This window comes from Haliotis cracherodii, unplaced genomic scaffold, assembly GCF_022045235.1.
Source record: "Haliotis cracherodii isolate W230 unplaced genomic scaffold, xgHalCrac1.p SCAF_10, whole genome shotgun sequence".
NCBI classification, from domain to species: domain Eukaryota; kingdom Metazoa; phylum Mollusca; class Gastropoda; order Lepetellida; family Haliotidae; genus Haliotis; species Haliotis cracherodii.
The window spans coordinates 21011099-21083187 of record NW_027266265.1 but is presented as its reverse complement, the minus strand read 5'-3'; the positions used below and the strand labels follow the sequence as shown (position 1 = coordinate 21083187).

Here is a 72089-nt window from a genome sequence, read left to right as displayed (position 1 = left end):
TCAAAACAGTTCATTCTAACTTAGGTTTAACCAACTTAACTGGCCTCTCCTTCAGTGACAAGACGTCAATTTTCTCTCAAAACTAAACAATCAATTTAAAGGATCAGTCATAATCATATTTGGAACTTGATGAAATATTTTATTATGTGTTCTGTTCATCTACATTAAAACATAAATATAATTATAGATCTATTGTCTTATTTTCTTAGGTACAAATTCACAAAGTATTTTGGGTACAATTTAATTTGTTTTGGGTACAAAATTACACATATATATAAATAGGAGCCTAGAATCTATATATATTTACACTACCTCGTTGTGTACCAAAATGTTATCGGTTCAGAGGACGGGAGGTTCTCAGAAAGTTTTCAACAACATCTTTAATATTTAAATTGTTCTTTTTGTAATGTTAGACCAATAACAATATTATGTTATTATTATGGCATATCAATACGTTGGATCGCTCTCCGTTGCGCTCGTTTATAGAAAATATTTTAAAATTAAAATCATCGAGCGTGAAATCCATTACGGTTTCGGATTTAGACTTACACATTTTATGGCGACAATCACGAAGAAATATGAAACATATAAGAGTGAAGACTGCTCTCCAGATCAATAAATAGTAAATAGTTGACGAAAAATAGTAAATAATGTATTTTCTTTTGAATTTGAATCTATTTCGGAATTTCTTTATGATAGCTTACTAACTTTTGCATATTTTGCTTCCATGTGTCACATGCGGTACGTGCTTCCGGTTTCAGAAATGATAGCTAAAATTGCAAGTATTTTGATTTTTTCTCGTAAAATGCATTATTTTGCTATTGAATGGTTTACCTAGAATGTATATCAGTTCAGATTTTGCGTACCATCCAATATTTGTCATTTTTCGCAGTGTTTGTTGACTTTGTTCGACTCAACAAATCGCGAGTTAGGCCAAGCCCAAGCGTATCACTGACGTTTGTCGGCTTGGCAATGTGTTGGAAAGTTTATCAAACGAAATCATTAGCAAACTCTTTAAAAATGAAATTCTTTTTACAAAGATTTATACATGCGTGTCAATAATTCTAGAAAATTAAGTTAGATGTAACAAAATGATTGTAATAGTCTAACGGGATAACTATGCATGTGGAGTTGTTTGTTTACCGCCGTTGCCATGATCGTACAAGTTCCATCCAATCGATGATGTTACGATTCAGATTGTTTTTGTTTACAATTAATTACACCAAAAGTTGCTAATTTTTAGAAATAAAGGAACATGAGTGTTTTCCTTTCGTCAGCAAACAAAAAATTATGATCGAATAGGAAAAATGATGAAATTATAAAGAAAATATCGGACTGCATGCCGCTCAACGTGAAGTGCCAAAAGTCAACAATGGCCGTTCCTGGTAGATATGTGCCGAGAAGTTTGGCCGAAACTTTTTTAACTCGCGATATGTTCTTTTTGAGGTAAATAAATGACTGAACGTTTTGATAATGAGCAAGCTGAGCATTTATGCATGTCATACGTAATTTAAATGTTACGCAAAGCCTTCTTGGTAAATAGATATGGAGAGTTTTATTTTGGGGTGTTGTTATGCTATTCGCCTGTCGAATGGGTTCGACATCAGATGCACGGGGATGGACACCTCTGTCGAATGGGTTCGACGTTAGCGTGCAGAGCTTTAAGCACAAAAATACGCGAACACTTCTGACAGAGATTTTCTTAAGGAAATACAGTAAAAATGCTTTACTTTGAGCACCTTGTTTTCTCTAAATACGATGTACCGTGACATAATAAAGTGGTATTTAGGTAGATATAATAGTAATCTAAACATATGAATCCATTTGATGATACATCTGTGAGGTTTAAGTTGATTTTGACAGCCCGGGCCAAGTCGGACCGAACACTTCTGACATAGATTTTCTTAAGAAAATACAGTAAAAATACTTCACTTTGAGCCCCTTGTTTTCTTTAAATACGATGTACCGTGACATTATAAAGTGGTATATAGGTAGAAATAACACTAATCTATGGATGTAAACACATTTGAAGATACATATGTGTGTTTAAAGTTGATATTGACAGCCCGGGCCAAGTCGGACACAACACAAGCAAAACACTTCTGATAGAGAGAATGTAGCGGGAAAAGGGCTTCACTTTTGAGCAACGTGTTTGCTACTGCAATATGAGACACTAACGTGTTATATAGGTAGATATGATATTATAATTAGTCTATAGATGTAAAGTATGTGTTGTATTTTTAGAAGCGCTTTGACAGTTATTAACAGGTGTCGTGTCAGTCCCATGACATTCGCGAATATCCAGTTGCAGAATACGTCCTGTGTTGGTTTAACATCAATTAGTAAAGGTTAATTAGGGATGCCAAAAACGTTAATTAATGAAAAAAGATTAGTCAAAACACTGACATTTCGAATCCCTGCCCAGGACATCACACCCCTGCACGCTAAGGTCGGTAAGAAACCTTCTCATCAAAGTAAAGACACAGTCAAGACACTGACTTTTCGGTATGAACTCTCGGTATGTAGCTATAATTATCAGTTTATTACATTGCTGAAGATACATTTTTATTCAAACTCAATTAAATGAGCGAAACTATCCGTTTCTGGACTTTTGAGATCTGCCTAAATGTGCACGTTTCGTTTTATTATTCTGCAATCCCTTTTTAGTATTACCCGCTGGCCCGGCCCGGCCCGACTTTTCATGGCCCGACTTTTAGGCAATCCCCTCCTAAACACAGTGTAGGGTGTTATCAAGTAAGATAGCCCGCCTCCGTTGTCTACTGGTAGAGCGTCTGCCCGGCCGGAGCGTCATACCAAAAGACGTTAAAAGATGGTACCTCTTGTTAACCCTGTCTGGCACTCGGCATTAAGGGGCTAAAACAAGGACTGGTCGGCTCGGAGTCAGTATACTGTGTCTGAGTGGGGTATTCATGTTAAACTGCGACATGGTATCTCGGTGAGCTAGCACTAGAAATCGGCATCAGTCCGGACTAGTACAATCAGCCACACAAACACACACACGTACATGCACGTCGCTATGTAAGTGCAATAATCTTGGACGCGACGTTAAAACCCATTTCACCTCACCTATCAAGTAAGATACTTGTATTGTAATAACAATAAGAATCCTTTTGTTACCGTAGTGAGTCCTGGGTAGTGCCCTGTTCTAACAATCGACAGGTCATGTAATGGATTGTTTATATGGTTTGACTGAATTCGCTTACTTTTCAAAGAGTCTTCTGTTCATCAAGTAACTTGCCTAGAGCATATACCCAGGAGTATAGGTTCTCTGGATTATCTTGATCTTCTGGAGTATAACATACCTGTATCCCTATGGTGTTAGGTTTGCTGGAATGCAGCTTTCACATGACATCGCACTTGTTGGCATTCCGTGGCGGGCAGGGACCAGGTTTGCTGAACCAATATATACTGAACCAAATTAAAAACTTCACAATCCTAAAATTTTAACATTTTGACCAGTTATCATTGCGGGCCCTTATTGTGTATTTAAACAGTAATGGCCACGTATTGCCTTCAGATAACTCCCGTTTTTTTCAAGAGAAATCGATCAAAATCATGTGCACAGCACTATAGTGGCAAAAGTTGTTTTTCACGTGCAACTGGTCACGTGGCCATAATACCGCACGTGTTTTCAGCCATACTTGTTAGCAGTCACTAACAATAAAAGAAAAACACAAAAAAACAAAAGTCTTTACGGCCATTTGTCACACCACGCATTTCAAATGTGCAACGTGAACGTGCCCTCGGCATGTTGCAGACGGGAACGTCCGTAGCTGAAGTCGCAAGGACGATGGGTTGTAGTCGACGGACTGTTTATTATTTACAGACGCGTCTACAGCAAACGGGTACCACCGCTGATCGCCCTCGGCCAGCTCGACCACGTGTGACGTCACATGCAGAGGATCGTCAGATTGTCTTACGTCCCCTCCGTAACCGATTTTTGACGGATACATCAACCAGAAATGAACCGTTTAGGGGTAGACTGAGTGCGCAAACTGTTCGACACCGTCTGAGAACTGCTCACCTTCAAGCATGACGGCCATACTGCTGGCCGATTCTCACCCAATTTCACACAGGCGTCAACGTCAATTGTGGGCACAGCGACACTTACGATGGACTCAGAGGAACTGGAATCAAGTCGTCTTCAGTGATGAATCCCGATTTAATCTTCGATTTGCTGATGGCAGGGCGAGGGTGTGGAGGCGCCGTCATGAACGTTACGCCCAGTGTTGTGTGCAGAAAGTTGACAGATTTCGAGGCGGAAGTATCATGGTGTGGGGTGCTGTGGCAATGCACGTTCCAGGCTTCTTGTCATCCGTGGCAACCTCAACGCTGCTGCTTACCGCGACGAGGTACTGGCACCAGAACTTCTGCCTTTTATGGCAGCACATGGACCCGGTTTGATCTTCCAACACGACAATGCCCAGACCCCACACAGCAATTTTGACAAGGAATTTCCTTCAGAATGCGGGAGTCAACGTCATGGACTGGCCGTCAAGGTCTCCCGACCTCAATCCCATCGAACACGTCTGGGATGCTCTTGGCAGAAGTCTGCGCACTCTCCAGAACCTATAACAGAATTTGCAAGATCTTGGCACCATTTTGCAGCTGGGTAACGCTAATAGCTTTTCCCCCGTGTGGAACCGGACCAGAATATGTCCACAGAACCCCATTGCTGGTCGTAAAAGGCGACCGAATTGGCCAACCTGTTTGCCGTGGGTTGCGCCCCTGTGTCGGCGTGAAGAGCAATCTCCTCGTGGTGAGTGCTGGGTAACGCTAATAGCTCTTCCCCCGTGTGGAACCGGGGCAGAATATTTCCACAGCCTCCCATTGCTGGTCGTATGAGGCGACTAAAATGGGCAACCTGTTTGCCGTGGGTTGCGTCCCTGTGTCGGCGGAGGACGGGAGTCTGGTGGTTGAGGGCACTGGTTCCAGGAATAGCGTTCCTTTTCCCAATACACTACTTCGACCCTTACTTCGCCTAGACGGGTGGTAAGATGGGCCCGGTCTTATCAATCGGCTGGTCATACCAAGTCCTGAGCACCTTACTTTTTGCTCACTGCTCTCACTATTTGGCTTGGAAATTTATAACTATAATGGAACTGTTTGAGTTTATGACAGAAATATTATATATGAATATACAAGACTATTGATTTTATTGCACTTCTTGTTATATTCAAAATTTGCCAATTCAAAATTTGCCTAAATGCCAGTGGCTCATGGGCCAATCCGGTGGATTTATTAATCTTTGATTATTACTTCTGCTTGAGTATACCCTCCTGGTATCCTTGGTGCCGTCTGTTGGAGATCCACAGACGTGTGGCATCGTCCACGTTGACACTCCATGGTGGGTGGGGAACTAGGAGGGCGAATCATATTTACTACTACCATGGCTCCCCCACTCAAAAAACGCTCACACGAGTCTGATGATTCGTTATCTTCTGGGGAAAAAGATTCTCCACAACCTTTCATCAATCCTGATGCTTGGTCTCGTTTTCTTGTCATGACTGCCCCGAATGGGGATCCTCTAAAATTAAATCCATTTGCTGTCTCAAAGGGTATTGAAGGTTTAGTTGGTGAAGTCAAGGAAATAAAAAAATTGCGATCTGGTTCTCTACTTATCCAATGCAAAAGACAAAAACAGTCCCAAAATCTTCTTCAACCAAATCTTTAGCTACTGTTCCTGTGGAGGTAACCCCTCACAGGACACTGAATTGTAGTAAAGGCATCGTTCGTGATATCGGACGATGCCTTTCTGATATGACTGAAATGGAAATCGTGACAGAGTTACACTTGCAAGGAGTTACTGCTGTCAAACGTTTTACGGCAAAAAAAAATAATGAAGTTATAAAAACAACCACCTATCTGTTTACTTTCTGTCTCCCACTGCGTCCAGAATCCCTCAAAGCTGGCTACTGCAAATTAAGGGTAGATACTTTCATCCCTAATCCTTTGAGGTGTTACACGTGTCAAAAGTATGGACATGGCTCAAGGTCATGCCATGACTAATTTTAATGAATAACATCTATTAGTCCAGGATCTTAATCCATCAGCATTCTGCTTACAGGAGACATATTTAAAGCAGACAGACAATTTTAACTTACGTCACTTCAGTGCATATCATTCGTTTTCTCCCCCAGGCGATCGATAGGGCCACTGGAGGATCTTCAATCATTGTGCGACAAAATATTATCCACAATCCTCTTGTACTTAAAACCTGCAGGCCGTTGCAGTGCGGCTTACTTTGCACGTTGCATTTACATTGTGTTCTCTTTATATTCCGCCGTCGTCAGCTCTACTGCAGTCTGATCTGATTTGAATGGCCACAATCCACTCTGGGGTGGTACAACTACAAATACTAAAGGTTAAGTACTTGAAGATTTTATATCTAATAATGATCTGTGTATCTTTAATGATGACTCCCACACTTATCTACATCCTGCAACTGGCACTTACTCTTCTTCGGATGTGTCTCTAACTGATTCTACTTTACTGAACGATTTCGAACGATCAGTCCACAATGATCTTTGTGGAAGTGACCACTTCCCAACTATTCTATCAACTGCTAATCCGACAGATGTTCCACCTTCTACAAGATGGAATTTTACAAAGGCAAACTGGTCTTTGTTTCAAACATTATGCACTGAAAAACTACAACCCGAATTATTTCTAAATGATAATGATCCTATTCAGGTTTTTGCTGATGAATTGAATATAATTGCTGAGGAATGTATCCCAAAGTCCTCTACCGTTCCACATATCCGTAAACCATGGTTTACCATGAACTGCAAACAAGCTAGAAAGGCTAGAAAAAAGGCAGAAAAATATTTTCGTCGCCATCCAACAGTCCATAACTTGAATCAATTTATAATTTCAAATGCCAAGGCTCGTCGCACATTTAAACAAAATAAACGACAGTGATGGCAAACATATGTTTCTAAAATTAATTCACGAACACCTATTTCAAAGGTTTGGAATATGGTTCAGAAAATTAAAGGAAAAGGTTCCAAATCCAGTGTTCGCCATCTCAAGGAGGGTGACACTCTTATAACAGATAAATCTGATACTGCTAATAAATTAGGCGAAACATTAGCTCAACATTCCTCATCATCTAATTATGTACCTAACTTTCAGACATATAGTGAGTGAGTTAATATTTAAAGTCACATTGGCAGTATTTCAGCCATATCGTGACTTGAACAAGTTTGGCATTGATACTATATATTAAAAGCTGTCATCGAAGGACAGTACAACAACCAGCAATATATCACAGATTATAATTTTAAAACTAGTTTTAGAGCAATAAAATAATCAGATACAATTCAAACAATACAATATAAAAACGGGCTGTAGATCGCCAGCAACCAAAGTTAGGCCACCATACTAGGGACCATGGGGACTTACGGTACTTCTGCTACCTACATGGTACCCCAGCAGGATTTACACCATCCCTCTGGGCACTGGCGATTATCAGACAGATTAGCCAAAGAGTTAAAATCAACAAAAATACTACGATTAAAATCACAGAGAAAGGAAATGATACCTTGAATGATACTGGACTTACGTTTCAGACATATAAGGAACAACAAGAAAAAAAGAAACTTAATTTTCACTCAGATAACGGTGAGGATTATAATGAAGTATTTTCCATTCATGAGCTCCATACTGCCCTTGGGCAAGCTCACGATACTGCTTCGGGGCCTGATAATATTCTTTATCAGCACCTTAAACATCTACCTGAATCGTGTTTAGAAACAATGCTAAATATCTTTGACAATATTTGGACTTCTGGAAATTTTCCATCATAATGGCGAAAAGCTACTGTCATTGGACTTGGACTAAGAATACAATCATCCATTTCGGCTGGTAAAATAAATCTCGAAAATATAGCCCCAACCCAACTTTTGACTTCCCCTCCATGGCAGATCCAGAAGTGGATCTAACCTTAACTAAATTTTGAAAATCTGAAACAAATCAACTAATTTTTCAACAAGAGTATAATCAGTTAAGAAACAAAAATGATACTTATGAATCTATATTTACCGACGGATCAAAGGATGGTGACGCAGTTTCCAGCGCCACCATCATCGGATCCAGGACAATATCATCTAGAATACCAGATAACTGTTCCATTTTTACAGCCGAATCAAACGCCATATTAACAACACTCAAATAGATTCGTAAACAATCAAAGCATAAACAATTTATCAGATTTTCCGACTCTCTTTCCTGGCCTAAGGGAATTACAAATCAATCTACAAAACATCCACTTTTAATCGAAATACTTGAATTAAATAATGAACTTGCTACTGGCCAATACGACATCGTTTTTTCCTGGTTACCAAGCCAGGCATCAAAGGTAACACAATGGCCGATGCTGCTGCTAAAGCAGCACTCAACAAATCTGTGACACCACTTCTTGTTCCATACACTGATTACAGACCTGTGATTTGATCATATATACGAGATCTGATGCAAAAGAAGTGGGACACCCAAGTAGGTATCAATAAATTACATGGCATTAAACCAAATATCGGTTACACCTACTTGGGTTGTCAGTCCAGATTTGAAGAGGTCATTATGCGACGATGTCGTATTGGCCATTCGCGTTACACCAATGAATATTTATTGAAAGGTGAGGATCATCCGTTCTGCATCCCTTGTGATGAAAGAATCACGGTCAAGCATGTCCTGCTTGACTGTGTTGATTTTTCCATCACAAGGGATAACTATTTCAAGGTTAAATCTATAAAGGATCTTTTTAACACTATTAGTTCCCATCTAATTATTGTTTTTTTAAAAGAATGTGAATTGTCACATAAATTTGGATTAATATGTTGTATATATAATATAGTGTTTTTTATAGTGGAATAAATGTGGTAACCGAGATTGTTAGTAGCTGTATCCTCGAAGGGGGTTGAAGTAGTGTAAAATTGATGTCCCCCTGAGAGGGTATGTAAGACCACGTCTTTCAAAGTATATATTTATTTCGGCCACGTTTTTAATAGCAGTATATATGTTCGTTTAACTTTGGCTAAATTTGTCATAATCGCCAACAGCTGAAGGGATGATGTAAATCCGGATGGGGTCCATGCAGGTAGCAAAAGTACTGTAAGTCCCCATGGACCCTAGAATGGTGATCTACCTTCAGCTGCTGGCGATCTGTAGCCCATTTTTATATTGTATCGTTATTTAAAGTGATATCTTTTTAAAGTTGCATGCTAGTTTTAAGTATTTATCTGTGATGTTCTAGTTATTTTACTGTCCATCGATGAGAGATTTTAATTTAGTTAAAATATATGTATTTGAAAATGTATAATTTCTCGTCACGATATGGCTGAAATATTGCCGATGTGACGTAAAGCATTAACTCAAGCACTCACTCACTATTTTAACTCAAAGATCATACAGAGGAATATTCCACAATCTCAGATAATAGCTTGAAACACTTTTCCACCATTTTTACATGACAAATAACCATTTAACTATTTGTTTTGCACTTTTCAACATATTAACTCATATCAGAGCAGTGATTTGATTTCATTGTATTACTTGTATCATTTCTTCTCGATAACAGCTGTTTAGAAAAGTTAGTGTGTTCAATTTCATTATTTTAACTCAAAGATCAAACAGATGAATTTTCCACGATCTCAGATAATTGCTTGAAACTTTTTGCAACCATTTTTACCAGAAAATTAACCATTTAACTGTTTGTTTTGCACTTTTCAACATATTTACTCATATCAGGGAAGTAATTTGGTTTCATTGTATTAATTGTATCATTTCTGGCCATACTGGAAATGGCGGCCATTCCAAAATGGAGGCCATTGTGCTTGGCCCTATAGACAAAATCACCATGGTTAAAGCTCTTATTGTACCAGGTTTCATGCTTGTAAGTGACAATCCGGCCCTTTTTTACACTTAGACGCTCCACTATCATGATCAGCAAGTTCTTTTGTTTGGATGGGGGCGATTAATTTTCAGTCATTTTGTAAATCTACACGAGGGTTGGGACATTTTGGAAATATGAGCACGACAGTGTGTATAATTGGCAATGAGATATTCTAATCGGTCAGTGAGATTAATCCCCTACCTCTGCCGAGTGACGATAAACTGATAACCTGATATCACCACTCTCGACAGTGGTGATATCAGATATCGTCGCTGTGCACAGTTCAAGGTACATATAGCTTAAGGTCAGGATCGTCGAAGCGACACTGCATCGTTATGGTCATAAGACACATTCGCGTGCGTTAAGAAAACCTTTGCCACTTGATAATCGACGAGACAATAATGTAACCTTTATTTTTTATTCTTTTTTTCTTTTGATGAAATGTAAAACACAAGACAATAATAAATCTCGATTATCTGCTGAAACAGATTCCATTGGGCGTGAAACGCAAAATAGCGGTGAACATTATACTAATAGATCACTGATAATAATCAGTGATGACACCAGGTGTCACTTTGCATTAACATGTATATGTGTGTTGCGTAACGCCACACAGCAGCACTTCCTTCTGTGGCCTGTGTGCAATTTAAGACTTGCCAGACAATCCAGTGATTTGAAAGAAAAACAAGGAAATGACACTGTTTACACGCACATGACAATGTGTAGCTTGTTGGAGTGGTCAGTACACGAATGTTTTTGCGATTAAAGGTTTCAAGGCAAAATCATGCAAAAAAAGTTTGAATCGTACCATAAATTGGGCTGCTCGTCTCATGGTGTCGTGAGAACTAATATTTTCACCCGTGACGTTCATTATATATCCTCCCTCTCTCGTTTCTGGGGGATAATATTATGTTCTTAATAAATGTTAATAAACATGTAACAAATACCCCTTTCAACTGTTTTGCTTTGGTTTGGTCGGAACAGTGTGCAGTTTACATTAATTATCTATCTGTTGCATGTGAGAATTCACAATATGTCAGTGGAAAAACACAGGAATGTTATATGATAGTTCTTGGACATAACACTTCACTTCAAGTTACGACGGAGATATTAAATGTTGAGCCTTTCCAATGACATTTCAAACTCAAAGACCATTGATTGCTTCGAACTTATCGTATCTGCTTGTTCCCCCAAGTATCTGATGAGATATAACATCCTTGCTCGTCAATGAGACCATTTCAAATAGTTTATCATTATATTCTTCCAGTTACTTCTTTGATGATAGACACATGTTTAATTAACCATGATGAATGACAGTTGACAGCGATCTTCTTATCTTCCTCCCAAAATAAAGCTCTTCGTTCAATATCTCAGTAGTTCAACAGCTCAGTTTAGCAGAAATTGTACACTGAGGATATGATAAGAGATGGAGTTGAGATCCAATGGGCTGCACACCAGTTGGTACAATACAGATACATAGAGGCTATCGCGCGAGTGTGTTTTGTGATGGTTAATATCCTGTATTAGAAGTAAACAGTGCATTAAGCTAAACCCGGCGAGCATTTATAAATACAGGTTTTTACGTTAATCAGGTTATTTTACTTACATAAACACATAAGCGTGATAACCTCTTTAACGTTTAATGCCATTCTTAAATTCTTTCGTCGAAAAACCCGTTCTCATCTCTCACAAACGGTACCCATACATTTCAATTTTTCCTGAAGTCCGCATTTATGTATTACGTCAGAAGGTGAGTGAGTAGCCAGTTTGACAGTGACACCAATCAATATAGTTTTTAGACTTTGGCGTAACTCTACACATATTGCTTTCTAAATGCTTTTCCATAGGCACGAGCGGCGCCATATCTGTTTGTAAACACTGAAAGTGGTGTCTACCTGACCTTTCATTTTTGCATATTTATCGCGCGATGTGATGCTTTGTTTAACATCTGTGTTGTTCATTGTCGCGTGATAAGATGCTTCATTCAGTAGAAAAAGTGTTCCATCTTGTCGAGCGAATTCATGCGTCGAATGACATAAAGAATGGTTGTTCCTTGTCTAAAGCATCATTGCTCACATTCAAAGTGAGGAGGGATTCTGGCAGGGAGGAAGGCGGGAGGGGAGTCGGGTTCTTTGTTTTGTTTTGTTTTGGTGGGTGTGTGGCGATGGCATGTGAAAATGATAGCTCACTGAGACGAGATTATCATACACAGTAGACGACTCTGCCACTTTGTTGCTAGGTTGACGTCATATCGGCGAAGGATCTTGCAACAACATGCCACAAATCATGTCATCGGGTATGGTGATGTGTTTGTCAACTTTGAGGTGTAAGGTTTCGTTCCACAAGGCGATCGTGTATTGTAGCCCACTGTGACAGTCGTTCGTCTAAGTTAAAAGTCGGTGAGTGGCGAATTTAAAGGGGCTAAAGGTGTTGGCTGAATTCTAAAGGTGAATCGACAGGCACAGACATGAACGTGATGTAGGTATATGCCTACGTGATGTACTTCGTGTTGCCATGCAAACAGGGTGCCACGCGTGACGACAAACAGACGTTGACGTTGATCCATAGGATGATTATTATTATGAATGATGCCGAGGTGCTGACACTCGTGTAGGTTGACAGGCGTACTTTCATTCGTGTCGGCACTCATGAAGAGCAATCTCCTCGTGGTGAGTGCTGGGTAACGCTAATAGCTCTTCCCCCGTGTGGAACCGGGGCAGAATATTTCCACAGCCTCCCATTGCTGGTCGTATGAGGCGACTAAAATGGGCAACCTGTTTGCCGTGGGTTGCGTCCCTGTGTCGGCGGAGGACGGGAGTCTGGTGGTTGAGGGCACTGGTTCCAGGAATAGCGTTCCTTTGCCCAATACACCACTTCGACCCTTACTTCGCCTAGACGGGTGGTAGGATGGGCCCGGTCCTATCAATCGGCTGGTCATGCCGAGCCCTGAGCACTTATTGTGTTTGTGATATATTGCCGATGTGACTGTATTGCACTTATATCACTTTTGATTGAACTTTCTACTTAAGGACTTGGCCAATAAAAATTGTGACAAATCTGGTATTTTGATTGTGGAAAATATAAATTGCCTAGAGTCGTATGCCCAGAAGGCGGTGGCTCATGGGCCAATCCGGTGGATTAATTGAATTTTCGTTAATCTACTTGAGTATACCATCCCAGTATCCTTGGTGCTGCCAGTTGGAAATCCACTGGCTTATAGCATTGTCCTTGTGATACTCCATGGTGGGTGGGGAGCTGGGATGGTGAACCATATACAACTTCACCATGGCTCAAACCAAAAAAACAAAACGTTCTTTAGATGATTCCTCTGATGAGGAACATGCCATTCCAAAGAATCTTTCTAATAGTTGGTCTCGATTTTTAGTCGTTTCCGCTGCTGATGGTTCACCATTGAAACTAAATCCTTTTGCCATTTCCAAAGCACTTTATGGCATTGCTGGTGATGTCAAAGATGTTAAAAAACTTCGGTCTGGATTACTGCTTGTTGAATGCAAGACTCAAAAGCAGTCTACAACATTACAAGCTGCCAATCTTTTGGTTTCTACTGCTGTACTCATTTCCCCACATAAAAGTCTAAATTCCAGCAAAGGGATTGTCAGAGATAGGGACCGTTGTCTCTATGATATGTCTGAAAGTGAAATTGCTGATGAATTACAAGATCAAGGTGTGACCCATGTGAAACGTTTCACATACAAACGAGAAGAATCAATCTTTAAATCCAACACTTATCTGATGACATTTTCAAAATCAGCTCCTCCAAAACATATAAAAGCAGGTTATTTTCACATCGAAGTGGACAGGTACATCCCAAATCCATTTCGTTGTTACAAGTGCCAGCAGTTTGGACACGGTGCACAATCTTGTAACAACCGCAAGATATGTCACCAATGTGGAGAACATGATCACGAAAGTGAGGTGAGGTGTACCAAAACACCTAAATGTGCAAACTGTTCAGGAGACCACGTGGCTTCTTCGAAGTCCTGTCCCAAATTTAAAATCCAGCATCAGATTGTGAAATTAAAACATGAAAGGAATATCACCTTCCTGGAAGCTAAACGGCTAATCATGGCTACTGTCTCTACACCTGCAGCTGTATCCTACTCAGCTGCTGTGTCTCGCACACATCCAAAATCCATGGCATCCGTTCAGTGCCAAACAGACATCACTTGGGTTTCCACAGCACACTACTCCTTGATACAATCCAGTTCTTCTTCTCAAACTGATACTTCATCACCATCAGCAACTGTGTCAACACCGTTCAAGGTGGCAGCGCCGGAACTTGCTCCGGCTCCAAATCCATCCCCTGTTGTTAAAAATGCCATCAAAAAGGTTGATTATTCCAAAACTTCAGATCGTGTCTCAAAGGGTCATCGGGACCCGATTCAGATATACAATCGTTTTCAGACTCTGGAGGACATGGATGTCTCTCCTCATCTCCAAGGGCGCAACAGAAGTAAGTCGCCACGAAGTGGGAGAAATAGATCTCCCGTTCACCCACCAGTAACATGACCATTTCCCATCCACTAGTACAGTGGAATTGCAGAGGTCTCAGGACCAATTTTAACGAGTTACACCTTTTAATACAAGATTTTACGCCGTCAGCAATCTGTCTCCAAGAGACGTATCTCAAAGAAACCGACACCTTTGATTTGCGCCGGTACAGTTCCTATAATTCATTTTCTCCACCAGGTGTTAAAGCTACTGGAGGATCTACTGTTTTGGTGAAGCAGGGTGTGATCCACAGCCCTGTTTCACTTCGTACTAATCTTCAAGCTGTTGCAGTGCGACTGACTTTACACATAACCTTTACTTTGTGTTCTCTGTATATCTCTCCTTCCTCTGTGCTTCAGAGATCAGAGCTTCAATCCTTATATGATCAGCTCCCTAAGCCTTGCATTATCATGGGTGATTTAAACGGACATAACCCTCTGTGGGGAAGTGTTAACGTTAATACTAAGGGGAAAGTACTTGAAGATTTTATTTCTGACAATAATTTATGCATTTACAATGATGGATCAAATACTTATTTACATCCTGCTACTGGAACCTATTCCGCTTTAGATCTGTCACTAACAGATTCAAATCTTTTGAACGAATTTACGTGGTCGGTCCACGATGACTTGTGTGGCAGCGACCATTTTCCTTCCATCCTAACAGCAAATAATCCATCTGACGTTCCACCCACATCAAGGTGGTAATTTACCAAAGCCAACTGGCCTTCCTTTCAGGAACTCTGTACTGACAGGTTGAAGCCTGATGTGTTCAGGAATATCACTGATCCTATTCAGCTGTTTTCTGATATTTTAAACGAAATTGCCAACATAACCATTCTAAAGTCCTCTGCAAATCCACACATTCGAAAACCATGGTTTGATAAAGACTGCAAACAGGCTAGGAAGTGCAGGAAAAAAGCGGAGAAACATTTCCGCAGACATCCAACTGTACATAATCTAGATCATGTTAAAATAACAAATGCCAAGGCACGCCGTACATTCAAACAGAATAAGCGTAGGTAATGGAGAAATCATGTCTCTAAAATTAATTCTCGCACGCCGATATCCAAGGTTTGGAACATGATTGCTAAAATTAAAGGTAAAGGCTCAAAATCGACTGTCCACCATCTCAAGGAAGGTGACCATTTATTAACTGATAAAGTGGACATTGCTAATAAATTGGGCGAGACGCTGGCCAAACACTCTTCCTCGACGAATTACGATCCCAAGTTTCAAACATATCAGAAACAGCAGGAAATGAAGAGGGTTGATTTTACTTCTCAAAATGGAGAAGATTATAATGAGGTATTTTCGCTACACGAGCTAAATACTGCACTTGGTCAAGCGCACGACACTGCAACGGGTGATGATAATATTCATTATCAGCTCCTAAAGCATTTACCTAATTCATGTTTAGAGACGCTTCTTGATATATTTGATCAGATATGGACGTCAGGAAATTTTCCTCCTTCATGGCGTAATGCTATAGTTGTCCCCATACCTAAACCTGGTAGGGACCATAGTGATGCTTCTAATTATAGACCAATATCACTAACTAGCTGTGTGTGCAAAACCATGGAGCGAATGGTAAACAATCGACTGGTGTGGTACTTGGAAACTAACAATCTTATAAGTAACATACAATGTGGTTTCCGTCAGAATAGAAGTACCATTGATCATCTGGTACGTTTAGAATCCTTTGTCAAAAATGCAATTGTCAATAATCAGCATGCAGTATCAATCTTTTTTGATTTAGAAAAAGCGTATGATACCACTTGGAAGCATGGTATTTTAAAAGATCTACATAATTTGGGGTTAAGAGGCCGTTTGCCTCAATTTATATCCAAATTTTTAACAGACCGACAATTTCAGGTTCGTGTGGGTTCCACCCTGTCTGACCATTATAATCAGGATCAGGGTGTCCCACAAGGCAGTATTTTGTCTGTAACTCTGTTTAGCATAAAGATTGATAGTCTGTCAAAGGTTTTAAATGATTCCATTGATGGTTCACTTTTTGTGGACGATTTTAATATTTCATGTCGTGGTAAAAATATGCGTACCATCGAGAGACAGTTACAGCTATGTCTCAACAAAATCGAAAAATGGTGTCTTGAAAATGGTTTTAGGTTTTCAAAAGCTAAGACCAATTGTATTCATTTTTGTAGAAAATTCAAGCACCACAAAGATCCAGAACTATTTTTACATGGCACTCCTATCAAGGTTGTAAAGGAGGCCAAGTTCCTGGGTCTCATTTTCGATCACCATTTAACTTTTAAACCGCATTTTAACTATCTTAAAACTAAATGCCTGAAGGCTCTAGATTTGTTGAAAGTTGTTGCCAACACGAAGTGGGGAGGTGATCAATCAACTCTCCTACACTTGTATAGGTCTCTAATCCGCTCTAAATTAGATTATGGCTCCATCGTTTATGGTGGAGCCTGTAAGAGCAATTTACAAAAATTAGATTCTATTCACCATCAGGGCCTAAGACTATGTCTTGGCGCCTTTCGAACGTCTCCTGTAGAAGCTGATGAACCATCGTTAAAGCAGCGGCGTATCAAATTATCGCTTCAATATATTGCAAAATTACGTTCTAACCCGTCAAACCCTGCATATAACTGTATATTTCAACCCCATTACGAAGACCTTTTTCATAGTAAGCCTAAGCTGGTCCCACCACTAGGCATTCGGATTAAACCCCACATTACAGCTGCACATATTGATTTAGATAATATTTCTCCTTTCAGGCTTCTCTCTTCCCCTCCTTGGCAACTTATCAGACCGGAGGTGGACTTGACTCTCACACAATTTAAAAAACAAGACACAAATCAATTAGTATATCAGCAAGAATATTTACAAGTTAGAGCTAAATACGACTCCCACCGTTCTATTTTTACAGATGGATCCAAGGACGGCAGCACAGTCTCCAGTGCTGCTATCATTGGATCCAAAACCGTCTCATCTCGCTTACCAGACCATAGCACCAATTTCACCGCTGAAGCCAAGGCAATATTAACTGCTTTGGAATATATCCAAAAACAGTACAGTTGTAAACGGTTCATCATCTTTTCTGATTCATTATCGTGTCTACAGGCAATCAAATCTAGCTCTTCACATCATCCATTCATTTTAGATATTTTAGAATTGTATAATGACCTTGCTACTGGCCAATACGACATCGTCTTTTGCTGGTTGCCCAGTCATGTTGGAATCATGGGTAACACTATGGCTGATGCTGCAGCAAAGGCAGCTCTCAACAAATCTGTGACACCACTTCTACTACCATACAGTGACTTTAAACCTGTTATTAGATCCTATATCAAAGACCTAATGCAGAAGAAGTGGGACACTCAAGTGGGTATAAATAAATTACATGCAATTAAAGCAGATATTGGTTATACCTACTTGGGCTGTCAGTCCAGATTTCAAGAAGTCGTATTAAGACGATGTCGTATTGGCCATTCTCGTTATACTCATGAATATTTCTTAAAAGGTGAGGATCCTCCATTCTGTATCCCTTGTGATGAAAGAATCACAGTCAAGCATGTCCTGCTTGACTGTGTTGATTTTTCCATCACAAGGGACAATTATTTCAAGGTTTCATCTATGAAGGATCTTTTTAAGGTAAGTTCTCATTTAATTATTGCTTTTTTAAAAGAAATAGAATTGATTGATAAATTTTGATATGTATTGTATAAAGTATGTGCTTTTAATTTGGTAAAATGATTATATAACTGTGATTGTTAGTGGCTGTACCTTCAAAGGGGGTTGAAGTAGCGTAAAATAATTGTCCCCCTGAGAGGGTACATAAGTCCTATTTCATTCAAAGTATTTTTCATTTTCCATGTTTTTAATCGTAGAATTCTTGTTGTTTTTAACTGATTTGGCTTAAACTTGCTGACAATCACCAGTAGCCAGAGCGATGGTGTAAATCCTGCTGGGTTACCATGTAGGTAGCAGAAGTATCGTAAGTCCCCATGGTACCTAGTATGGTGACCTACCTTTGGCTATTGGTGATCTATAGCCCATTTTTATTGTGTATTGTTATGAATTGTTACAAATTTTATTCTGTTATGCTAGTTTTACAATCTACATCTGTGATAATCTAGTGTTTTTACTGTCCTTTGTCGACAGATTTTAATGTCTATATTTATGTATTATTACTGTCCAACTTGATTTAGTCACGATATGGCTGAAATATTGCCGATGTGACTATAAATCTTAACTCACTCACTCAATTCATTCGTGTCTCCATGCAAACGTCATGTTCTTCGTGTGTTTCCATGCAAAACGTGGTGTCATGTGTGTGTGTGTGTGTGTATGTGTGTTTGTCTTCAAACAGACGTTGACGTTGATCCATAGGATGATTATTATTATGAATGATGCCGAGGAGTCGGTACTCGTGTAGGTCGACAGGCGTACTGTCATTCGTGTCACCATGCACATGTTATGTACTTCGTGTGTTTCCATGCACACGTGATGTACTTCATGTTGCCATGCAAACGTGATGTCATGCGTGTGTGTCTTCAAACACTCGTTGAGCCACAGGATTATTGATCCTATTTAGTATTTAATAAGGATAGAGGGAGATCGATAGACATACGTGGTGTTTGACTCGTGTCTCCAGGCACACGTGGTGTTTCACGCGTGTATTTATACATATTTATTTTGATTTTGAGACGCACCATGGTGGTGTCACGCGTAGGCGTGTGCCTCCAAGAGGGCGAGGGGGGAGGGTGTGGGTTCTTTGTTTTGGATTGTTGTTGTTTGGGTTGGCAAAGCAACCAGGGTGGGAGTCGATGGCGTGTGGAGATGATAGATCACTGAGACGAGTTTATCAAAGTTATCATATACAGTCGATAACCCAGCCACTTTGTTGCTAGGTTGACACCACATCGGCGAAAGATCTTGCTACAACATGCCACAAATGACGTCATCGACTATGATGATGTGATTGTCAACTTTGAGATGTAAGGTTTTGTTCCACAAGGCGGGCGTTCTGTAGTACAAGGACAATCGTTCGTTTAAGTAACAGTGGGTGAGTGGCGAATTTAAAGGTGCTAAAGGTGTTGCCTGAATTTCTAAAGGCGAATCGACAGACACAGACATTTAGGAATGCAGGGAGCGATCGAAATGGTCCCTGTTTTGATTGGTCCAACACGCTGCGCGCTGATTGGTCCGTTCCGGCGCCTGACTTTCACCTCGGTTTTCCAAACTGGCCCGACCCTTGTGTTTCTTTTTCATAGGAAAAGTGATGACCAGAGAGTGTCTATCCTATTTGGACGACAACCCAAGCTTCTCATGGGTAACCATTTTTTATCCTGTTTTTTCTCCCTGGGGTGAGCATGCTGATTTCTCTATCCTAAAAACACAACACAATTCATTTTTTCAACTTTTCGAGTGGATCGAAATGGTCCCTGTTTTGATTGGTCCAACACGCTGCGCGCTGATTGGTCCGTTCCGGCGCCTGACTTTCACCTCGGTTTTCCAAACTGGCCCGACCCTTGTGTTTCTTTTTCATAGGAAAAGTGATGACCAGAGAGTGTCTATCCTATTTGGACGACAACCCAAGCTTCTCATGGGTAACCATTTTTTATCCTGTTTTTTCTCCCTGGGGTGAGCATGCTGATTTCTCTATCCTAAAAACACAACACAATTCATTTTTTCAACTTTTCGAGTGGATCGAAAGGGCTCCTGTTTTGATGGCTCCAAAACGCGACACGCCGATGGATCCGTTTCGATGTCTGGACTGAGCCTCAGTTTTCCAAATAGGTGAGTGAGTGAGTGAGTTATTGTTTATAGTCACATCGGCAATATTTCAGCCATATCGTGACTAAATCAAGTTATATAGTCATGAAACACAAAAATGAACTTTAAAACCTGTCGACAAAGGACAGTACAATAACTAGAGTATCACAGATTTTAGTTAAAACTAGTTTGAGAGTATATAAAAGAACAATGGTACAATTCAACAACACTTTATAAAAACGGGTTATAGATCGCCAGCAACCAAAGTTAAGCCACCACACTAGGGACCGAGGGGACACCTTCCCTTCAGTCGCTGGCGATTGTAGGCAATAGTAACCACCAATTAAAACGAACAAATATACTACGATTAAAAATGGGATAGCTATAAATTTACTTTGAAAGAATGGAAGTTATGTATCCTCTCCAGGGGACAATAGTTTTACTGTACTTTAACCCCCTTGGAGGAAACAGCCATTTACAATCACAGTTTTTAATTCATTCTACCAAGTTTAAAACATAGTTTATATAAAATATTATTAATCAAAACTTTGAAAACAATTCAATATGTTTTAAAAAATCTATAATTAAACGAGAGTTGATACTAGTAAAAAGATCCTTAATAGATGATGTTTTTAAATATTGATCCCTTGTGATGGAAAAATCAACACAGTCAAGCAGGACATGCTTGACCGTAATTCTTTCATCACAAGGGACACAAAACGGAGGATCCTCACCTTTCAATAAATACTCGTGGGTGTAGCGACTGTGACCAATGCGACATCGTCTCAGGACAACTTCGTCGTGTCTGGACTGGCAACCCAAGTAGGTATAGCCTAATTTGGGTTTAAATTCATGAAGTTTATTTATACCTACTTGGGTGTCCCATCTTTTCTGCATCAAACTACGAATATATTCCTTGATGCCTTGTTTAAAATCACTGTAGGGAATGGTAAGATGGGACATTGGTTTGTCAAGAGCTGCTTTAGCTGCAGCATCAGCTCGTGTGTTACCAGCAATACCAACATGACTAGGCAACCAACAAAGTACGATGTCGTATTGGCCAGTAGCAAGGTTATTATAAAGTTCTAAAATATCAAGAATTAACGGGTGTTTCGAGTTAACAGTCTTAAGTGCTTGTAGGCATGATAAAGAATCGGAGAAAATGATGAAGTGTTTACATACAGTTTGTTTTTGAATATATGTCAAGGCTGTGTGAATAACCTTAGCTTCAGCAGTAAAGATTGAGCTGTTATCCGGTAATCTGGAGCAAACGGTTTGTGAACCAATGATGGTGGCACTGGCAACTTTGCCGTCATCCTTGGATCCATCTGTGAAGATGGAGCGGTGAGAATTATATTAAGAGCGTAACTGGACATATTCTTGCTGAAAGATTAACTGGTTTGTATCCGATTTCTTAAAATTGGTAAGTGTAAGATCTACTTCTGGTTTGACCAATTGCCAAGGAGGCGTGGACAGTAAACGGTAGGGTGCAATAATATCAAGGTCTATATTAGCTGCTGTTACATGGGGTTGTAATCTGATCCCCAGAGGTGGAATCAGTTTTGGTTTAGTTTGGAATAACTTCTTGTAGAGAGGATTAAAAACACAATCATAAGCTGGATTGGACGGGTTTGATTTTAGTTTTGTTAAATACTGTAATGCAAGTTTTAAACGACGCTGTTTCAACGGAGGCTCATCAGCCTCTACATACAGACTTTTAAACGACGCTGTTTCAACGGAGGCTCATCAGCCTCTACATACAGACTATCGACAGGAGAGGTCCTGAAAGCTCCAAGACAGAGTCTCAAGCCGTGGTGATGAATTGTATCTAGTTTCTGTAAATTACTTTTACAGGCTCCACCATAAATGATGGAACCGTAGTCTAATTTTGAGCGGATCAAAGATCGGTACAAATGGAGGAGGGTTGTCTGATCCCCACCCCATTTAGAGTGTGATACGACTTTCAGCACGTCTAGTGCTTTCAGACACTTAGCCTTGAGATATTCCATATGTGGCAAGAATGTTAGGTGGCGGTCAAAAATAAGCCCCAAGAACTTGGTCTCCTCAACTACCTTTATGGGTGTATCAGATAGAAATAGTTTGGGGTCTTTGTGCTGTCTATATTTCCTGCAGAAGTGGATACAATTAGTTTTTGTTTTAGAAAATTTAAAACCGTTAGCAAGCGACCATTTCTGGATTTTATTGAGACACAACTGCAGTTGTCTCTCAATAGTGTTCATGTTTCTCCCGCGACAAGAAATGTTTAAATAGCGACCCATCAACGGAATCATTCACAACATTTGACAGACTGTTAATCTTGATACTAAATAATGTTACAGACAAAATACTGCCTTGTGGGACACCCTGATCCTGAGTATAATGGTCAGACAGGGTTGAACCCACTCGGACTTGAAATTGTCTGTCTGTTAAAAACTGTGATATAAAATGAGGCAAACGGCCTCTCAAACCAAAATCATGTAAATCCTTTAGAATGCCGTGCTTCCAAGTAGTATCATAGGCCTTTTCAAGATCAAAAAAGACTGACACTACATGATGTTTGTTTACAATAGCATTTTCCACAAAGGATTCCAAACGTACTAAATGGTCGATAGTACTTCTATTTTCTCGGAAACCACACTGGATATTGGTAATTAGATTATTGGTTTCCAGATACCAAATTAATCTATTATTCACCATTCGTTCCATGGTTTTACACACGCAACTTGTTAAGGATATAGGTCTATAGTTAGAGGGATCTGTATGATCCCGGCCAGGCTTTGGTATTGGAACTACAATGACATTATGCCATGAAGGAGGAAAATTCCCAGATATCCATATTTGATCAAATATATCTAAAAGTGTCTCCAGACAGGATTCGGGTAAATGTTTTAAAAGCTGATAATGTATGTTGTCAGCACCCGTTGCTGTGTCATGAGCTTGCCCAAGGGCGGTGTGTAGCTCATGTAATCAGAAGACTTCATTATAGTCTTCACCATTATCAGAAGTGAAATTTATTTTGATCTGTTCCTGTTGTTTCTTAATTTTTTGAAACTCCGGGACATAATTAGATGTTGAAGAATGTTTTGCCAACGTGTCTCCAAGCTTATTTGCAATGTCAGTTTTATCCGTTAATAACGTGTCATCATCCTTAAGGCACTCGTGAAGAGCAACCTCCTCGTGGTGAGTTCTGGGTAGCGCTAATCGCTCTTCCCCCGTGTGGAACCGGGGTAGAATATTTCCACAGCACCCCATTGCTGGTCGTAAGAGGCGACCAAAGTGGGCAGCACGTTTGCCGTGGGTTGCGTCCCTGTGTCGGCGGAGGACGGGAGTCTGGTAGTTGAGGGCACTGGTTCCAGGAACAGTGTTCCTTTGCCCAACACACTACTTCGACCCTTACTTCGCCTAGACGGGTGGTAAGATGGGCCCGGTCTTATCAATCGGCTGGTCATGCCAGGCCCTGTGCGTAATATTGTATATGCACACCTGTGTTGTATTTTACTGTATATTTTGGTCTTGGCCATGCATACCTTGTGTATGTTCTCAATTTTGGATTGTATACATTGCCTAGAGTCTTACGCCAGAAGGCGGTGACTCATGGGCCAATCTGGTACTTTCGACTTCTGAGTTCTGTATGTCTTCAATTTCTTGCCATGGGCCGAACCAGCCTGACATTTTATTTGATAGACAAATACAGCTATTCATGTTGTTCTTACTGGAGTATAACACCTCTGTATCCCTGATGTTTGCATGTTGGAGATCCGGTGCAATAAAACATCGCTCTTTGTAGCACTCCATGGTGGGTGGGGAGCAGGGGTGCTGAATCAATTACTTTCATCATGGCTCACAATCTCTCTGGTTCGATCCGCAATGAAAAGAAGAGACGTCTGGAAACTGAGATTTTATCATCTGATGATGATGTTTCTCTCATACCAAATAATAATTCTTGGGCACGTTTTTTGGTAGTTGAATCCAGAAATGAATTACCACTAAAAATAAATCCTTTTGCCATATCTAAAGCCATTGCAGGTATTTGTGGTGAAGTTAAGAATGTTTCACGGCTCCGCGGCGGTTCTCTTTTGGTAGAGTATGCACGGAGACAGCAAGCTGTCAATCTTTTGAAATGTACTACATTTGCAAACACTGAAGTTGCTGTCTCTGCGCACAGAACGTTGAACTCGAGTCGGGGGATCATCCGCGACAGAGGCCGTTGTCTGGCGGAAATGAATGAAGATGATATTCTTGACGAACTCAAAGATCAACATGTCACTTCAGTGAAACGGTTTACTCGAAAGGACGGAGAAAACATTATCAAAACAAATACTTATTTGTTCACATTTGCACTGTCGACTATACCACAATCAATTAAGGCAGGCTATTTCAACATCGGAGTGGAGGTGTATGTCCCCAATCCACTCCGATGTTACCAGTGTCAGAAGTTTGGGCATGGCTCCAAATCATGCGATCGGCCGATTGCTTGTCACCGTTGTGGTGCAGATCATGACGCCTCAGATTGTACAGCTGACCCCAAATGTGCTAACTGTATGGGTAAACATGTTGCGTCTTCGAAATCCTGTCCTCTTTGGAATCATGAAAAGGAAATCTTAACTGTCAAATGTAAAAACAACATTTCTTTTCAGGAGGCTAAAAAAGTCGTTGCCAGCCGGTCACCTCCATCAGGGCACACCTATGCTGCTGCTGTCTCTCGACCTTCTACCACAAGATCTATAGAATGTCAAACTGACTTGACATGGACACACTCTGAACACCTTGTGCCTATGGTTACAACATCAGAGAGTCAGACCAATGATTCAGATAGTCAATCATGTGGCATCTCTTCAGCATCTCAGGTTGTGACTCAGACTATGGCCCCACCTAAACCAACTCCTGAATTACCAGCACCTAACAAACCATCGCCTGAAATGCCCAAAAAACAAAAGAAGAAACAAAACAAGAAAATTTCTACTAAGATTCCTACTCTCACTGAAACATCTGTAGATGTTCACAATTACTTTGATCCTCTCGAGATGGATGTTACTCCATCTTCCATGAATGGTGACTCTTCTTCACGTTCACGTGAGCGATCTCCTATAGAACCGCCATGAACCATTCAAATATATTTCAATGGAATTGCAGAGGACTTAGGCATAATTTTCACGAATTGCAATTATTAACAACAGATTTAAGTCCATCAGCAATTTGTTTACAAGAGACGTACCTAAAACATACAGATAAATTTGAATTAAGGCAGTATAGTTCCTATCATTCTTTTTCTCCTGCGGGTGATAAAGCTACTGGAGGAGCTACTATTTTGGTGCGGCGGGGCGTTGTTCACAGTCCTGTTCCGCTTGACACAAATCTGCAAGCAGTTGCAGTTAGACTTACACTGCATATTGCCTTGACACTTTGCTCCTTATACATTCCACCTTCTTCAAATCTTCAGCGTAATGATCTACAAAAACTATATGACCAGCTCCCAAAGCCCTGTGTTATCATGGGTGATCTAAATGGGCATAATCCTTTATGGGGAAGTGCAATCATTAATCAAAAGGGAAAAGTGATCGAGGATTTTGTTTCCGATAATGATCTCTGCATCTTTAATGATGACTCCGATAGGTATTTACACCCTGCTACTGGCACGTATTCATCTCTTGATCTGTCTCTGACAGATTCAGTTTTGTTACACGAATTCTCCTGGTCAGTCCATGATGACCTGTGTGGAAGTGACCATTTCCCCACTGTACTTAAACCCATTAATCCCGCTGATGATCCACCTTCACCTCGATGGAATTTTTTGACGGCTGATTGGCCTTTATTTCAGTCTTTATGCAAAGATAAATTGCAACCTACGTCTTTTCAGAATGTTACTGACCCGATTCAGTTGTTCTCGGATCAACTGAATAAAATTGCTGATGAATCAATTCCTAAGTCCTCCGTCAACCCACGTGTTCGTAAACCATGATTTGATGACACTTGCAAACAAGCTAGGAAATGTCGTAAGAAGGCGGAGAAGTACTTCCGTAAACATCCCACTGTCCATAATTTAAATAATGTTAAAATTTCAAATGCCAAGGCAAGACGTCTATTTAAGCAAAATAAACGTCAATCCTGGCAGACTTATGTCTCCAAAATAAACACTCGTACCCCTATGTCCAAGGTATGGAACATGATTAAAAAGATCAAAGGCAAGGGATCAAATTCTACAGTTAACCATCTGAAGGATGGCGATACTTTACTAACGGATAAAACTGCTATTGCCAATAGACTTGGGAAAACATTATGTCAACATTCGTCTTCATCTAATTACCTTCCCGAATTTCAAAAATTTCAGCTCCAACAGGAAAAGAAAAAAGTAAATTTTACATCTGATAATGGTGAAGATTACAATGAGGTATTTTCACTACATGAGCTATATACTGCCTTAGGGCAAGCTCATGATACAGCAGCAGGCGCTGATAATATTCATTATCAGCTACTGAAACACTTCCCCGAATCATGCCTTGAAACTTTGTTGACTATATTCGATGACATTTGGACATCAGGGACGTTTCCAACTTCATGGCATAATGCCATTGTTATACCAATACCCAAACCTGGGCGGGATCATTCTGATCCTTCAAATTACCGACCTATCTCCCTAACTAGCTGTGTTTGTAAAACGATGGAACGCATGGTAAATAATCGATTAGTGTGGTACTTGGAAACAAATAATCTTATTACCAATATACAATGCGGTTTCCGGAAAAACAGAAGTACTATCGATCATTTAGTGCGTTTAGAATCGTTTATTAAAAATTCCATTGTAAAAAGACAACATGCTGTATCGATCTTTTTCGATTTAGAAAAAGCATACGATACAACATGGAAACATGGTATTTTAAAAGATCTTCATGATTTTTGATTAAGAGGCCGTTTGCCTCATTTTATATCACAGTTTTTAACAGACAGGCAATTTCAAGTCCGAGTGGGTACAACCCTGTCTGATCATTATAATCAGGATCAGGGTGTCCCACAGGGCAGTATTTTGTCTGTCACTTTATTCAGTATTAAAATTAACAGTTTGTCAAAAGTTTTAAATGATTCAGTTGATGGATCACTTTTTGTGGATGATTTTAATCTATCTTGTCGGGGTAAAAATATGCACACAATAGAAAGGCAATTACAATTATGTCTTAATAAAATTCACAAATGGTGCCTAGAAAACGGGTTTAAATTTTCGAAATCAAAAACTAATTGTATACATTTCTGCAGAAAATATAAGCCACATAAGGACCCTGAACTATTTCTGAATGGCACTCCTATCAAAGTTGTTAAGGAGGCCAAGTTCTTGGGACTTATTTTTGATAACCACTTAACTTTCCTTCCACATATAAAATACCTAAAAGCTAAATGCCTGAAGGCACTCGATCTCTTGAAAGTTGTTTCCAATTCAAAGTGGGGAGGGGATCAAACAACCCTCTTACACTTATACAGGTCACTGATCCGTTCAAAACTTGATTATGTCTCCATCGTCTATGGTGGAGCCTGCAAAAGTAATTTACAAAAACTAGATACCATCCATCATCAGGGTCTGAGGCTTTGCCTTGGAGCCTTCAGAACGTCTCCCATTCACAGTCTCTATATAGAAGCAGATGAGCCTTCTCTTAAACAACGCCGTTTAAAATTATCTTTACAATATGTCACTAAATTATATTCTAATCAGTCCAATCCAGCTTTTAATTGCGTCTTTAATCCTCTTTACCAAGATATTTACAATAAAAAGTCATCTCTTGTTCCACCACTCGGAATCAGAATCCAGTCTGCCATGTTTGCTACCAATATTAAACTGCAAGATATAGCTCCCACTCAACTGTTTTCAACACCTCCTTGGCAAATGGTACGGCCAGAGGTAGACCTTACATTAACAAAATTAAAGAAATCTGATACTAACCAATTAATTTACCAACAAGAATACCATCAACTAAGAAACAATTATGACACTTATAAATCTATCTTTACAGATGGATCCAAGGATGGTGGCGCAGTTGCTAGTGCCACCGTCATTGGATCCAGAACAATATCTTCCCGTTTACCTGATAACAGTTCCATATTCACTGCAGAAGCAAACGCCATTTTTACAGCACTTAAATATATCAGTAATCAAGCTAAACATAAACAATTCATACTGTTTTCAGATTCTCTTTCATGCCTTCAGGCGATTAAAAATATGTCACCTAAACATCCACTTTTAATCGAAATTCTCGAATTATTTAATGATCTTGCTACTGGCCAATATGACATCGTCTTTTGTTGGTTACCAAGCCATGTTGGTATCATTGGTAACACAATGGCCGATGCTGCTGCAAAAGCAGCCCTCAACAAATCTGTGACACCACTTCTGATCCCATACACTGATTTTAAACCCTTGATTCGATCTTACATCCGAGATCTTATGCAACAGAAGTGGGACTCCCAAGTAGGTATCAATAAATTACATGAAATTAAACCAAATATCGGATATACCTTCTTGGGATGTCAGTCCAGATTTGAAGAGGTCATTATGCGACGATGTCGTATTGGCCACAGCAGATACACAAATGAATATTTATTAAAAGGTGAGGATCCTCCGTTTTGTATCCCTTGTGATGAAAGAATCACAGTCAAGCATGTCCTGCTTGACTGTATTGATTTTTCCATCACAAGGGATAAATATTTCAGTGTCAAAACAGTTAAGGACCTTTTTTAATGATGTAAATTCTCATTTAATATTAAGTTTTTTAAAAGAAATAGAACTTGTCCATAAATTTTGATGTGCTTAATGTATTATTTTATAAATTGGTAGTGCTAATAAATAACTTAGATTGTGAGTGGCTCACCCTCGAGGGGGTTTGAAGTAGCGTAAAATTATTGTCCCCCTAAGAGGGTATGTAAGTCCCACACCATTCGTAGTATTTTTCTGCATACCAGACTTTTAAATCGTAGTATCTTTGTTAGTTTTATTCCATGGCTAAACTTGCATATAATCGCCAGCGACTAAAGGGGTGGTGTAAATCCTGCCGGGGTCCATGCAGGAAGCAAAGGTACTGTAAGTCCCCATGGTCCCTGGTGTGGTGATCTCCCTTTAGTTACTGACGATCTCTAGCCCATTTTTATATTGTGTTGTTCCTTAATACTTAATGCTTTTAAATGTTCCGCAACTAGTTTTAAATCTTTTCTGTGATATTCTAGTTCTCATACTGTCCTTCGATGAGAGATTTTTATAAAGTTTAAATATATGTATATTTCATGTCTAATTTCTCGTCACGATATGGCTGAAATATTGCCGATGTGACGTAAAGCATTACCTCACTCACTCACTCATCATCCTTAAGATGATGAACAGAAGATTTTGAGCCTTTGGCTTTTATTTTCTGAACCATGTTCCACACCTTGGACATGGGCGTACGGGAATTTTTTTGGAGACATAGTTCCTCCAAGATTGACGCTTATTCTGTTTAAAAGCACGTCGTGCCTTGGCATTTGTAATTTTAACTCTATCCAAATTATGGACTGTAGGATGTCGGCGAAAATATTTTTCTGCTTTCTTCCTACACTTTCTGGCCTGTTTGCAGTCATTTGTAAACCATGGCTTACGAATATGGGGATTTTGTAGATGACTTAGGAATGGTTTGGTCAGCAATGTCATTCAGTAAGTCCGAAAACAACTGTATCGGATCGGGAATATTCTTGAAAATGTCATGTTTTATTTTGTCAGTACACAGTACCTCATATAAGGACCAATTGGCCTTGGTAAAGTTCCACCTGGATGACGGTGGCTCATCAGTAGGGTTAACAGTCTTAAGTAGGAAAATGATCACTCCCGCAGAGGTCATCATGGACTGACCATGCAAATTCATTATACAAGTTTGAGTCTGTAAGTGACAGATCGAGGGCAGAATACGTTCCAGTGGCTGGATGTAAATAGGTGCTGGAATCATCATTAAAGATACATAAGTTATTGTCAGAAAGAAAATCCTCAATTAGTTTTCCTTTATTATTAGCAGTTGTACTTCCCCACAGGGGATTATGTCCGTTCAGATCACCCATGATAATGCAGGGCTTTGGAAGTTGATCATATAGATTTTGAAGATCAGATTGACGAAGATCAGAGGAAGGCGGAATATGTAAGGAGCACAACGTAAAAGCAATGTGGAGAGTCAGACGAACAGCAACAGTTTGAAGATTTGTATTAAGAGGGACTAGGCTATGTATGATGCCCTGCCGCACCAGGATAGTTGAGCCTCCTGTTGCTTTTTCTCCAGGAGGAGAAAAGGAATGATAATCATCGTACTGTCTTAAAGTAAACTTATCTGTACTTTTGAGGTAGGTTTCTTGAAGACATAGTGCTGACGGCTTTAAATCTTGTATCAATAATTGGATCTCATTGAAATTATAATTCCATTGCATTAGATTGGGCAATTGAGTCATGGAGGCTCAATCGGAGATATTTCACGTGAATGTGAGGATGAACTACTCCTCCGCCTGTCCTGTGAGGACAGGGTGACCTCCATATCCAGAGGGCCAAAAACGTTCTGTAGAGGAACCTCAGAAGGTGTAGGGACGATTGGTGTTGAACGTCTATTTAGTTTTTTTCTTTCTTTTCTTGTTAAAGGAACTGTGGCTGGTTGTGAAACAGACGTTGAGGATTGTTTGTCAGGCTGACTCTCTGTCTGAGATCCAGCACTAGACTGAGTGACTTCGGAAATAATCTGATGGATTGAATCTTTGTCAACAGGATGTTTCGACTTGACCCATGTCAAGTCAGTCTGACATGAAATAGAGGACATTGCTACAGAACGAGTGACTGCAGCAGAGTAGGTTAAGTGAGAAGGAGTCGAGGTCTGATTAGTGAAGAGTTTCTTGGCATCTAGGTATGATAGGTTTTGTTCACTTTTAATTTTCATGATGTTTGATTCTCTTTGCCACACAGGGCAGGACCTTGATGAGGCAGGATGTGGGCCATGACAGTTAAAGCATTGTACATCATTTACACAGTCGGAGTTTTCGTGGGAGCCACCACAACGATGACACACCACAGAGTTGTGACAAGATTTTGACCCATGACCGAACTGTTGGCATTTATAACATCGGAGTGGATTGGGTACATACACCTCCACTCCGATATTGATGTAACCTGCCTTAATTGATTGCGGAATCGATGTACGCGCAAACGTCATGAGATATGTGTTTGTATTTGTTATGACACCTTCTTTCATGACAGTGAAACGTTTCACTGCAGTAACAGCTTGCTCTTCTAACTCCGCAGCAATGTCCTCTTCCGACAAATCCGACAAGCAACGAGCCCGGTCGCGAACGATGCCTCTACAAGAGTTCAATGTTCTGTGCACAGACACAGCAACCTCAATATTGGCAAATGTTGTGATAGATAAAAGATTGAGAGATTGCTGTCTCCGTGCACACTCAACCAGAAGTGAGCCACTACGAAGACGGGTGACATTTTTCACCTCTCCACAAATTCCAGATACTGCTTTAGAGATAGCAAACGGGTTCAGTTTAATGGGTAGTTGATCCTTAGCCTCAATAACTAGGAATCTAGCCCAAGTATCAATGTTTGAAGAATTATTTCCATATGATTGCTCTATATCCTCAATACGTCTCTTCTTTTCATTTCGAGAGGAACCAGATTGTTGTAGTGACATGATGAAAGAAAATTATTCCACACCCCTGCTCCCCACCCACCACCGAGTGACAACAAGGACGGAGTCAAATTGCACCGGATATCCAGGATGCAGACACCAGGGATACAGGGATGCTATACTCCAGAGAATATGACGCGAACAGCTGTATTTGTCTACCAATTTAATGCCAGACTGGTTCGGCCCATGACAAGAAATTGGAAACATACATCATTCGGAGGTCAACATCACCAGATTGTCCCATGAGCCACCACCTTCTGGCGTAAGACTCTAGGCAATTTATTCAATCCAAAATTGAGAATTCACACAAGTTATGTATGGCCAAGACCAAAATATACATCAAAATACAACACAGGTGTGCATACACAATAATACGCACAGGGCCTGGCATGACCAGCCGATTGATAAGACCGGGCCCATCTTACCAACCGTCTAGGCGAAGTAAGGGTCGAAGTAGTGTGTTGGGCAAAGGAACACTGTTCCCGGGACGATGTCCCTCAACTACCAGAATCCCGTCCTCCGCCGAAACAGGGACGCAACCCACGGCAAACAGGTTGCCCATTTTAGTCGCCTCATACGACCAGCAATGGGAGGCTGTGGTAATATTCTGCCCCGGTTCCACACGGGGGAAGAGCTATTAGCGTTGCCCAGCACTCACCACGGGGAGGTTGCTCTTCACGAGTGCCTTTTTCCAAATGGGTCCGACCGTTTTGTTTTGTTTTTTCATAGGAAAAAAATGTATTTTCCACGGGAGAGAAAGCACAACTCGGCTCGGGTGCTCTCTTCTGATTGGTCGGTGCTGTCTTCTGATTGGCCAGATATTGGACCAATCAGAGACCTTCTATAAATAGATCGTCTTGTTTGTGTATATAAAGGAAGGGCTGACGTTCATCAGGCACTCATCGCCACCATGACGGACATGCAGAATACACCCTATCGTTTGGAGAGGAAAGACACCACCCGCTCCCTGCACCAAGGAATACCCAAGGAAGAGCACGGGATCCCTTGCTTGACATGTCAACGTTGGTTCCCCAATCAACAGTGTTACACTCAACATCTCCAGTCCCTCTCAGAGGGAAAACCCAGCGCCTGTCAATCGATTCACAGGTGCCCGACCTGTTTTCAGCTGGTCCGCGTCTTGGAGACCCCCATGGTTCATCACGAGTGCTCCGATGAAGAACATCCCTGCTTGGTGTGCCGAGAACCCATGACCCCAGACCATCGCTGTTACATGACACCTCTCCGTGAAGAAAACGAGGAAGAGGAACAACATCACCTACGAGACGACGTCCAATACGTGTTCTACGATTTTGAATGTATGCAAGACACGGGGGAACACATTCCAAATTTGTGCGTGGTGCAACTGGGATGTGGAAAATGCATCAGTGAAGTGAGCAAGGACTTGTGCGAACACTGTCCACGGAGAGAGGAAGGGTATGGTCCCAGCCCTGAGATTGTGTTCCGAGGCCCCACCACGCGACATGATATGTGTGTGTGGTTGACCACACTGGCTGAAAAACCCAAGAAGAACAAGGACCAAGAGGAAGAGGAGGGCAGCACACGCAAGGGGGCAACAGCCCACCTGGGGAAAAAAAGAAAACGGGATGGCACCCCCTCAAGAAATCACGCTTCCAAACGTCAACGACATGCATCACCCCAGCAGGAGGAGGAAGCGTTGGTGGAGGGGGAAGAGGTCATGGAAGTGGAGAAAACAAAGAAGCCAAAGAACACCACCACCACCACGACAGTCCAGAAGGAGAATTGCATTTATGTGATGGCCCACAATGCACGATCCTATGATTTACACTTAATCCTGAAGGGTCTGTCCCCCCTCCTTGTGACACTCCCCACCAAGATTCGACATGGCCAACAAATTTTGCAGGTGACCCTGGGACGACTGTGTTTCGAAGACAGCTTCAATTTCATCCCTTACCGGCTGAAAGAACTGAAGAAAGGGTACTTTCCACACTTTTTAAATACCGGAGCCAACCAGACCTACAGAGGTCCCTATCCACCAGCCGTCATGTACGATCCCGATGGCATGTCTCCCGTGGAACGCACAACCTTCCTCCAGTGGCATACCCAAAAAGTGCAAGAAGGAGCCTTGTTTGACTAACAAGGAGAACTTTTAGCCTACTGTCAGAGCGATGTGGAAATTTTGAGACGGGGATGTGCTGACTTCCGACAGAACGCCATCAACTCGGTTGGCATGGATCCCTTTGTAGAAGTGATGACAGCTGCTGCGTTCACCATGAAATCCTTCCGAAAACACAACCTGAAACCCAATACCATCGCCATTCTTCCACCTCAAGGCTACTAACCCAAGAGAAACTATTCCCAGGCCTGTATGCACTGGCTCCATTATCTGATGGAAACGGACCCCCATCTGCACCTCCAGCACGCCAGGAATGGTGGTGAAAAAGAGTTCACGTGTGGAGAGGGTCAACATCGGTACAGTGTGGATGGCTACGATCCAGCGACAGGCACCATCTACGAATTCCTGGGCTGTTTCTGGCATGGGGGCCAGACCTGTCACAAGACCCAACGTGGAGAACCACATCCCGTCCTTGGCACGTCTTTGGGAGCCCGTTACACCAACACCCACTACCGCTTGAGTCTCTTGAGTCAACACCCTGAGGTGAAACGGATCGTCACCCTGTGGGAGCACGAGTTTACAAAAATGCAACGGGAGGACTCTGCTCTGCGTGCTATCTTGCAGGGACCCCACTGTATTCACGTCGCCGGGCCGCTCAACCGTCGCGACGCCTTCTATGGAGGGCGCACCAATGCCACGCGATTGTGCTACGAAGCCCAAGAAGGTGAAACCATCAAGTACATCAATATTTGTTCCCTTTATCCATACATTTGTAAGACCGGAGCATTTCCCACGGGACACCCGACCCTTCTCCATCAACCCCCTGTGGACACATTGTTTGAACTGAAAGGACTGATCCAATGACGTGTCTTACCCCCGAAACGACTCTACCATCCGCTACTGCCTTACAGATCGGGTGGCAAACTGCTCTGTCCTTTGTGCCGTACGTGTGCCGACACTCGGTCAGACTCCCCCTGCAAGCACACGGACGAAGAGAGGTCATGGGTGGGGACGTACGCCACCGTAGAACTCAAGGAAGCCGTGAAGAAGTATGACTACCACGTGCTTCAGATCTACGACGTTTGGCATTTTGAAACCTTTGCACAGCATGACTCCGACACCCAGCAAGTTGGACTCTTTGACACTTACATCGATCGTCATTTCAAGGAGAAGCTCGAAGCCAGCCGATACCCCGAGGGATGTACGGATCATGACGCTTACATCCAGGAGATCTACGACAAAGAAGGCATTGGGTTGGACAAGGATCGCATCGAAAAAAATCCAGGACGTCGCACGATTGCCAAGATGCAACTGAATTCGCTCTGGGGCAAGTTTGGACAACGGTTAGACTACATTCAGAACATCTATATGAACGATCCTGTACAGTACTTTGCCTTGTGGAGGGATGAACGCAATACCATCGAGGATGTGACCGTTGTCAACGAACACATGTTGGAAGTGACCTATACCCAGAAGAAAGAATTCCAAACCCCTCATTCTCATTTCAATGTCGCCATCGCAGCTTGGGTCACCGCCCAAGCACATCTCAAGCTGTACGAGACCCTTGCCCTGGTGGGTCGCAGGGTCTTGTACTTTGACACGGACAGCGTCATTTACATTCATCGACCCCACGACGCGAATCCAGAGCTGGGCCATTCGTTGGGTGAGTTTACAGATGAACTGGACGGAAACACCATCAAGACGTTTGTGTCAGGAGGCCCCCAAAACTATGGCTATGAACCCCAGACCCGATGGAACGCGCACGACCTGCAAAGTGCGAGGGTTTACTTTGAATTACCGAAACCAACAACATCTCAACTTTGACACCATGAAAGGACTGATACTGGGACAACGGCCTGGGAAAGAGGGGGAGAAAATCAGTTTGGATTACCCTCATCAGATCATTCGAAAAGGACCTCATCACAAAAATGCTCTTGTGACCCAACCCACCCGAAAAGACTATCGTACCGTGTACGACAAGCGACGTCTCGTCTACGACGAAACCACAGGGCTGCCTGTAGACACGCTCCCCTTTGGGTACAGAGATGACTTTCTATAAAAAAATGTATTTCATCACAACTGATCGAAACTGAATCGACATGAACCCCTACAAAAAAAAACAGGTCGACATCTAACAATCAGAAGTCTGGATTGTCGACCCATCAGAGGCCGTGCTCTGACCATGGTGGGCTCTGATGGGTCGAAACGAGGTTGTGCTTCCTCTCTCACGCTACAAGTCTGACCCTTTGGAAAAGAAACACTAAGGACGTACCACACTGGTGGGTGGCGTGTGGGACAGAAACCATCCAATCAGAAGGTCGGATTTTCCACCAAAGCAGCCCAAAGCAGCCCAAAAAGCAGCAGCACCACACGTCGCAGCACTTACCGCAGTGGTACCAGAGGGAACGTTAAAAGAAACAGACGTACTCACCTCAGCACTCATTGCAGCGTCAGCAGCGGCAGAAGCAGCACCCATACTAACAACAACACCCTCAGAACAAGTGAAAGCAGCACAACAACTCGACTCGGCACTATGGACAGTGATACTAGCATCAGTCGCAGCAACACCTGCAGCCATAGAAGCAGCAGCAGTAGCACTCGTTGAAATAGTAACCTCACATGCACCCTTGCTGCAGCAGTACTCATTGCAGACAACACCATCAACAACACCCGTAGCAGCAGCAGAAGCAGCCACCACACAGGAAGAAGAAGATGCAGCTGCAGACGCAGCAACAACACCCTCACTAAAAGTATTTATCAATGCACTACAGATGGCGCAATGCGCGGCAGGTGTGAGGACATCGAAGGGGACACCCTGAGAAGCAGCAGCAACAAAAAAATTCGCCTCAGCACTATCCTGGGCGGTAGCAACAGCCACAGCCGCCACACCCACAGCAGTAGAAGCAGCAACAGCTGCACTCGTCGCCGTAGTAACAGGAGTAACTTCAGCGCAGTCTTCACCACCACCACCTTCACCATCACTGAGGGACACCTCAGATGCTGCAGCACCCACATCAAACCCAGTGGCAGTCACCACAGCACCCTCATCAACAGCACCCACACCAAAACCAGTGGCAGCAGCAGTGGCAAACACCACCCCCACAGCCATAAAAGCACCAGTAGCAACAACCTCACTAACAGAACTCTTCGACGCGCTCCACGCAGCAGCAAAAGCAGCCGCAACAACAACAACACCCTCACCAGCAGCAGCAGCACCAGAACTCATCTCAGCACTATACAGAGCGGCAGTAGCAGCCGCAGCAGCAACACCTTCACCAACAGAAGCAGCAGCCACAGCAGCACTCGTTGCAGCATTGAACAGGCTACCTGTTTGATGTCGATGACGAAGGTTGTCATCCACTTTTTCGCATTATTCGCATTATTTCACATTGTTTGCCCTGTATCTATGTTGTTGTACATTATTAAACATGGATAAATTGAACTGACTCTTTGTGTCTTGATTGATCTCAACTCCAATAGGGTGCCGAACCGAGGGTAGAGGTTGAGTTGAGATGTCGTCTACGTTGTCTGTCTGTGCGTCTGTCATGTCAGTGCATATGCTCGTTGTAAAAGTGAAGAAAAAAAGAATAGATAAAAGAGAAACGCCATGCTTGAAAGATCAGCTGCCTGGTAAGACATGATGGAGTCGACATGGTGTTCAGACTAATCGACACCCACCCTGGTTGCTTTGCCAACCCAAACAACAACAATCCAAAACAAAGAACCCACACCCTCCCCCCTCGCCCTCTTGGAGGCACACGCCTACGCGTGACACCACCATGGTGCGTCTCAAAATCAAAATAAATATGTATAAATACACGCGTGAAACACCACGTGTGCCTGGAGACACGAGTCAAACACCACGTATGTCTATCGATCTCCCTCTATCCTTATTAAATACTAAATAGGATCAATAATCCTGTGGCTCAACGTGTGTTTGAAGACACACACGCATGACATCACGTTTGCATGGCAACATGAAGTACATCACGTGTGCATGGAAACACGAAGTACATGACGTGTGCATGGTGACACGAATGACAGTACGCCTGTCGACCTACACGAGTACCGACTCCTCGGCATCATTCATGATAATAATCATCCTATGGATCAACGTCAACGTCTGTTTGAAGACACACACACATGACACCACGTTTTGCATGGAAACACACGAAGTACATGACGTTTGCATGGAGACATGAATGACAGTACGCCTGTCGACCTACACGAGTACCGACTCCCCGGCATCATTCATAATAATAATCATCCTATGGATCAACGTCAACGTCTGTTTGTCGTCACGCGTGGCACCCTGTTTGCATGGCAACACGAAGTACATCACGTAGGCATATACCTACATCACGTTCATGTCTGTGCCTGTCGATTCACCTTTAGAATTCAGCCAACACCTTTAGCCCCTTTAAATTCGCCACTCACCGACTTTTAACTTAGACGAACGACTGTCACAGTGGGCTACAATACACGATCGCCTTGTGGAACGAAACCTTACACCTCAAAGTTGACAAACACATCACCATACCCGATGACATGATTTGTGGCATGTTGTTGCAAGATCCTTCGCCGATATGACGTCAACCTAGCAACAAAGTGGCAGAGTCGTCGACTGTGTATGATAATCTCGTCTCAGTGAGCTTGTCTCATTTTCACATGCCATCGCCACACACCCACCAAAACAAAACAAAACAAAGAACCCGACTCCCCTTCCGCCTTCCTCCCTCCTCCTCCCTCCTTCCTTCCCCTCCGCCGCCACCGCCACCACGTCTATGTTTAGAACAACAACAACACCAACACTGTCGATATTGTTCACCTTTTACGACCGCTTCTCTGGGTTTTTCCACTTCCCCTGAAACGGAGGCGGCGCCCTCTTGGAGGCACACGCCACCGGAAACGGATGGGACGCCATCTTGGATGCATACGCCTCCGGAGACGGATGTGCCGCCATCTTGGATGCGCACGCAGGACCCATCAGGCCCTGTGCGCATGCGCAGTCACGTGACCAAACCGAAACCGGAAGTGACGTCACAGATCCTCTCGACCAATCAGAAGCCAGGAGCGGTCCCAGAGTCCTGCACACAACTACTTGGGCCAATCTGGTGGAAAGATTGATTTTTTTATTTTTCTGCTTGAATACATCATGTATATGTATATCATCCGAGTATCCTTGGTGCTACAAGTCGGAGGTCCACTTGTTCATAGCATTGTCCTTGTGATACACCATGGTGGGTGGGGACCTCGGATGATGAAACATTTAAACACTCTGATTCTTAACAGCGTCGATCCAACTCGGTAGAATACTGGCCTCGGTTTCTAGTAACTGAAACTCTAGACAAAACACCTCTCAAGCTAAACCCTTTTGTCATTTCTAAGGGAATATATGGCATAGCAGGTGATGTTATAAAACATTAAACGTTTGCGTTCAGGCTCTCTATTGATCGAATGCAATAGAAAACAGCAAGCTACAAACCTGATGTCAACAGAAATGTTTGTTGGAGTCTCGGTTTCTGTCACAGTGCACAGAACACTGAACACCAGTAAAGGCATTGTGAGAGACCGTGATCGTTTGTTAGCTGATATGAGTGAATTTGACATTGTATGTGAGATGAAAGATCAAGGAGTTATCAATGTAAAGCGATTTACAAGCCGCAGAAACAATGAAACTACTCAAACAAACACCTACCTATTTTCGTTCTCCTCTCCTACCGCTCCAAAATCAATCAAGGTAGGTTATTGCAATGTTACAGTTGACACCTATATTCACAATCCGCTTCAAATGTCAAAAGTACGGCCATGGTGTCAATACCTGCACGAAGGCTGTTACATGTGGTCACTGTAGCGAGACCACTCATGTAACGGAGGACTGTGATAGTAATTTCAAAAAGTGTGCCAATTGTTCAGGGAGTCATTCATCTTTCTCAAAAGATTGTCCTATTTGGAAAAAAACAAATGGAAATAACTAAATTTAAGTTCACCAGGAACATTAGCTTTGCTGATGCCAAAAAACTTGTTGAAGACAAAGTAGCAACTGAATCTTATGCTTCTGTCACTAGAACACCCACTCAATCCACTCCAAAAGTAACGACATCGTCTATGACCTGTCAAACTGACTTGACTTGGGTTAAAACTGACACGCCTCAGATTGTCGCAACTGAACAGTCCACACAGACCACTAAATCTAGCCCTGACACACAGCTGCTATCTCAAGTTCGCTCACAGTCATCTTCTCAGAATTCTTCAATATCTCAGGAACAAACATCTCAGCCTGCTCAACAAACTCGTTCTGAATCGGATTTGAAACATGCCAAAAGCAAAATGAAACCAAAATCAGAATCTTCAAAAAATTATCAAAGAGGCAGAGGGGTCAGAAAATCCGATCCAACTTTTTAATAAGTTTGGATCAATGGAGGACATGGATGTGTCCGAAAAACATCCACCCTAGGGCACATAGCTTGTCGCCCTCCAAGAAAGTGCGGGGTAGATCCCCCATCAATCCACTGAAGAGATAGTTTATTTTAATAAAATTGTACAGTGGAATTGTAGAGGACTAAGGACTAAGTTTAATGAATTGCATCTATTAGTCCAGGATTTTAAACCATCGGCATTCTGTCTACAGGAGACTTATCTAAAGCAGACAGATAATTTTAACTTACGCCAATTTCAAGCATATCATTATTTTTCTCCTCCGGGTGATAGGGCCACTGGAGGATCTTCAATCATAGTTAAGAATGATGTTATGCACAGTCCAATTATACTCAACACAAATCTCCAAGCTGTTGCAGTGCGACTAACTTTGAACGTTGTTTTTACTCTGTGTTCACTGTATTTTCCACCTTCTTCAGCTCTCAGGCTGTCAGATCTTCATAGTCATGGGTGATCTAAATGGCAACAGCCCCCTCTGGGGTGGTACAAATACTAACACTAAAGGGAAAATCCTTGAGGATTTCATCTCTAATAATGATCTATGCATTTTTAATGATGAATCTAGCACTTATCTGCATCCTGCAACTGGGACCTATTCTTCTCTCGATTTGTCACGAACTGATTCTGACCTTCTCAATGAATTTGAATGGTCGGTACACAATGACCTTTGTGGATGTGACCACTTTCCAACTATGATTAAAACAATACTTCCATCTGTTATTCCACCTTCAACAAGATGGAATTTTGAAAAGGCAAATTGGCCTTTATTTCAAACTTTATGCATCAACAAAATAACTCCTGATTGTTTCAGTGATGTTGCTGATCCTTTCAGTTGTTTTCTGACGTTGTAAATGAAATTGCCAATGAATGTATTCAAAAGTCCTCTACAAATCCGCATGTCCGTTAACCATGGTTCAACCTTGATAGTAAACAAGCTAGGAAAGCTAGAAAAAAGGCAGAAAAATATTTCCGCCGCCACTGTGCATAATTTAAATAAATTTAAAATGTTAAATGCAAAAGCTCGTCGCACATTTCCAAATTAACCTCCAGAACACCAATGTCTAAAGTGTGGAATATGGTGCAAAGGATAAGGGGTAAAGGATCAAAACCTAATGTTCATCATCTCAAGGAGGGTGACACGCTATTGACCTATAAATGCGTTATAGCGAACAAATTAGGAGAAACTTTAAATACACATTCGTCCTCATCAAATTATACCCCTAAATTTCAAAAATTTAAAGAACAAGAAGAAAGAAAGAAAATCAATTTTAAATCTGATAATGGTGAGGATTATAATGAAGTATTTTCCATTCATGAGCTAAATACTGCCTGAGGGCAAGCCCTATTGAATATATTTGATACTATCTGGACAACGGGAAATTTCCCCTCATCGTGGCGGAATGCTGTTATAATACCAATACCAAAACCTGGCCGGGATCACACTGATCCTTCAAATTATAGGCCAATATCGCTTACTAGCTGTGTTTGTAAGACCATGGAAAGAATGGTCAATAATAGATTAATATGGTACTTAGAAACAAATATTCAATGTGGTTTCAGGAAAAATAGAAGTACTATTGACCATTTAGTTAGAACCAGCCTTACATCTATTCTTTTAGTTTTCATAGCTTTTCATGTCTCTATTTCTGGAGTATTGTAACCCTGGTGTTGCAAGCTGCAATATCGTCCATGTTGACACTCGATGGCGGGAGGGGAGCAAGGGTGCCGAATCATATTCTCACACCATGGCTCAACCAATTGTAACTGGTTCTTCAAAGACAAATAAACGTAGACATGTGGATGTACTCTCGTCTGATGAGGAGGTCCCTCCTGAGATTAACGATTCTTGGCCACGTTTCATTGTACTTGCTTCTGCTGATGGAAATCCCTTAAAACTTAACCCGTTCGCTATCTCCTTGGGCATCAAAGGTGTCTGTCGTGATGTGAAAAATGTCACACGCCTGCGTGATGGTTCCCTACTTGTCGAATGTGCACGGAGGCAAGAATCTGTCAATCTGTTAGGTTTACAACAGTTTGTTAATACTCAGGTTGTTGTCTCAGTGCACAAGACACTGAACTCGAGAAGAGGTATTGTGAGGGACTTAGCTCGTTGTCTGTCTGACATGAGTGAAGAAGAGATTGCTACTGAACTCAAAAACCAAGGCGTCACCAATGTAAAAAGATTCACAAGAAAAACACACGATGGCAACATTGTAAAAACGCATACATACTTGTTTACTTTTTCTCAACCCCAAATACCCAAATCGTTGAAAGCTGGATTCTTCAATATCGAAGTGGAGGTTTATGTACCAAATCCTCTCTGATGTTTCAAATGTCAAAAGTTTGGACATGGGGCCAAGTTCTGACGTGGCAAGGTGGTTGTGTGCTGCCGTTGCAGTGGAGCGCATGACAGCTCTGAGTGCACAAATAACATCAAATGTGCCAACTGCAATGGTGAGCACTTGGCTTCCTCCAAAACAAGTCCAACTTTTGCATTTGAGTCTAAAATCCTGAAAATTAAACACACAAATAATATTACCTATCTTGAAGCCAAAAAATGGTTCCATCTGCAGCTCAATCTCTGACTACTAAAACATATTCAGCAGCAATCTCTTCTTCAACATCAGTTAGTGCAGTTCAGACAACCTCTGTTTCCTGTCAGACTAGTATCTCCTGGGTCAAGGATGAGCGGGTTGTCCTTGAACATTCTTCTGTTTCATGTCAGAATGGTCATCCGTCAGCATCTTCCCAGACAGAACTTCCTCCTATTTCTAAAGAAGCTGAAATTCGTTCTGTGGCCAAGGCCCACTTAACTAATAAGGAAAAAAAGAAATTACAAAAAAGTACAAGGGCACTCCAACACTTGGAGATGCCTGCTGTTTCCACGCCAATTGAGGTTCATGACCCGTATGAACCTCTGGTGATGGACGTCACCCCTACAGAGCCAGTCCATGGGAGTGGACGTACCTCCCGCTCAAGATCACCTGTTGAGCCGCCATGAGCAGCTCGAACAAAATCATTCAGTGGAATTGTAGAGGATTAAGGAATAATTTTACTGATCTCCAACTCTTACTACAAGACTTTACACCGTCAGCAGTATGTCTTCAGGAAACGTATTTGAAAAATACTGATCCAATAGACATCAGACGTTATAATTCTTACCATGTATATTCACCTCCAGGGGCAAAGGCCACTGGAGGTTCCACAGTGCTGGTGAGGCAGGGTGTTCTCCACAGCCCCGTTCCACTTAATACTACGCTTCAGGCTGTTGCAGTGAGTATAACTATGCACATTGTTTTCACTTTGTGCTCTCTATATGTTCCTCCATCATCTTCTCTTCAGCGGAGTGATCTTCAGGCACATTATGACCAGCTTCCTAGACCATGCATTATCATGGATGATTTAAATGGTCATAACCCACTTTGGGGTAGTACCCACACAAATAACAAGGGCAAGACGTTGGAAGATTTTATTTCTGATAATGATTTGTGTATATTTAATGATGGTTCAAACACATATTTGCACCCCGGTACTGGTACGTACTCTACAATTGATTTGTCGATTACAGACTCAACAATACTGCCTGAATTTGAATGGTCAGTCCACGATGACCTAAGTAGAAGTGACCATTTTCCAACACTTTTCACACCTGTGACCCCTTCTGATGTTCTTCCATCATCAAGATGGAATTTTAGTAAAGCTAACTGGGCTTTATGAGGCTCTTTGCACGCAAACACGCTGAACGTTTTTTCCGTCGCCATCCTATGGTCCATAATTTAAATAAATTCAAAATTGCAAATGCACAAGCACGGCGTACGTTTAAACAAAATAAACGCAAGTCTTGGCAAGCTTACATTTCAAAAATCAATTCACGAACGCCGATGTCCAAGGTATGGAACATGATCCAGAAAATCAAAGGTAAGGGATCTAAATCTGGCATTCACCATCTTAAGAATGGGAATGAGTTATTAACTGATGAATCTGATATTGCAAATAAACTGGGTGAAACTTTGGCCAAACATTCTTCCTCTTCCAATTATGTGCCTCAATTTCAAAAATACCAAAAACAACAGGAAAAGAAACCAATTAATTTTAAATCAGATAATGGGGAAGATTACAATGAAATCTTTTCTATTCATGAACTACATACTGCCCTCGAGCAATCTCACGATACTGCTACTGGAGCTGATAACATACATTATCAACTCCTAAAGCACTTACCAGCATCATGTTTTGGAAACACTGTTGAATATTTTTGATGAAATTTGGACGTCAGGAAGTTTTCCACCTTCTTGGCGTGATGCCATAGTTATTCCAATACCTAAACCCGGGCGAGATCATACCGACCCTTCAAATTACCGACCAATTTCATTGACAAGCTGCGTTTGCAAGACCATGGAACGCATGATAAATAATCGTCTAGTTTGGTACTTAGAAACCAATAATCTCATATCAAATATTCAATGTGGTTTCCGTAAAAATAGAAGTACCATCGATCACTTAGTCCTTTTAGAATCATTTGTCAAAAACGCCATACTAAACAAACAACATGCAGTGTCTATCTTTTTCGATCTAGAAAAAGCATATGACACTACATGGAAACACGGGATTTTAAAGGATTTACATGATTTTGGATTGCGAGGCTGTTTGCCTCAATTTATATCCAACTTTTTAACAGACAGACAATTCTAAGTTCGTGTGGGATCCACACTGTCTGATCATTATAATCAGAATCAGGGTGTCCCACAGGGCAGTATCAAAATCAATAGCCTCTCTAGGGTTTTAAACGATTCAATTGATGGATCGCTTTTTGTGGATGATTTTAACCTCTCTTGTCGTGGTAAAAATATGAATACTATAGAAAGACAATTGTAGTTATGTCTAAATAAAATTCAAAGATGGTGTCTCGAAAATGGCTTTAAATTTTCTAAATCAAAAACCAATTGTTTTCACTTTTGTCGAAAATATGAGCCACATCAAGATCCAGAACTTTATTTGGATGGCACACCTATTAAAATTGTAAAAGAAGCCAAGTTCTTGGGACTTATTTTTGATAGCCACCTGACTTTTAAACCCCATATAAAATACCTTAAAGCCAAATGCCTGAAGGCGCTTGACTTATTAAAAGTCGTTTCAAATTCTAAGTGGGGAGGTAATCAGAAGATCCTCCTCCAATTATATAGAGCTCTCATCCGTTCAAAACTTGATTACGGCTCCATGCATGGGGGTGCATGCAAAAGCAATCTAAAAATTCTGGATTCTATACATCACCAAGGACTACGGCTCTGCCTTGGATCCTTCAGAACATCTCCGATTGACAGTTTATATGTAGAGGCTGACGAGCCATCACTTACACTCCGACGTATGAAAGTGTCTTTACAGTATATAACCAAATTATCTTCAAATCAGTCTAATCCTGTATACGATTGTGTTTTTCATCCACTTTATGAAGAACTCTACAAAACTAAGTCCTCTCTTATTCCCCCTCTTGGAATAAGGGTTAAAACTGCCATTCTTTCTGCAAATATACATCTTGAAAATATATCTCAGCACCGCCTTCTGTCTTCACCTCCTTGGCAACTGGTGAAGCCAGTGGTAGATCTGACTTTAACAACACTCAAGAAATCACAAACCAATCCACTAATTTATCAACAAGAATATAACCAACTGTGCAATAAATATGACACATACAAATCTATATTTACTGATGGATCAAAGGATGGTGATGCAGTTGCTAGCGCTACTATCATTGGATCCAGAACTATCTCGTCCAGGTTACCCCATGATAGTTCAATTTTCACCGCAGAATCACATGCCATCTTAACAGCTCTTAAATATGTTCACAATCAATCTAAGCATAAGCAGTTAATAATATTTTCAGACTCTCTTTCGTGTCTTCAGGCTATCAAAAATATGTCATGTGCACTTTTACTCGAAATTATTGAATTATATAATGACCTTGCTAGTGGCCAATATGACATCGTTTTCTGTTGGTTACCCAGTCATGTTGGCATAACTGGTAACACGATGGCCGATGCTGCTGCAAAAGCAGCACTCAACAAATCTGTGACACCACTTCAAATTCCATACAGTGATTATAAACCAGTGATCGGATGTTACATCAGAAATCTGATGCAAAAGAAGTGGGACACCCAGGTAGGTATAAATAAATTACATGAAATTAAACCACATATCGGTTATACCTACTTGGGTTGTCAGTCCAGATTTAATGAGGGCATCATACGTCGATGTCGTATTGGCCATTCAAGATATGCAAATGAATATATATTGAAAGGTGAGGATCCTCCATTCTGTATCCCTTACAGTACTTTTGCTACCTGCGTGGACCCCGGCAGGATTTACACCAACCCTTCAGTTATTGGTGAGTGTGGAGAAATTGAGCCAAAATCAAAACAAACAATCATTCTGTTTAAAAATTAAAAACCTGGCATATATGAATTACTTTGAATGAAGTGGGCTTACGCACCCTCTCAGGGGGACAATAATTTTACGCTACTTCAACCCCCATCAAGGGTACAACCACTAACAATCTCAGTTCATAATTAAATAGTACCAATTTATAAAATATAGAACTTTCTAAATCAAAATTTATGAATCAATTCAATTTCTTTTAAAACATCAATGATTAAATGAGAGTTTATGTTAAAAAGAACCTTGAGTGATGAAACTTTGAAATAGTTATCCCTTGTGATGGAAAAATCAATACAGTCAAGCAGGACATGCTTGACAGTGATTCTTTCATCACAAGGGATGCAGAATGGAGGATCTTCACCTTTTAAAGTATATTCCTGAGTGTAACGGGAATGGCCAATACGACATCGTCTTAAAATGACCTCTTCAAATATGGACTGACAACCCAAGTAGGTATAACTGATATTTGCTTTTATTGCATGTAATTTATTTATACCTACTTGAGTGTCCCACTTCTTCTGCATTAGATCACTGATGTAACATCTAATAACAGGTTTATAATCACTGTTTGGTAAAAGAAGTGGTGTCAGAGATTTGTCGAGTGCTGCTTTTGCAGCAGCATCAGCCATTGTATTACCAACAATTCCAACATGGCTCGGCAACCAACAAAAGACGATGTCGTATTGGGCAGTGGCGAGAACATTATACAATTCTAAAATATCAAGAAGCAGTGGATGATCTGAAGAACAATTATGTATGGCCTGAAGGCATGACAATGAATCAGAAAAGATTATGAACTGTTGAGATGATTGGTTTTGAATGTATTCCAATGCTATAAGAATAGCATTAGCCTCAGCCGTAAAAATAGAACTATAACCAGGAATTCGTGAAAACACTCTTTTAGATCCAATGACAGTGACACTTGAAACTTTGCCACCGTCCTTTGAACCATCGGTAAAAATAGAGCGGTGAGAGTCATATTTTGACCTTAATTGGGCATATTCTTGTTGATATACCAATGGGTTTGTGTCAGATTTCTTTAGGGTAGTGAGTGTTAGGTCTACCTCTGGTTTAACTAGTTTCCAAGGAGGTGTAGACAGTAGCCGGGTAGGTGAGATAAAAGAAAGATCAATATTAGCAGCTGTAATATGTGGCTGAATTCTGAACCCTAGTGGAGGAACAAGTTTTGGTTTTGATTGAAATAATGTGGCATACATGGGATTAAACACAAACTCATATGCTGGATTCGAAGGGTTTAACTACAATTTAGTCACATATTGTAACGAAAGTTTGATTCGACGTTGTTTTAGAGATGGCTCATCGGCCTCTACATATAAGCTATGATGTTCTAAAGGCTCCAAGACAAAGTCTCAGGCCTTGATGATATACCGAAACTAATAATTTTGAGTTGTTTTTACAGGCCCCACCATAAATGATGGAGCCATAATCGAGTTTGGAACGGAAGAGAGAACGATATAAAAAAAGGAGAGTTGTCTGATCCCCTCCCCATTTTGAATGAGAAACGACTTTCAACAAGTCAATTGCCTTCAGACATTTAGTCTTCAGATATTTGGTATGTGGTAAAAATGTTAGATGATTATCAAATATAATACCCAAGAACTTGGCTTCCTTAACAACTTTAATAGGAAAACCAGCCAAAAATAGTTCAGGGTCTTTATGCGGTTTATATTTGCGGCAAAAATGGATACAGTTTGTTTTGACTTTGGAGAACTTAAACCCATTCTCTAGACACCATTTCGATTCTGTATTTTATTTAGGCATAATTGTAGCTGTCTCTCAATAGTGTGCATATTTTTACCACGACCACATATATTAAAATCATCTACGAAAAGTGACCCATCCACTGCATGATTTAAAACCTTTGAAAGACTATTAATTTTAATACTAAATAGAGTAACTGACAAAATATTTCCGTGTGGGACACCCTGCTCCTGATTATAATGGTCAGACATGGTTGAACCCACTTGGACTTGAAATTGCCTGCCGGTTAAAAACTGTGAGATAAAATGTGGTAAGCGGCCTCTCAGACCAAACTCGTGTAAATCTTTTAAAATGCCATGTTTCCAGGTAGTGTCCCAAGCTTTCTCAAGATCGAAAAATATTGACACTGCATGTTGTTTGTTAACAATAGCATTTTTCACAAACGATTCCAATCGTACTAAATGATCAATAGTACTACGATTTTTGCAGAAACCACATTGAATATTTGTTAGTAGGTTATTGGTTTCTAAGAACCAAACTAAACTATTATTTACCATTCGCTCCATGGTTTTACAGACAGAACTGGTTAAAGATATAGGACGGTAATTTGATGGATCTGTATGATCCCGACCAGGTTTTGGGATAGGGACTACAATGGCATTATGCCAAGAAGGAGGAAAATTCCCCGACGTCCATATTTGGTCAAATATATCTAAAAGTGTTTCTAGACATGATATAGGTTTTAGGAGCTGATAGTGAATATCATCAGCACCAGCCGCTGTATTATGGGCTTGCCCTAGGGCTGTAAGTAGCTCATGGAAGGAAAACACTTCATTATAGTCCTCCCCGTTAGCAGAGTTAAAATTAACAGTTTTCTTTTCCTGTTGTTTCTGATATTTTATGAATTCAGGGACATAATTAGACGATGATGAATGTTTTGCCAATGTTTCACCAAGTTTATTGGCAATGTCTGATTTATCAGTTAATAACTGATCACCTTCCTTAAGATGGTGAACAGTAGACTTTGATCCTTTACCTTTAAGTTTTTGTATCATGTTCCATACTTTGGATATAGGAGTACGGGAATTTATCCTGGAGACGTAGGTCCTCCAAGATTGGCGCTTATTTTGTTTATAAGCCCGCCTGGCTTTTGCATTTGTAATTTTTACTTGATCTAAATTATGAACTGTGGGATGTCGGCGGAAGAACTTTTCCGCTTTCTTCCTACACTTCCGTGCCTGTTTACATTTGTAGATAAACCACGGTTTGCGAATATGAGGATTTGCAGAGGACTTAGGAATTGCCTCATCAGCTATTGCAAGGAGCTGATCTGAAAACAATTGAATCGGATCTTCAACATTTTGAAAATGATGAGGGATTAATTTTGCAGTACACAATGTTTCATACAATGACCAATTGGCCTTTGTAAAATTCCACCTGGATGTGGAGGGTTCAGGATTCGGTTTCACAGATTTAAGAATGGTGGGAAAGTGATCGCTTCCGCAGAGGTCATCATGGACAAGCCATTCAAACTCATTAAATAGATTTGAATCTGTGAGAGATAGATCAAGTGCTGAGTATGTTCCAGTGGCAGGATGTAAATAGGTGTTCGAATCATCATTACATATACACAAATTATTATCAGAAATGAATTCCTCAAGTATTTTCCCTTTACTGTTTGTGGTAACACTTCCCCACAGGGGGTTGTGTCCATTCAGATCACCCACAATGATACATGGCTTGGGGAGCTGATCATACAGATTTTGAAGATCAGATTGACGAAGCAAAGTAGATGGAGGAATATACAAGGAACACAGAGTAAAGACAATGTTCAAAGTTAAACGAACAGCAACAGCTTGAAGATTTGAACTGAGGGCAACAGGGCTGTGAATCACGCCCTGTCTTACCAAGATAGACGACCCTCCAGTTGCTTTGTCACCTGGGGGGGAATATGAATGATGACAGTTATACTGCCTAATATCAAATTTATCTGTACTTTTAAGGTATGTCTCCTGTACACATAAAGCAGACGGTTTGAGATCCTGTATCAATACTTGAAGGTCATTAAAAAATTTCCTAAGTCCTCTTCAATTCCATTGGAGTATAGTAGGTGAATGACTCATGGTGGTTCAATAGGCGACCTCTCACGTGAACGTGAGGGGTGAGAACTCCCATCAGTATGCTGTGAGGATGGAGTGACTTCCATATCCAGAGCACTGTAAGAGTTGTGGATAGGCACCTATGAAAGGTCGTGATTCCTGGATGATTTATTTCTTTGGGACTTTTTCTTTTCATTTTTTTTCCGATGGACAGATTCAGTTGCAGGTCGTTCAAGTACTAAGTCAGGAGGAGTCTGACTCTCTGCCTGAGATGTTGTAGGTGGTGCTAATGTAGGAGCATTAGATTTGTCAAGCTCGATATCAGTTGTAGTTGCCACGGGTCGATCAGATTTGACCCAAGTCAATTCCGTCTGACACGAGACAGATGAAGATTGAACTGGCTTAGAGATAGCAGCAGAGTAGTTAAGGGTAGATTGAGGTGGTGACTGAGATTTAAAGAGTTGTCTAGCCTCTCCAAAGGTGATGTTTTTTTCACATTTTATTTTCAGTATTTTTGATTCATTTTGCCATACAGAGGATGCCATATGTTTTCCATCAGTTTACACATTTGAGTGTTTGCTGGCAATCAGTACTGTCATGGTTGTCACCACAACGTTGGCAAACAACGGAGCGAGTACATGATTTAGAGCCATGGCCAAAATGTTGACACCTAGAGCACCGGAGTGGATTGGGGACATACACCTCCACTCCGATGTTGACGTAAGCAGCTTTGATTGACTGAGGTAATGAAGATCTACAAAATGTGAATAGGTAGGTGTTAGTCTTTTCAATAGTTGAATAGTCCTTCTTTCTTGTGAAACGTTTCACAGAAGACACTCCTTGATTTTCCAATTCATCTGCTATTTCTTGTTCTGACATGTCGGACAAGGAATGAGTCCTGTCACGAACAATGCCTCCGCATGAGTTGAGTGTACGGTGTTCAGTAACAACAACCTCAACATTGGCAAATGTACTTACTGATAATAGATTTAGGGATTGTTGTTTTCTGACACATTCAACAAGAAGGGAGCCAGAACGAAGTCGGGTCACATTTTTAACATCACCACAATAGCCATGGATTGCCTTAGAAATGGCAAAGGGATTAAGTTTGATGGGTTGATGATCTTTAGCTTCGATCACGAGGAATCGAGCCCAGGAATCAAAATTTGCAACAGCCTCATCAGAAGAGCTTGATTCTAAATGTCGACGCTTTGAACCAGAATGATTGTGAGCCATGGTGAAATAAAAGTGTTTCAGCATACCTGTTCCCCACCCACCATGGAGTGTCATGGACAGTGTTGTAGCGCATCGGATTTCCAGGATGCAAACACCAGGGATACAGGGATGTTATACTCCAGCAAATATGACTTGAATAGCTATATTTATCTACCAGATGTAGTGCCAGGCAGGTTCAGTCCATGACAAGAAGCTGGAGACATACAGAATACAGAGGTCAACATCACCAGATTGGCCCATGAGCCACCGCCTTCTGGCGTAAGACTCTAGGCAATTTATTCCATCCAAAATTGGGAATTCATACAAAGTATGCATGACCAAGACCAAAATATACATTATAATACAACACACGAGTGCATATACAATATTACGCACAGGGCCCGGCATGACCAGCCGATTGATAAGACCGGGCCCATCTTACCACCCGTCTAGGCGAAGTACACTACTGCCTAGAAGTTCATTCCCCTTACACGCATGGGCAACGCGTTACGCAACCAGTGTGCATCGGGTTGGTCACACGGGTGTGCACCCCGTCCGCCACTCGTGTGCAACACGTGACACACTCATTAGAGGGGGAACAAACTTTTGACCAAAGGAGGACCCGTCTTAAGCTGAACCTGGAGGTGGTAACAAGGAGAGAAAATTTTGTTATCCTGACGAAAAATGATAATGCACATGTATTTCCTAATGTCTCCTTTCTTTATGTGATTTTGTGGGAATAACATGAATACTGTTGTGATCAAACAGATGTGTTTTGTTTTATACGACCATTGCTTCTAAATCCGATGGTGTTAAGAGAATACATGGTCCTGGAACATGTTATTGCAATTGAAATGCTTTTATTGTGATTTGACATTAACCGTCTGTAGTACGACTTTCAGTGATAATATGTATGAGGTTTGGCGGCGCATTGTTTTTATTGGACCCTAATTACTTTATGATGACTTGGACCCTTTATCACAGCTCCATAGCCGTGAGGCTGGAAAAGAGCAGCATGTAATTAATGAGGGTGGGTTAGTTATATCATTGAGGATACACTTGAGGGAGAGAATACTAATTACCGTACTACAGGAAGAGACCTGTAGACGTAAGCGCGGGGTTGTGTTTTAGCTGGCCGTTCGATAATGGCCACCAGGAGAAGTGAGCTTTGACTGCGTCATCTAAAATAAATAATAAGATACAGCAGTGTTATTTTCACGGTCTGTTGAATAAACTCCCAGTGCAACGGTCAATGTATCTTCTACTTGATCCTTGAGACATCATTTTGGCATTCACAATATATAGTATTTCAACGTACAAAAGAGCACTGATCTAAAGCAATTCCGCGGTAGTAGTTGTTACCTGTGCATTTCTGTATTTTCTCAGTGAGTACCCGGATGATATAGCAGAAATCTAGACTTGTTCGCGACCTGTGCTCGCCATTCGTAAGCGCATTTTTATTGAAAGTAGGACATATGGTAACACTGATCAACAAAAATGAAATACAGTTTTTGAAATGTAGGTATATTTGTGGGGAGCATCGGTAATGGTGATGCAGTTTTGATAAGTCACTTGCTTGGTAATTGTGCGATCTTCGTGTACACTATTTTGACTTGCAACACAAAGTAAATATTTCATCTGCACATTGCTTATTTTACCGTGTATATATGTTAACATTCAAAATGTAAACAGATTTCACTAAGGAAATGTATTAAACGCCTAAATATTCAGTTTATTTTACAAATTAACTGAAAAATATGTCCATCTTTATTAATATGATAACGAATTCCAAATATTTGTTTATGTTTAATATCATCACCAAGTACAGTTCTGTATTGTTTGGCTTCTTTTCTTAGCATAATTAATATATTGTGATGTGTTTAAGCTCTTTTGGTCGTCTTTATCATTTTTAGTCAGTCGGTTAAATAAATGAATGGATTATTCAGTCAATTTGTAAAATGACTGAAATATTTAGATATTTAATAAATTGCCTGAGTGAATCATATTTTACACATTGACTGTAACATATACACGCTTACAAAAGAAAATACTTGTGAAAACAACGTCTATCGCGCATCGAAAAACTTCCCAACCAAACGGAAAGGAACAAGAATGATTCTGTTCAAAGCTGCAGCGAATGAATGAAAACAAAATGCAAATATCATTATTACAACCTACCAAAGTTATAATGTATCCGGGAATATCAACATAAAGGAACAATATCCATTGCGTCTGCAGCTGTACAAAAATACTTATTCGATGTCAAATGTCTATGTGAGAATCAAATACTTTAATAATAATTATTTGGAAACAATATTTGGAATATATATGAAATATATTAAAATATTTAAATATATCGTTTTTAAACGTTATTTAAATGTATCGAATATTATAACCCGTGTCTGTTTCTTAACTGATCACTTAGTTTGTTTCAATTGTTTCACATAGGTGCCAAGTTAGCTGAGAAAGCCCACGTGACAACTATTTTTATAATGTCCACGGTTCTTAAAAACATACATTGAGTTAGATAACAATGAACAACCAGTCAGTGTATTATCGGTTACCCTTTGAACAAAGTATGTTGTTTTTACATCTGTACTTCACGCCATGATATGAGTGTATTCCCTAGGTTTAGTAACCCTACCTTCACATGTAAACACTTACTTTTGACATATCCACTGTGCAAGATAACAGTAATTAATCAATCAACGTATTTCCTGTTGATCCTTTGATGTCTGGGAATGATCAGTTGATTTACAAAAAAAGTAAATCAACTGATCATACATCTCTTGCTAGGCTGCCACGTGCATAATTCACATTCCACCTCACTTCAAACCTGGATTTAGATTAAATAATTTCCCCAGGTACAAGAAAGACCAAATTTGAACCTTTATCCGGTAATCTGAGTGGTGCTACAACTGAGTATACATAATATAAATTCATTAACTGAGCAGCATGTGAATTACGACAAATACAGAAGTGTAGGGTTATACCAGAAAATGTGGATGACAACAAGGGAGTGGTAATTGTATCATCCACGCAATCCGAAATCCGCAAATGCTTTCACTCAGGGATACTTTTTTTATTATCAAACTGTAACAATCAGGGGTATTTCCAAATAACGACATCCGATGAGCTTTCGCCGTTATTTGTCTGTTTGTTTAGGCTGAAGAAATTAATTACCATGCGCCCTTTGTTGAAATCTTCATAGATCACGGGTAACCAATCAGTTTTCAAAAATGCGTAAGTTTATTTAGCTGTCCTTGCAGACTGGTAGCCCAGTCTTTTGTCACGCTCGGTTGCGTTAACGAGCAAATTGACTCACGGCAGCTAGTAAGCCCAAGCGGAAATCCAAAGGTCGTATTACCTGAAGAATCAACCTTCATTTGCGAAATATCTACTGCTCTTAAAATCAATATTTCTCCCAATACTAAAATTCAGAACTTTCTAACCAAGGATTACCAGCTGAAACTGGTCGATGGCTGAACATTCCCAGGGAAGACAGCCAGTGTCCACTCTGTGAATCTTTCGCTGTGGGAGATGAATTGCATTATTTATTCCAATGTGAAGCTTTTCACCAACGGCAATATGAACTCTGAAATAAGCAATATCTTAAGTTTCCAAACATTTAAGAAAATTATGACCACTAACAGTGTAAGAAATCTAAAAGGCCTATCTAAATTCCTTAACAATGTGTACAATACAATTGGTAAATTGTATTAGTATCCACGTATCCTATTTTTATTATTTTTGTTAAATTGTACATAATAAAAATTGTAGATAATTGTATGTCATGTTATTCTAAGAATAAATGAGTTTGCGTTTGAGTTCGACACCCGAGAAGAAGCCAGAGATTAGTGTTCCTTTTTGAATAGTTTACAATCATGTGTTTTAGGGTTAGCTGTGTTGGCTTAAACGTATTTTTATTTCAAAAGAAATCTGGATCGGTAAACAAGCAAAACTTGCTTATGTAATACCTCTCCAGGTAACAACTTAACAACAGCTGGATATATATATATAAGAGAGTGATGAACATAAACATACAAAATGCACAAATGAAATACACGAAGCCAGTACACTGAAGCAAGTGGTGTCTGTGAAATAAGGTAATGCAGTTTTCCTTTAATACTACATGCATAAAATTAAGCTACTCAAACCTTTTGCTTTTGACAATGATGTCATGAACTGATTTAAGAAGAGTCATGTTTGTAGAACTGCTTAACTACTGCCATGTAATATCATGTTTAGACCATACCCATGTGTGTAGAAATACACAGTGTTTCTGATATTATCGTATTTTTTAACAGTTATAGAAAAAGTGAATTGCATCTTCAAGGTGATATCCACAAGGGCAGTCTGGTATGTCTGATACATGTCGTCTAAACTTATCAGCGTTTAAGTCACTGCAGCCGAGCCTAAGGCGACAGTGGACAATTTGGCATGATCTATGAAAATATTTGAAGTCAAAATTATTAATAATTGCATCAGAACGATTAAATAAGGATTTGATTTCTTTTAATGAGCGAGCATTAGTTACTTCATCGGATAGAGGGTTCCGCAGGTTGATCATATCCAGAAGAAATGATAATAAGCATAGGTCTGTGTTCTACATTTGATTGTTTGTATGTTGAATCTTTTTCTAAGGTTATATTTGCTGTTATCAGAGAATTGAATATACACTTTTCAAATATTTTGGCTAAGCAACTTGTGAGTGCTACAGGTCTATGATTTTGGCATTCATGTTCATCGCTGACACTGACACCGCATCAGCCCGGCAGTGGACTTGACACAGTTATTTGCGCACTGATTATATAACTCCTACAGACAGGTGGGGTGGTTGTTCAAAGCGAAACGGACGACCCCGTCTGTTATCTAATAAATGCTGTGCGGCGCCTTTGATCTTGCCTCCAACCATACACCTTATAGTAGTAAACGACGATCAGGATGGCCTGGAAATAAACACAATTCTGTCTGCCCAGTGTATCCACAATTAACTAGAATGCTTCATATCTACAAATATATATAGAGAAAATTGCATCAGTGTGGTTTATCATGTACAATGCTTTCTTACGCTTGGTGAGGCAGACTGAAATTGAACATTAGGATAACGTCAGCAGGGATAAAAGAGGTCATACCAAAGAACTTTATTTACTAGTGGAAAAATCAGACATTCCGATCAACCACTACAAGCCCCGGCCGGATCTCAAGGTTGACCAGATCCACACCCCAAAGGAATATCTCTACGCCAAACAAGGAGTCCCTTTCGTCATGGTGCACAAGAAGGGGGGACAGGACATCGAGTAAGACATCACAAACTCCACAGACTTGTACCACTTCTTCCAGAGTAGTGGCGTACCGACCTCAAACCACTTCGTCGCCAATACCGACGCCCTCCTTGCCAAGAGTCTACCAGAATCCCGACCCCCAGGATGAGAAGCTGACCAAGAGACTACTACAAGGACTAAACTTAATTTTTTTAATTTATTTTTTTTTGGGGGGGTGGGGGTGGTGTTTGCACTTCTTTATTTAATCATTACGCTTTTTTACCCTAATAGTATAAGTGCTTCCCCGTGTGCGAGATAGGCTAAAGTCGGAAAACGCACGTTAAATCTCCGAGGTACCTAGCTACCAGAACTTTATTTGCTGTTCTGGTCATACATAAATATATGTAAGTTACGTACATGGGGAGGCTAGATTATTTACAGCTTACAGCAATATAGTGCAAATATTATGTTCAATAAAAGAAAACGTTGATAGATCTATAACACACTTTTTGTACTTTTAAACAAACTGTGGACTTTTAAGACATTTTCGCTTATTGTAATAACATCTAGCTAACCAATCATGTCTATCTATGAGTGAGTGAGTGAGTGAGTGAGAATTATCGTCACATCGGCAGTATTTCAGCCATATCGCGACGAAACAGTTATAATAAGTACTCTATCTATGAAATCTACAAGCATAGTTGCTGTCAAACCTAAAAAACATATACAGGGAGGTAAGTTTTGACTTGCCAAGCACCTTAAGGTGAGTTTACTTTTAAACTGTCAAAAGCTATTGTCCCTTCAATACTAGTATAAGTCTGGAAGCTGTCTCTCGGACTGTTATGAGTTATGATGTATTTTATGATATAAATGGGGAATGTTCAAATTAGTTACTGTCATTTAATCCAACGTTCTAACTGTCAACTGTCTCAACAGGATCATAGGTTTGGTTATATATCTCCTCCCTGTCTCTATGTCTTAAGTTGTTAATCGGTAACTGCGGTCCAAATGTATCAACTTATTCGTCTATTGTTGCAAACTTGACTGATTTAAACATATCTTATTGATCATGAACTACTCAGTCAGTCAAGCACCTGTATCAGAAATGTAAAACCAGCCATGTTTCATGTTGTCCCAATATCACTGAAAAATGCCGATGTAACGTGACATATAAATTTACTCACAGACTATATATTTTTCGTGAGAGTGAAGCACAATTTTATTAAAGTTTTATTAACAATTTCATAAACTATAATAATATTAATATTAAAATTCATCATCACTTGCCAAGTTTATGAAAATGTCCCCATTTGGGAGATGTCACATATAAACAAGGATTCGAACTAAATTTGATCGTCTTTGACACCGAGGTTTATCCCCATTTTGCCAGCAAACTGCAGAAGATTAACAGTGAGTGAGTGAGCATCGTTTCTATGTTTATACAAGAAAAGATGTCATGCCAAAAACGCTCACAGTAGTTAGTGAGTAAACTCACGACCTGTCATGACCTGGTTGAGTGACTTCCTCCAATCAACATGAAAGGATTACCCACAGAGAAAGAAAGGATTAAAGTCACCCATAAATCTTCTCCTAACGTAGTACTCCAACTTCTAAATGCCTCTCAAAGAAGGATTAAAATCCTAAAGATATCCTATCTACGTGGTATAGGTACTCACAACCTCTAATAATAAACTGTTACGTTTGGTATCCCCAGCAATACTCACCATAGTCATTGGGCAAATGTAAAAATCACAAACCCTAACGAGATTCTGTCAACATGGTCACACCCGGTGATTGTGAAGATCTCAAATTCTATCAACTGTCAGACAGCATGGCTGTTCATATTCATTTACAACATCCTCTTATAATTAGTATAAAAGTGTCCCACACAAAACCTTCTTTTATTTATTCTTTCAAAATACAACACAGAAAGTGGGGTGTGGGGAAATGGGACATATTCCTACGTGAAATAATGAGACATTAGTAGTGGTGACGGCTATATCATAATTGTACTGTCTAAAGCATAAATTTGGCGAACGAAAAACGTTATATTTGCAATCAGATGGAATGACTCGTGTGGGCAAATGAATATGTTCGCAATCCACAAACAATCATTTTATTAATGGCGAACATTTACCAACCCGCGACAATCGTGTCAACACGGGGGTTCCCCTAGCAATAAACTCGCATCTAAATTCACTACTGTTCTACTGTCGGCTAGCCACAATGGCTAGACTGGACCCTAGTGGAATGGTTCATGCCATAAAAGTCTAGCAACCGAACACTAATTAAGATGGGCCGACCTTGTATTTACGGTCTGGTGAACACAGCTCAATGGCCGCTCACATCTCACTGTTTTGTTTTATCGCACTATTCATTTGATAAATTTGTCAACTTCAACTGGAACCCGGTCCCGTGTTACACGCGTGGCACACGCGTGTGCAACGGGTTGCACACGCGACGCACACCCGTTGCACACCCGTGTCCAACGGGTGCTCACCCCGTGTGCAACCCGTTGAGCACCCGTGTCACATGCGTGTTACACGCGTTCTCAACGCGTGTTAGGGGAATGAACTTTTAGGCAGTAGTGTAAGGGTCGAAGTAGTGTGTTGGGGGCACTCGTGAAGAGCAACCTCCTCGTGGTGAGTGCTGGGTAGCGCTAATAGCTCTTCCCACGTGTGGAACCGGGGTAGAATATTTCCACAGCACCCCATTGCTGGTCGTAAGAGGCGACCAAAGTGGGCAGCCCGTTTGCCGTGGGTTGCGTCCCTGTGTCGGCGGAGGACGGGAGTCTGGTAGTTGAGGGCACTGGTTCCAGGAACTGTGTTCCTTTGCCCAACACACTACTTCGACCCTTACTTCGCCTAGACGGGTGGTAAGATGGGCCCGGTCTTATCAATCGGCTGGTCATGCCAGGCCCTGTGCGTAATATTGTATATGCACGCCTGTGTTGTATTTAATGTATATTTTGATCTTGGCCATGCATAACTTGTATGAACTAACAATATCGGATGGAATAAATTGCCTAGAGTCTTACGCTAGAAGGCTGTGGCTCATGGGCCAATCTGGTGATGTTGACCTCTGTATTGACCTCTCCAGTTTCTTGTCATGGACTGAACCTGCCTGGCACTAAATCTGGTAGATAAATATAGCTATTCAAGTCATATTTGCTGGAGTATAGCATCCCTGTATCCCTGGTGTTTGCATCCTGGATGTCCGGTGCGATATAACACTGTTCTTGTTGACACTCGATGGCGGGTGGGGAACAGGGGTGCTGAATCATATTCTTTCATCATGGCTCAACAACAATCTGGTTCATCTCGCAATGAAAAAAAGAGACGATTAGAAGACATTGATATTTCGTCTGGCAGTATTTCTCAAAATATTGATACCTGGGCTAGATTCCTGGTTATTGAGGCTGCTGATAAGCTGCCTATCAAATTAAATCCTTTTGCCATTTCTAAGGCTGTGTCCGGGATTTGTGGTGAGGTCAAGAACGTCACCCGTCTCCGTAGTGGTTCGCTTCTGGTGGAGTGTGCACGGAGACAGCAATCTCTCAATCTGTTGTCTATATCTACATTTGCCAATATTGAGGTTGCTGTGTCTGTGCACAGAACTTTAAACTCTTGTCGAGGCATTGTTCGTGACAGGGCTCGATGTCTGTCCGACATGTCTGAGGATGAAATTGCTACTGAATTGGAAGACCAGGCTGTAACCGCTGTTAAACGTTTCACGATCAAGAAAGACGGTGTCATCACGAACACCAATACCTATCTCATGACGTTTGCCCAAACTTCCCTTCCACAGTCCATAAAAGCAGGTTATATGAACATCGGAGTGGATGTGTATGTCCCCAATCCGCTCCGATGCTACAAGTGCCAACATTTCGGTCATGGTCAAAATCCTGTCATAACTCTGTGGTATGTCATCGTTGTGGTGACAACCATGAGAGCATTGACTGTGATCATGATCTGAAGTGTGCAAATTGTTTAGGCCCACATGTTGCTTCATCCAAATCTTGCCCTGTGTGGCAAATGGAATCCAAAATAATGAAAATAAAATGTGAAAAAAACATATCCTACCTGGATGCCAAAAAACTATTCAAAATTCAGACCACTACCCCCTCAACTATTTCTTACTCCGCTGCAGTCTCCCGCTCTGTTACAACATCTACTATTTCGTGTCAGACTGACTTGACATGGGTCACGTCAGATCAACCAGTTGATACTTTTCCAATCATTCAGGATATACCTACCATCAGTCTATCCAGTTCAGGTTCTCAGACTGAGATTCAGTCTCAGAAACCATCACATACGTCAGTCAAACAACCAGTCGTTGTTCATTTGTCGAATAAAGAAAAAAAGAAATTGAAGAAAAAACAACTGCCAATCGTCCCTTCACCTTCAGAGGTTCCTTTACAGAACTCCTTTGGGCCTCTGGACATGGAGGTTACTCTGTCCTCACAGGACAGGCGGGGGAGTAGTTCCTCCTCACATTCACGCGAGCGATCTCCAATTGAGCCACCATGACTCAATTGTCTAATATAATGCAATGGAATTGCAGAGGACTTAGGCATAATTTTAATGAACTGCAGTTATTAACAAGTGATATAAATACATCAGCAATTTGTTTACAAGAGACGTACCTTAAAAATTCAGATAAGTTTGATTTAAAGCAATATAGTTCATATCATTCCTTCTCTCCTCCAGGAGATAAAGCTACTGGAGGTGCTTCTATTCTAGTGCGGCGGGGCGTTGTTCACAGTCCTGTTCCGCTTGACTCGACTCTGCAAGCAGTTGCAGTTAGACTTACATTGCATATTGCCTTCACACTTTGCTCCTTATACATTCCTCCTTCTTCAAATCTTCAGCGTAATGATCTACAAAAACTATACGACCAGCTCCCAAAGCCCTGTGTCATCATGGGTGATCTAAACGGGCATAATCCTCTATGGGGAAGTTCAACCATTAATCAAAAGGGAAAAGTGATCGAGGATTTTGTTTCCGACAACGATCTTTGCATTTTTAATGACGACTCCGACACTTACTTACACCCTGCTACTGGTACCTATTCATCTTTAGATCTGTCTTTGACGGATTCAGTTTTGTTAAATGAATTCTCATGGTGCGTCCATGATGACCTATGTGGGAGTGACCATTTCCCAACGGTGCTTAAGCCCATTAATCCCGCTGATGATCCACCTTCACCTCGATGGAATTTTTTGAAGGCTGATTGGCCTTTATTTCAATCTTTATGCAAAGATAAATTAAAACCTACGTCTTTTCAGAATGTTACTGACCCGATTCAGTTGTTTTCAGATCAACTGCATGAAATTGCTGATGAATCAATACCTAAGTCCTCTGTCAACCCACGTGTTCGTAAACCATGGTTTGATGCTAATTGCAAACAAGCTAGGAAATGTCGTAAGAAGGCGGAGAAGTACTTCCGTAAACATCCCACTATCCATAATTTAAATACTGTTAAAATTTCAAATGCCAAGGCAAGACGTCTATTTAAGCAAAATAAACGTCAATCCTGGCAGACTTATGTCCCAAAACTTAACTCTCGTACCCCTATGTCCAAGGTATGGAACATGATCAAAAAGATCAAAGGCAAGGGATCAAATTCTACAGTTAACCATCTGAAGGATGGCGATACTTTGTTAACTGATAAATCTGCTATTGCCAATAGCATTGGTGAAACTTTATCTCATCATTCTTCTTCATCTAATTACGATCATGAATTTCAAAAATATCAGCTCCAACAGGAAAAGAAAAAAGTTAATTTTACATCTGATAATGGTGAAGATTACAATGAGGTATTTTCACTACATGAGCTATATACTGCCTTAGGGCAAGCTCATGATACAGCAGCAGGCGCTGATAATATTCATTATCAGCTGCTGAAACACTTGCCCGAATCATGCCTTGAAACTATGTTAAATATATTCGATGATATTTGGACATCTGGGACGTTTCCACCTTCATGGCATAATGCCATTGTTATACCAATACCCAAACCTGGGCGGGATCATTCTGATCCATCAAATTACAGACCTATCTCACTAACTAGCTGTGTTTGTAAAACGATGGAACGCATGGTAAATAATCGATTAGTGTGGTACTTGGAAACAAATAATCTTCTTACCAATATACCATGTGGTATCCGGAAGAACAGAAGTACTATCGATCACTTAGTGCGTTTAGAATCATTCGTTAAAAATTCCATTGTAAATAGACAACATGCTGTATCGATCTTTTTCGATTTAGAAAAAGCTTACGATACAACATGGAAACATGGTATTCTAAAAGATCTTCATGATTTTGGATTAAGAGGCCGTTTGCCTCATTTTATATCACAGTTTTTAACGGACAGGCAATTTCAAGTCCGAGTGGGTACAACCCTGTCTGATCATTATAATCAGGATCAGGGTGTCCCACAAGGCAGTATTTTGTCTGTCACTTTGTTTAGTATTAAAATAAATAGTCTCTCAAAAGTTTTAAATGATTCAGTTGATGGATCACTTTTTGTGGATGATTTTAATCTATCTTGTCGTGGTAAAAATATGCGCACAATAAAAAGACAATTACAATTATGTCTTAATAAAATTCACTACTGGTGTCTAGAAAACGGGTTTAAATTTTCCAAATCAAAAACTAATTGTATACATTTCTGCAGAAAATATAAGCCACATAAGGACCCTGAACTATTTCTGAATGGCACACCTATCAAAGTTGTTAAGGAAGCCAAGTTCTTGGGACTTATTTTTGATCATCACTTAACTTTCCTCCCGCATATTAAATACCTAAAAGCTAAATGCCTGAAGGCACTCGATCTATTGAAAGTTGTTTCTAATTCAAAGTGGGGAGGGGATCAAACAACCCTCTTACATTTATACAGGTCACTCATCCGTTCAAAACTTGATTATGGCTCCATCGTCTATGGTGGAGCCTGTAAAAGTAATTTAAAAAAACTTGATACGATACATCATCAGGGCCTGAGGCTTTGCCTTGGTGCCTTCAGGACGTCTCCAATTTACAGTCTATATGTAGAAGCGGATGAACCCTCTCTTAAACAACGCCGTCTAAAATTATCTTTACAATATGTCACTAAATTATATTCTATTCAGTCCAATCCAGCTTTTAATTGCGTCTTCAATCCTCTTTACCAAGATATTTACAATACAAAGTCATCTCTTGTTCCACCACTCGGAATCAGAATCCAGTCTGCCTTGTTTGCTTCCAATATTAAACTGCAAGATATAGCTCCAACTCAACTGTTTTCAACACCTCCTTGGCAAATGGTACGGCCAGAGGTTGACTTTACATTAACAAAATTAAAGAAATCAGCTACAAACCAATTAATTTACCAACAAAAATACCTTCAACTAAGAAACACTTACGACACTTATAAATCTACATTTACAGATGGATCCAAGGATGGTGGCGCAGTTGCTAGTGCCACCGTCATTGGATCCAGAACAATATCTTCACGTTTACCTGATAACAGTTCCATATTCACTGCAGAAGCAAACGCCATTTTTACAGCACTTAAATATATCAGTAATCAAGCTAAACATAAACAATTCATACTGTTTTCAGATTCTCTTTCATGCCTTCAGGCGATTAAAAATATGTCATCCAAACATCCACTTTTAATCGAAATTCTCGAATTATTTAATGATCTTGCTACTGGCCAATATGACATCGTCTTTTGTTGGTTACCAAGCCATGTTGGTATCATTGGTAACACAATGGCCGATGCTGCTGCAAAAGCAGCCCTCAACAAATCTGTGACACCACTTCTGATCCCATACACTGATTTTAAACCCATGATTCGATCTTACATCCGAGATCTTATGCAACAGAAGTGGGACACCCAAGTAGGTATCAATAAATTACATGAAATTAAACCAAATATCGGTTACACCTACTTGGGATGTCAGTCCAGATTTGAAGAGGTCATTATACGAAGATGTCGTATTGGCCATTCAAGATATACACATGAGTATCTTTTAAATGGTGAGGATCCTCCGTTTTGCATCCCTTGTGATGAAAGAATCACAGTCAAGCATGTCCTGCTTGATTGTATTGATTTTTCCATCACAAGGGATAAATATTATAGTGTCAAAACAGTCAAGGACCTTTTTAGTCAAGTTAATTCTCATTTAGTATTGCACTTTTTAAAGGAAATTGATTTAATACATAAATTTTGATGTACATAATATGTTTTTATATATTGGTAGTGCTAATATATAACTTAGATTGTTAGTGGCTGTACCCTCGAGGGGGGTTGAAGTAGCGTAAAATTATTGTGCCCCTAAGAGGGTATGTAAGTCCCACATCATTCAATGTATTGTTATGCATACCAGAATTTTAAAACGTAGTATTTTTTTCATTTTAATCTAAGGCTTAACTGGTCAACTATCGCCAGTGACTGAAGGACTGATATAAATCCAGCCAGGGTCCATGCAGGAAGCAAAGGTACTGTAAGTCCCCATGGTCCCTGGTATGGTGTTCTCCCTTTAGGTACTGACGATCTCTAGCCCATTTTTATATTGTGTTGTTAATTCTTTCTGCTTTTATATGTTCCTCAACTAGTTTTAATACACTCTGTGATATTCTAGTTATTGTACTGTCCTTTGCTGACAGGTTTTTTATAAATTATATATACTTATTTGTTATTAATGTATTAATTCTCGTCACGATATGGCTGAAATATTGCCGATGTGACGTTAAATATTAACTCACTCACTCACTGGAACTGTGTTCCTTTGCCCAACACACTACTTCGACCCTTACTTCGCCTAGACGGGTGGTAAGATGGGCCCGGTCTTATCAATCGGCTGGTCATGCCGGGCCCTGAGCATGGAAAATATTCACGTTGAATGTATTTTGCTTTTGCAATATTTTGATGCTGATTGTACAACATTTTATATTGACAATACAAATTTTGCCTAGAGTCCTATGCCAGAAGGCGGTGGCTCATGGGCCAATCTGGTTATACGGACCCCTGAATTCTGTGTTTCTTGAGACGCGTGTCATGGGCAGAACCAGCCTGGCACTTGTTCTTTTAGTTATCATAGCTATTCATGTCTTTATGTACTGGAGTATAACACCCCTGTAGCCCTGGTGTCGCAGACTGGCTTCCACTGCAGCATCGTCCTTGTTGACACTCCATGGCGGGTGGGGAGCAGGGTTGCCGAATTTTATTATCACATCATGTCTCTCCACAATCAATCTGGTTCTTCTAAAGCAAACAAACGTAGACATATTGAGTCTGATGAAGAAGTGTCTTCACAAAGTTCTGATTCTTGGCCACGGTTTATCGTCATTGCTTCTGCAGACGGTCTTCCATTGAAGCTGAACCCTTTTGCTATCTCCAAGGGCATCCAAGGTGTCTGTGGAGAAGTTAAAAATGTCACTTGCCTCCGTAATGGTCCACTGTTGGTGGAATGTGCTACGAGGCAACAATCTGTCAATCTGCTAGGTCTCAAGCAGTTTGTTAATACTCAGGTTGTTGTCTCGGTGCATAGGACACTGAACTCAAGCAGAGGGATTATTAGAGATAGAGTTCGATGTCTTTCATACATGAGTGAAGAGGAAATTGTAGCTGAACTTACCAGTCAAGGTGTCACGGCTGTAAAGCGTTTCACCAGAAAGCAAGAAAACATTATTATCAACACAAATACGTACCTGTTTACGTTTGACTGTCCAACTGTTCCGAAATCCATTAAAGCGGGATATTTCAATATTGTAGTGGAGGTATACATACCGAACCCTCTCCGATGTTTTAAGTGCCAAAACTTTGGTCATGGGGCAAAGTCCTGTCGTAGGAATAAGACCATTTGCTTCCGTTGCAGTGGAGCTCATGAGAGTTCCGAGTGCACATCTGAATCTCTCAAGTGTGCAAACTGTAGCGGGGAGCATGTAGCCTCTTCCAAGTCATGCCCTGTCTTTGAGCGTGAATCAAAGATCCTGAAAATTAAACACACTAATAACATTCCATATCACGAAGCCAAAAAACTAGTTCCTATCTCTTCTTCAGCTACTTCAACAGTTACTTATTCAGCTGCAGTTTCCTCTCCTCATCGACCCGTTGTTAAGCCGACCAGTGTCTCTATGTCTTGCCAAACGTCAATCAGTTGGATAAATGATGATCAGACCAGTTGTCTCTGTACCATCAACTTCAGTATCAGAAACACAAACAGATGTCCAACTGACACAACAACCAGACATAACATCCGACCCAGAATCTGTTACGGAAAATGAAGTAGTCCAGGGCGTTGACCATAAAACCAGACATGAAAAGAGACAGATGAGGAAAAAGACCAGGGCCCTCCAACACTTGGAGGTGCCTTCTTCCCTCTCAGCCCCTGTCCAGGTTCACAATCAGTTTGAACCTTTGGACATGGAGGTCAGCCCTACACTCCCTGTTCTTAGGAGTGGCCCTTCATCACGCTCGCGTTCACCGGTTGAACCACCATGAATGGTCACAGCCATGTACTACAGTGGAATTGCAGAGGACTGAAGAATAATTATAATGATTTGCAGTTATTGACTCAAGATTTGGAGCCATCAGCATTTTGTTTACGAGAAACATTCTTGAAAAATACCGATCAACTCAATATCAGAAAATATGATTCATATCATTTCTTTTCTCCTCCAGGAGCTAAGGCAACTGGGGGTTCTTCCATCTTTGTGAGGCAAGGCGTTATTCATAGTCCGGTTCTTCTCACTACCCCTCTTCAAGCTGTTGCAGCACGCATCACCTTGCACATCGTTTTTACTTTGTGCTCCCTTTACATTCCTCCGTCTTCTTCACTTCAACAAAGTGATCTTCAAGCTCTTTATGACCAGCTTCCTAAGCCCTGTATCATAATGGGCGATTTGAACGGGCATAATCCACTCTGGGGTAGTGTCCATACAAGTAGTAAGGGAAAGATTCTAGAAGATTTTATTTCTAATAATGATTTATGCATTTTTAATGACAGTTCGAAAACCTATCTACATCCTGGTACAGGTACTTACTCATCACTTGATTTGTCCATTACAGACCCAGATCTGCTGAATGAATTTGAGTGGTCAGTCCACGATGACCTCTGTGGAAGTGACCACTTTCCAACCACTCTAAAACCTGTTATACCAACTGATGTTCCGCCATCCTCCAGATGGAATTTTTCGAAAGCAAACAGGCCTTTGTTTGAAGTACTGTCTTCAAGCAAATTAACACCCGATATGTTTATCGACGTTCCTGACCCCGTTCAATTATTCTCTGATGAACTCAACAAAATTGCTGATGAATGTATTCCGAAGTCCTCTGCAAATCCACACATCCGTAAACCAAGGTTTAACACTGACTGCAAGCAAGCAAGGAAGGCACGGGAAAAGGCTGAGAATTATTTCCGTCGCCATCCTATGGTGCATAATTTGAATAAATTTAAAATGTTAAATGCTAAAACAAGACGTACTTTGAAGCAAAATAAACGCCAGTCTTGGCAAACGTATGTCTCAAAAATCAATTCACGTACGCCCATGTCTAAAGTTTGGAACATGATTCAGAAAATTAAAGGTAAGGGTTCCAAATCTAGTATCCACCATCTACAAAATGGGGATGTACTACTAACTGATAAATCTGATATTGCAAACAAGCTTGGTGAAACTTTGGCTAAACATTCTTCCTCGTCTAACTATGATCCTAAATTCCAAAAATATCAAAAACAGCAAGAAAAGAAAACTATTAATTTTAAATCAGATAACGGGGAAGATTATAATGAACTTTTCTCTATTCATGAACTCCTTACAGCACATGAACAAGCTCACGATACGGCTGCCGGAGCTGATAATATTCATTATCAACTCCTGAAACACTTACCAGAATCATCTTTAGTAACATTATTGACTATTTTTGATCAAATTTGGACATCTGGGAAATTTCCACCTTCATGGCGTGATGCTGTAGTTATCCCGATACCCAAACCTGGGCGAGATCATACAGACCCTTCAAATTATCGACCAATATCACTAACAAGCTGCGTTTGCAAAACCATGGAACGCATGATTAATAATCGCTTAGTTTGGTACTTAGAGACCAACAATCTCATAACAAACATACAATGTGGTTTCCGGAAAAATAGAAGTACCATCGATCATTTGGTTCGATTAGAATCATTTGTTAAAAATGCAATAATAAATAAACAACATGCAGTGTCTATCTTTTTCGATCTAGAAAAAGCATATGACACTACATTGAAACATGGTATTTTAAAAGATTTACACGATTTTGGATTACGAGGCCGTTTGCCTCAATTCATATCTGAGTTTTTAACCGACAGGCAATTTCAGGTCCGAGTGGGTTCTACCCTGTCTGATCATTATAATCAGGATCAGGGTGTCCCACAAGGCAGTATTTTGTCTGTCACACTATTTAGCATTAAAATCAATAGTTTATCAAAGGTTTTAACTGATTCAATTGATGGATCGCTTTTTGTGGATGATTTTAACATTTCTTGTCGTGGTCAAAACATGCCTACTATTGAAAGGCAACTCCAGTTATGTTTAAATTAGATTCATAAATGGTGTCTCGAAAATGGTTTTAAGTTTTCCAAAGCTAAAACCAACTGCATTCATTTTTGTAGGAAATATAGGACACATACTGACCCTGATTTAGTTTTAGATGGATCTCCGATCAAAGTTGTCAAGGAGGCCAAGTTTCTTGGTATTATTTTTGACCATCACTTGACCTTTCTACCGCATATTAACTATTTAAAGACCAAATGCCTGAAGGCTCTTGATTTATTAAAAGTAGTTTCAAATTCCAAATGGGGAGGGGATCAGAAAACCCTCCTCCAACTGTACAGAGCCCTCATTCGCTCTAAACTTGATTACGGCTCCATCATCTATGGTGGAGCCTGTAAAAGCAATTTAAAAAAATTAGATACAATTCATCATCAAGGCCTAAGGCTCTGCCTTGGATCCTTTCGAACTTCTCCGATTCAAAGTCTATATGCAGAGGCAGATGAACCGTCACTAAAGCAACGTCGCATTAAATTGTCTTTTCAGTACATTTCCAAATTACAGTCTAATAACTCCAATCCAGCTTTCCATTGTGTTTTTAATCCTCTCTATTCCGATCTCTATAATACAAAATCATCTCTTACTCCACCCCTTGGTATAAGAATCAAACATGATATTTCTGCTGCTAACATAACACTTGAAAATATAGCCCCAACTCGTCTTTTGTCGTCTCCACCGTGGCAGTTAGTTAAGCCAGAGGTGGATCTATCCTTAACTAAATTGAAGAAATCTGAAACAAATCAACTTATTTATCAACAAGAGTATAATCAGCTAAGAGACAAATATGATAGTCATAAATCTATATTTACCGATGGATCTAAGGATGGTGACGCAGTTGCCAGCGCCACCATCATTGGATCCAGGACTATATCTTCAAGACTTCCAGATAACTGTTCCATTTTTACGACCGAATCCAAGGCCATATTAACAGCATTAGAGTACATAAGTAAACATTCTAAACATTAGCAATATATTATATATTGTATATTCTCTTTCTTGTCATCAGGCAATTAAAAATCAGTCTTGTAAACATCCACTTTTAATTGACATTATTGAATTATTAAATGTTCTTGCTACTGGCCAGTGCGACATCGTTTTGTTTTGGTTACCCAGCCATGTTGGTATTGTTGGGAACACTATGGCCGATACTGCTGCAAAAGCAGCTCTCAACAAATCTGTGACACCACTTCTTTTACCTTATAGTGATTATAAACCTGTCATTAGATCTTACATCAGAGATCTAATGCAGAAGAAGTGGGATACCCAAGTAGACAATAAATTAAATGAAATTAAACCCACTATTGGTTATACCTACTTGGGTTGTCAGTCCAGATTTGAGGAGGTCATAATACGACGATGTCGTATTGGCCATTCACGTTATACTCATGAATATATTTTTAAAGGTGAGGATCCTCCATTCTGTGTCCCTTGTGATGAAAGAATCACGGTCAAGCATGTCCTGCTTGACTGCATTGATTTTTCCATTTCATAAATATTTCAAGGTATCATGTATCAAGGATCTTTTTTATCAGGTAAGTAGTCATTTAATTATTGGATTTTTAAAGGAAATCGAATTACTGCATACATTTTGATTGTAATAGTTTGTAATTAAATAAATAACTTTTATAATTGGTAGAATTATTCAGTAACTGAGATTGTTAGTGGCTATATCCTCGAAGGGGGTTAAAGTAGTGTAAAATTATTGTCCCCCTGAGAGGGTATGTAAGACCACGTCTTTCAAAGTATGTTTATTTCTGCTCGTTTTTAGACGTAGTATATATGTTCATTTATTCTGGCTTGATTTGTCATTAGTCGCCAACAGCGGAAGGGATGATGTAAATCCGGCTGGGGTCCATGCAGGTAGCAAAAGTAATGTAAGTCCCCATGGACCCTAGCATGGTGATCTACCTTCAGCTGCTGGCGATCTATAGCACTTTTGTATATTGTACCGTTATATATATCTTTTATAGTTGTATGCTAGTTTTAAATATTAATCTGTGATATTCTAGTGATTTTACTGTCCATCGTTGACAGCTTTTTATATTGTATACATTTATGTATTATTAATGTACTTCTCGTCACGATATGTCTGAAATACTGCCGATGTGACGTTAAATGTTAACTCACTCACTCACTTGGGTTGTCAGTCCAGATTTGAGGAGGTCATAATACGACGATGTCGTATTGGCCATAGCAGATATACAAATGAATTTTTATTGAAAGGTGAGGATCCTCCATTTTGTATCCCTTGTGATGAAAGAATCACTGTCAAGCATGTCCTGCTTGACTGTATTGATTTTTCCATCACAAGGGATAAATATTTCAAAGTGTCATCTATAAAGGATATTTTTAATCAATTCAATGCTCATTTAATCATCGTTTTTTTAAAAGAAATAGAATTA

At 40.5% G+C, this 72089-nt stretch overlaps 3 protein-coding genes across 3 annotated transcripts; 2 read left to right on the top strand and 1 right to left on the bottom strand.

The window, feature by feature from the left end:
* Window positions 1-34194: 34194 nt before the first annotated feature.
* Window positions 34195-35766, top strand: LOC139453546 (uncharacterized). The gene is made up of 2 exons (XM_071235132.1): window positions 34195-34666; window positions 34910-35766. Exons 1-2 carry the CDS (start codon window positions 34195-34197, stop codon window positions 35764-35766), a joined length of 1329 nt encoding a protein of 442 aa, XP_071091233.1.
* A 436-nt stretch (window positions 35767-36202) lies between these two features.
* On the bottom strand, window positions 36203-38905 carry LOC139453530 (uncharacterized). Its single transcript, XM_071235130.1, has 3 exons — window positions 38778-38905; window positions 38380-38432; window positions 36203-37269 (listed from the first exon to the last, which is right to left on the bottom strand). The coding sequence occupies exons 1-3, from the start codon at window positions 38903-38905 to the stop codon at window positions 36203-36205; spliced, it is 1248 nt and encodes a 415-aa protein (XP_071091231.1).
* A 21501-nt stretch (window positions 38906-60406) lies between these two features.
* LOC139453514 (uncharacterized) lies at window positions 60407-61641 on the top strand. Its single transcript, XM_071235129.1, has 2 exons — window positions 60407-61048; window positions 61357-61641. The coding sequence occupies exons 1-2, from the start codon at window positions 60407-60409 to the stop codon at window positions 61639-61641; spliced, it is 927 nt and encodes a 308-aa protein (XP_071091230.1).
* Window positions 61642-72089: the final 10448 nt, after the last annotated feature.

Excerpts from the sequence above, each read along its gene's own strand:
- LOC139453530 (XM_071235130.1), bottom strand. The coding sequence starts at position 38,905 with ATGGCGGCACATCCGTCTCCGGAGGCGTATGCATCCAAGATGGCGTCC. Across the intron at positions 38,433-38,777 it reads AAAAACCCAGAGAAGCGGTC|GCGATCGTGTATTGTAGCCC; the intron begins GTAAAAGGTGAA and ends TCGTTCCACAAG. Across the intron at positions 37,270-38,379 it reads TTCGTCTAAGTTAAAAGTCG|GTAGCCTGTTCAATGCTGCA; the intron begins GTGAGTGGCGAA and ends GACATCAAACAG.
- LOC139453514 (XM_071235129.1), top strand. The coding sequence starts at position 60,407 with ATGGCTCAACAACAATCTGGTTCATCTCGCAATGAAAAAAAGAGACGA. Across the intron at positions 61,049-61,356 it reads TGTGGTATGTCATCGTTGTG|GATATACCTACCATCAGTCT; the intron begins GTGACAACCATG and ends CCAATCATTCAG.
- LOC139453546 (XM_071235132.1), top strand. The coding sequence starts at position 34,195 with ATGCACTGGCTCCATTATCTGATGGAAACGGACCCCCATCTGCACCTC. Across the intron at positions 34,667-34,909 it reads GTGCTACGAAGCCCAAGAAG|ACTCCCCCTGCAAGCACACG; the intron begins GTGAAACCATCA and ends ACACTCGGTCAG.